The sequence below is a fragment of the Budorcas taxicolor genome, chromosome 1 (genome assembly GCF_023091745.1).
Source record: "Budorcas taxicolor isolate Tak-1 chromosome 1, Takin1.1, whole genome shotgun sequence".
NCBI classification, from domain to species: Eukaryota; Metazoa; Chordata; class Mammalia; order Artiodactyla; family Bovidae; genus Budorcas; species Budorcas taxicolor.
In genome coordinates this window covers 146,066,902-146,138,767 of record NC_068910.1, presented here as the reverse complement: position 1 = coordinate 146,138,767, position 71,866 = coordinate 146,066,902, and the positions used below count along the sequence as shown (strand labels likewise).

General features: G+C 42.8%; 2 protein-coding genes across 4 annotated transcripts; both read right to left on the bottom strand.

Annotated features, from left to right (window-relative positions):
• Window positions 1–1,051: 1,051 nt before the first annotated feature.
• TMEM41A (transmembrane protein 41A) lies at window positions 1,052–10,070 on the bottom strand. 3 transcript variants are annotated; one of them, XM_052640857.1, is made up of 5 exons: window positions 9,949–10,070; window positions 7,363–7,600; window positions 5,244–5,405; window positions 4,546–4,684; window positions 1,052–2,881 (listed from the first exon to the last, which is right to left on the bottom strand). In XM_052640857.1, exons 1-5 carry the CDS (start codon window positions 10,065–10,067, stop codon window positions 2,661–2,663), a joined length of 879 nt encoding a protein of 292 aa, XP_052496817.1. In that variant the 5' UTR covers window positions 10,068–10,070; the 3' UTR covers window positions 1,052–2,660. The 3 variants fall into 3 exon arrangements, with proteins under 3 accessions (XP_052496817.1, XP_052496825.1, XP_052496830.1); XM_052640865.1 differs by having other exon boundaries at window positions 7,447–7,600; XM_052640870.1 differs by lacking the exon at window positions 9,949–10,070 and adding an exon at window positions 9,544–9,607.
• A 7,826-nt stretch (window positions 10,071–17,896) lies between these two features.
• Window positions 17,897–68,800, bottom strand: LIPH (lipase H). The gene is made up of 10 exons (XM_052646992.1): window positions 68,734–68,800; window positions 53,057–53,424; window positions 51,843–51,951; window positions 42,967–43,068; window positions 40,689–40,778; window positions 36,957–37,124; window positions 35,336–35,431; window positions 33,366–33,477; window positions 19,637–19,810; window positions 17,897–17,984 (listed from the first exon to the last, which is right to left on the bottom strand). The coding sequence occupies exons 1-10, from the start codon at window positions 68,798–68,800 to the stop codon at window positions 17,897–17,899; spliced, it is 1,374 nt and encodes a 457-aa protein (XP_052502952.1).
• Between the last annotated feature and the right edge of the window lie 3,066 nt (window positions 68,801–71,866).

Below are 71,866 nucleotides of genomic sequence, written 5' to 3'. Positions count from 1 at the left end.
CCAGGTCTCCTGCATTGCAGGCAAATTCTTTACCATCTGAGCCACCAGAACAGGTACTGTGAGGAGACTTCCAGCCAAGTCCCAGGCCTGCTCTCCAGAGCCACTTCACAGCACTCAGGGGAATGCTGGCTCCTGGCCCTAGGCTGTCACCTGGTGACCAGGCAGACGGGGTCCTCCAGGGGTTGCAGGTCAGAGGGAACCCCCACCAAAAGGTGCAGGCTAATAGGAAGGAGTCCTTTACTGACCGTGTTACTAGGAGCTCGCTCCCTTCGGAGTGCCCACTTCCTAGATTCTGGAAGTGTGACAACCCACTTTGATTCTTGATTGCAATAAAATGTGAGTTCAGTTTGAAGCAGATTAACTTCCTTTTTGGTAGTCAGGTCTCAAAATGAACTCCCTCATCTGCGACCTCTGTGGCCTCTCTCAGTTCTCCTGCTCCTTGTGCAGGTTCTGATGCCGGCTCTCCCTCTTTGTATCGACCAACTATACAGTGATGGGAACAAGAGCGACTATCAGAGCAAACAAATGCATGGAATTGAACAAAGTGGACGTTACTGTTTTCTGTCCTGTCTTTTCCTTAGGGACTGCTTGTGTCCTGGGAGCTACCTTCACAAGTTTTAGAATTTGTCAGGGAAAGGAAAACTTTACGTGACTGGGTTTCCTGCAGCCTGGAAAAATAGGTGGTGAGAAAAGCTGGTTTCTGTGGCATTTTCATCAGACATATCCACAGAAAGAAGAGACGACCACCATTGTGTGATTGTCTCTTCATGATTATTCTGCCACATCTGAGACAGGCGCTCTGCTCCTTCCCCACAGCCTTCCTGCTGTCCACCTTGCAGCTACTTCTCTGGTATGAAAACCCGACTCTCAAATGTGCCTAAGAGGGAAAACGCAAAAATGAAAATCTTCCAATGCACACAACTGGTGAGAAATCCAAGAGTAGAAAGCTAAGACACATTGGATTGTCTGATCTCAGGCAATCCCGAATCCCACTGGCAAAGTCAGCAACATGCACAAACACACAGCACACAGAATACATATGTCCATTTATTTGGGAAACTGCTTTGCCTGTAAAGTCACAACTGCTAAGGCACATTGTTGCGAAGTCAAGGGGGAGGAAGGAGAGACAAACCCAAGGATCCAGGTAAAGGGCAAAGGGTACAGGCTTTCAGCAGTGCGGAGAGCTTCCAGTGTCTCCCCTCGCTTCTACCACAGAGCTTCAAGTCCAGCTGGTGTCCTCCTCATGCTCTTTCTTGTTCTCAAGCTTCTTTTAAAACAACACATGCTTAAAAATGAAGTACTTGTTATGTTTTTATAGATTATACTGTGTCCAAAAAACACTGCTTGGGAATTCATTCTTTATAGTGAACAAGTATTCCCAAGAATTCGTGTAGAACAACTGATCTGCATTAAGCCTTGGCAAGAGTCTTGGCCAAGTCAAATCAAAAGCCAGCAGATGGTGCCCAAGGGCAAGAGTTCTGATAAGAAATGATGAGTTACTCCTGTGGGGCACAGGATCCCAGAGCTGTTCATTTTAGGTGCCAAGGTCCTTTTGTCCTTGGAACTGAATTGATCTGTGCCAATTACAACACTACAGCTATAGAAAGCAGACAGCTACAGATTCGTTAAAACACAACACAACAAAGTAATCCAAAGCCAAGTTTTCTCCTTGAATTTCCCTGAATTGAAAGATAAAACAGAATTATCCCTTAGTTATTCTCAGGAAATGAAAAAAAGCATTTGGAGGGTATGCAGGCTGGTACCCGCATATCAGCTGGTACGGTGTACCGAGTCCCTTCTCCTAACAAGACAGAGGAGGCATTCTCACACAGAAAGGACAGACTAGAAAAAAGGTACTGATGGTCATTTGGTTCAGGTGAGTCGAGGGCTCTGCACAGATAGGTAAGCATTTCTCCAGAACATATTCATAACATACAGAGTGAGCTGCACTGATATTTAATAGTCTGATTGCAATCAGCTGAATTGTCTGGACATGCAACCAAGAGGAGATGATGTGACATGTGGTAAACATCAGTGCGTCTGAACAAAGAGCATTTCAGCAATCACTGCTTCTGAGCTGTACATGGAAATTGTATGCAGTTTGTCAGCTTGTTTCCCTTCATTAACGCAAGAGGTAGGTCATCAGCAAAAAAAAAAAAAAAATGTATTGAAGAAACACTCTTCAGGAGACTAACAGGAAGTGTGGTATCAGTGATGTAGGTTCACGTCATTAATCTACATTTAGCATGTCCACAAGGGACGAAAAAGGATAAAGCCTGTCACGACAGCCGATCCCTGCGCGGAAGAGGCACGCCAGACAAGGGCCATCAGCATCCTCTCCCGAGACAGCTCAGGGCTTGACAAGAGGCCAGGATGACACACTACCCTGAGTTCCTTGTTATTCAATAAAGTACAAACAGGATTTCCTGGGAGGCCATCCATTTTGCAGAGTGTCTTGCTAAATCTTGGTTGGTTTGAGAATCTGATACGATTCACCTTCCAGAGCACAGTGTCCTTTGTGACAGGACAGGGCACACAGAAGAACAGTGTCCAGATCACCTATTGAGAATAATTTAAAAACAATGAGGGGCTTCAGAGGACCACATCCATTACATACATAAGCAACAGAGTCCAGGGAGATAGCACCCAAGAGACCCAGATCACGTGACCTTCCTACTATTCAGAGAATGAGCGTTGCTTGTTTCTTTCAAACGTAAGTCTTTCTGACTAACTTTTTTAATGAGGGTTCCAGGAACTAAGGCCACCAGGGCAATGGCCAGCAGTTTAAAGGCAGTTTCCCAGGAGAAAAGAGCATCCAGAGAAGTGAGGGTGGACAGGATGGAGCCCGTCTGCACACAGATGAAATTATATGGGATCAAACCTGGAGGAAGAAAAGGGACATCCTGTTACTCTGGGACAGGAAAACGAAGACCAGCAGTGCTTCAGAAAATTCACCAGTAATTCACAACAGTGACTCCAGTTTCATACGTGACTGTTGCACAATTCTGACTCCTAAACATATTTCCTCTTTCCCTTCTTCTCTTCCATTCCTTCCCCTCCCTTTCCTCGCTTCCCACTACATTTGCCTCATTAAACAAAAGGACTTGAGATGGTCTGCTAAGATTTAAACATTTTTTTTTTAAACGGGAAAACAAGAATGAAACAAAATGAAGAATAAACAAAATTAAGGCAAAAATGCATAAAGTTCACTCATTTGCTAGAAGCGTCCCCAGATTTGGTTCTGAGTACCCAACAGCCCAAGCAAAGAGAAACACCAGCATTATGAGTTGTGCAGTATGCCCGAGATAAAAACAAGTTTCTTAGAAGTAGTAGTACTATTTCATACTCTGTACTGTCTGTAAGACGTCATCGAATCCACTGGATCCCCAAAGTGACTGGTGGCCCAAGAGGCTGACTGTATCACAATCCCCCGTGAAGCTGTTAAAAACATACTCTCAGGCAGTGCCCCAGGGACTCTGGTCCTCTGGGTCTGGGGGTAGAGCCCAGGAACCTGCATTCGAACAGCCTCTCCCGACTCCTACTCCCAAGATTCTGATTGGTTTGGGGCCCCCTGATGATCCACTCCTCTTCTCTAGTGGATGATGCCTCAAGATGAGACTCATCAAGGTCATATAATCTGTCAGAGGCAGAACTAGAACCCTGGTCTCTGGAGTCCTTCCAAGCCTCGTGCACCTGGTTAATTACAGGCTGCTAACAGAGATACAGAGGCACTCTCATCTAAACGCTGGTCTAACAGAATTAGCTGTGGTTGATTCTGCTTCGATTTAAGATCTCAGCTTCTCCCAGGAATTCCCTATTAATAGCAACTGCTCAACCACAGATCTGTCGTGTTTGACCCAGAGGCCTGAGAAGTCTTTCCCTTCATTTCTAAAGAAGGTTTAAGAGAGACGATCCTTGCCTTTGGCTTGGAGAGGGTGGGGTAGTTTACTTCCAGTGTGGAGAAAACAATAGTCACTGATTTCACAGGATATTAGCCATTTTTCCATTCAGATGAAAGTGGTCCAAAGCTGATACTTAAACACTGCTGTCATCCTAGCCTCGCATTTAGCCAAGTGGCTCATTGAGGGTAAGGAGCTTGCTGAAGGTCATACAGTTGTCAAGAGGCAAGAAGGAACTAGCTCTTCCTAAGGCAGATCTTAATGGAAATAGGGGCCAAAATCAAACAGGAAGCCCTTGCTCTGACCTTCCCCTGCCTCCACCTTCTCTTCCACCCACAAACCTGAACTCTGCTTTCACTGAGCCCTTACTATGGGCCAGGTCGTGTGTTACACAGATTTCTCTTCTAATCCCAGGGCCTAGCACAGTGCAAACACACAATAGGCATTAAATACAGGTACAGAATGAACAATCCCTAATTTTTCCAGAAGTATTTTTATGGGTTTTCATGTTCAAGCCCAAGTAGACCTGCTATCAGGAACAATTACGTTAGACAAGGCTGGATGATGCTCTCCGTGAGCCTGGCTCACAGAGGCAGGCATGTGCCCATGACGACTGTGAGACTCAGACTTACACGCCGCGTCTTACCGATAAGAACAGAGAAGAAGAACTGCACGATGGGGATGTTCAGAATCGGGGCCGAGAGGTTCAAGAACCAGTTTGGCGTCATAGGGAAAAGTCTCAGAAACAGTAAGAAGAAAAACAGGCCGTTTCTGTTCTCCTCCACCTGAAGCCAAAGACAAGGCCATTAAGAAGCAGAAGAGTCTCCAGCTGGTGAAAAATCTGTTGGTGCCAGGCACTGTTCTAGATACTTCTCATATTCTATAAATTCCAGGGCAGAGATTGTTTTCCTCATTTTTAAAAAGGAAGTGCCTGGTACTTCGCTGGTGGTCCAGTGGTTAAGAATCTCCTTTCCAGTGCAGGGGATGCAGGTCTGACCCCTGGCTGGGGAACTAAGATCTCACGTGCTGAGGAGCAACTAAGCCGGAGTTCCACAACTAGAGAGCCCAGGGACCACAACGGAGACCTAGTGCAGCCCCCACCTCCCCAGAAACGGAGGTGCCTGAGGCTCAGAAGTCAGGAACCTGCCCAAAGACACCGAGCCGGCAGTGACGGAGCTGGAGGCTGAGCTCAGGCCTTCATCTCTAGGAGACATCAATAGACCCTCTGGAGCCTCCTGCAGCAGGGCAGGGGCGCACTGTGGGAAACCCCTGCACCACACTCCCCTCAGGGCCACGCCACGACTTTCTAGGGACCCGGCACTCAGAGGTGCCCTCTAACCTTACCTTCTTCTGCAGCAGGAACACTTTGTCAGGAAAGTAGGAGACCACCAGCTGTTTGCCAAAAACACTGGAGAGCAGGTAGCAGCCCGTGGCACCCACTGAGGTCAGCACGCAGCACAGCAGAAGCCCCAGCCAGGGCCCAAACAAAGCACCGGCTAAAACATTCTGCAGAGGAAACAAACGCTCTGCGTGAGGACATCCGCCAGCTGCCAGCCATCTCGTCTTGAAGCCTGGGAGGCCTAGGTTCCCTCCTCTTTCAGTGATTTTCCTGGACAAAAAACCCTATTCCCATTGTAAAGAGATGAATGAAAGGCGATGAAAGAGCTGGGAACTACAACCCTGGCTTCAGTCTTCTCACCCTTAAAACTGGGAAGAGGATTAAAACCTCAGAGGACAAGACAGAATTAAATGGGAAAATCTACGCCTAACACCCAGCCTTCCACATGGGCTGTGATAAGTCCTGCAGACCCTGAGGCTCTGGGGAGGCAGAAAGCAAGCTCTCAAGTTATTTTTTGCTATTCTAAATGGACACAAACCATGGATTTCCCCTTAGTTGACCACATGAGCTTTACAGAATGTCTTGTGTTTCTTTGCTTTCTGCAGGAATTACATCTCTGTGGTATGCTAACCCTGGCGGTTTTGTATTGACCAGGTTTCTAGCTGACACTCAAAAAAGCCTACGATGAACCAAAAGGGAAAAGTGAACCAATACTTCCTAAATGCAGTCTGGCTGGTAGACATCATCCTGCCAAACATGGAATCCAAGAGAGAAAATAAAAGGACCTGGAAGCGAGAAGGTGGGGATCTCCTCAGCACCTCCAATGTGTTAAGGACTTGACATGTCCAATTTAATCCCCAATATGACCCTGTGCAGTATGCCAGCCTCACCTCATTCTACCAGTGTGAGATTAAGTATGGTGCCCAAGGCCACATGAAGAAGAAATAGGAGGCACCCCCAGGGAGCAGCCAGCTCTTTGCCCTGCAGAGGGATCAGCTCAAGAGAGAAAGAGAGATGGGGGCAACCCCAGGAGACAGATGGCCTCTAACCTCCGGCACCACACATGTCCCCATCTCTCTTGGCGTGGCTATGTTTGCTTTTCTTCCAGTTGCTAACAAAGACACTGCTGAGGCAGATCTGGCCTGAGCTGAATGTTGGGGCAGGAGGGAGAAGCAAGACAGAAGGAAGCTTTCAAGGCTGCCTGCTCAGTGCAGAAGCCGCTGTGTGCCAGGCGCACCATCACTGTGTCAGCCCTTCTGCACCCACTAGGTCATTTAATCCTCCCACGTTAACAATCCCAGGGGGTTATGTAGGAGAGTCTCTGTTCTACAGATGAGGAGGCAGGTTGGAGAGGTTAAATGGTTGGCTCACTGTTACACAGCTGGGATCTAAACCTACCCAAAGCCATAATATACATATACATTTATACCAACCAGCTTACAATGCTGCTGGGAGGACAGCAGAAATTCTCTCCTGTATCACCTGAGGTGGAAGCTGGTTAGAAGCATCCAAGAGCCCACGCGCAAGCCTGGATCTAACACTGCAGCTCCCAAGAGCCAGGGGGCTGCCTGGAAAACCAGAGTGACTCGTCCCCACCACTCCAAGTGAGTCGGAGGTTTCCCGACTCTCTCCAGCCTAAAAGCACCAGGAACAACCTGCATCTGTTCATCAGACGCTTACAAAGGCACTTCCCTGTGCCAGGCAAACACACAGGCTGTGAACAACGAACAGGCCCAGCCCTCAAGGAACTCACAGACTAGTGGAGAAAACAGATTTTAAAAGAAAACCAACATGTAGAAGGGGAGAGATCTCAAGGACGGTGCTCCACAGCTGTCAAATCCTTAGAAACAAAAGCAGCAAACTTGAGAGGAAACGCAGGCTCTGGAGCTGGAGGGTAGCGGGGTGGGGCGAGGGTTCAGACCCCAGCCCTACCCTCTCCTCGCCTCGTCATCAGGGACTTAACTTCTCACCATTCACCTCCTTGTCTGTAAAATGCAGATAATAGTGCCTGTTACTGGCTCTTGGGAGAATTAAATAATGTCGAGCGGGTAGAGCAACCAGGACAGTGCCTGACACAGGGAAAGCTGTCAACAAACAATTAGCCACGGTGGCCTGTCCTCTGACCTGTAGGCTCTGCAGCCTAATGGACCCTCTGCAAAGAACGTGGCTTCCTGGGAGGCAGGCACAGGAGGAGGGCAGGATACTGACCAGGAAGCTGGACCCAGGGATGGCAAAGCTCTGTTTGTAGAGGTAGGCACTGCAGAAGAGCAGGAACACGTAGACCTGGTGTTCCTTTCGGTATTCTCGAAGGACCTCGGAGAGTTCCCGCAGCTCAGCCAGGTCCGAGGGAAACCATAGCGACCTGGAGATTTGGAAAAGCAGATGGAAACAAGAGTCGAAAACAGCCTCATACCTAATAAAGTCACTTGCTGTGTCTTCTTTCCAAAACAGATTTTTAAATGTGCCCATCATCTGGTCTGCTGGGAACCAGCAGAGATGTGGGAGGCTAGGATGATGGATGACCTGATATTTATAACTATAACACAGTGGAGGCAAGAAGAGCCTTGGTTTGGAAGCAAGGGACCTGGCGTAGCATCTGAACTCTGCTACTATCCAGTGGTATGATCTCAGGCTAGTCCTTGAGCCTTAGTTTCCTTATTGGAAAAATGGGAGGTTAATGGTGGATAATCACTAAGTTCCCTCTTAGCTCTCAGATTTTATGGACTAATCTTTTTTTTAATTTTTAATTGGAGGCTAATTGCTTTACAATATTATGTTGGTTTCTGCCATACAACAACTTGAATCAGCCATAAGTATACATATGCCCCTCCTCTTGAACTTCCCTCCCACTCCCCACCCTATCCCACCTGTCTAGGTTGTCACAGAGTACGGGGTTGAACTCCCTATGTTATACAACAACTTCCATTAGCATCTATTTTACATACAGTAATGTATGTTTCAATGCTACTCTCTCAATTTGTCCACCCTCTCCTTCCCTCGCTGTGTCCACAAATCTGTTATCTATGTCTGTGTCTCTATTCCTGCTCTGCAAATAGGTTCATCTGTACCATTTTCTTAGATTCCATATATATGCATCAATACATGACAGTTGTTTTACTCTTCCTGACTTCCTTCATTCTGTATAACAGGCTCTCGGTTCACCCACCTCACTAGAACTGACTCAAATGTGTTCCTTTTTATGGCTGAGTAATACTCCATTGTATAAATGTACCACAGCTTCTTTATCTACAAACAATAAATGCTGGAGAGGATGTGGAGAAAAAGAAACCCTCTGGCACTCTTGGTGGGAATGTAAATTGATACAGCCACTATAGAGAACAGTATGGAGATTTCTTAAAAAACTAGAAATAAAACTACCATATGATCCAGCAATCTCACTACTATGCATATACCCTGAGGAAACCATAACTGAAAAAGACACATGTACCCCCAATGTTCACTGCAGCATTATCTACAATTGCTAGGACATGGAAGCAACCTAGAAGTCCACTGACAGATGAATGGATAAAGAACTATTCCTAAGAGGCAAATGGACTAATTTCTAGGCAAGTATTAAACGCCCTGAATTGCCTTCCTTTCCAGGGGTAAACTCTCCCCCCTAAGCTTTAGGCCAAGGACAATTCAACCTTCACACTTAAGTTACTAGGTAAAACGACTGCTTTATCAATCACAAAGGAGCCAATTAAAGGTTCCCTGGGAAAGTGTATTTGTCCCACACCATAAACATAATCTTCTTGATAATATGTCAGGCTTGAAACCAACCCTTTCAACCAGCCTGCTTTTCACCATGCTCTCTATATGGTCCTCAGTGCACTCTGATTCCTGTACAAGGGTTACCCTGTACAAAGGCTACCTTGCCTCTGCCATCTGAACAACTCTGGAATCCGTCAATGATCAATTACACGCAAACCCTCCTGGTTCTCATTAGAATGTTTCTCTTACTCTGACACCCACAGCACAGCCTTCCCAGCTAGAGCAAAACAACAGTCACTGAAAACAGCTGTCCTAATATTCAAACATAAGTAACATACATCCTCATTACCTTCACAAATAGTAGGCCGGTTTCACGACAAACCGGCCCGGTAGGTATTTGTACCACCTCCTGCAAAAGGAAAAGCTGAGACAACCAAGAAGAGACAGTCGATAACTAATTAGTGAATAATTTAAAGTTGTCCATCAACGTTTTTCCTCAAGCCCGATATGCCTTCAAGTCCCAAGGGCAGATCTGACCAGAAGTGAACTGGGGAGGACGAAGAAGGGAGGCTGAGAGCAGTCTTTACGAACCGGCTGCGGGTCCACATCGGGGCGAAGGTGGGATGCAAATAGGGGTCAGGCCTGGGCCTGGGAAGGCGACGGGAACATCGCTCAAGAGGCGATCCAACTGGGGGGAGCAGAGGTGCTCCAGCAGGATCAGCCCAAAGTTAGGCGCGCGTTTCCCTCCGCAACTAAAAAAAAAAAACAAAACCAAAAGGCACCAGACCGCACTCCCGCGCGGCCGGCAGCGTGCAGATCCCAGCCAGGGCCAGGGCCCGGCTCCAGCTCACCCGGCCTGCCCAAGCCTGAGCCCCAAATCCCGGCCTCCGACGCCGCCGATCCGGGAACCCGGATCTCCGGTTCCCAGACCTCATCCTCGGACTTGGCTCCCTTCCTCTGACCCGAACCTCGGACCCAGTCACCGCCGCCACGCACCTGTCTCCAGCCTCCTCGGCTGAGACCAGAGTCGACGCGCGAGGCAGTCGCGTGGACAGCAAGTACAGGGCGAAGGTGCTGCCGGCGAAGACCAGGAGGAGGCCGAGCAGGGAGTGCATCGCGGCCCCCGCGGAGCGTCCTGGAAGTAACGCCAGGAACCTCGCTGCCTGACGGCTGCGCCAGCGGAGCCGGTTAGCAGACGGACAAGGGCGGTGTCCGCTCCGGGCCCCGCCCCCATCACCAGGCCCCACCCCCGGCCCGGACTCCGCGAGCCCCTGGGTCTAGAATCCGGCAGAAACCTTCCTTTCCGGGGAGGAAGGAGGGAGGGTGGTTCAGGATGGGGAACACGGGTATACCTGTGGTGGATTCATCTTGATGTATGGCAAAACCAATACAATATTGTAAAGTAATCAACCTCCAATTAAAATAAATTTATATTACAAAAAAAAAGAAACCTTCCTTCCTTCTGCTCTTGCTTCTGTCCTCTTTCCGTCTGTATATATTTTTTATAGATTACCTCTGTCTCTTTCTCCACTTATTTGCTGGGTCCCTGCCAGGCGTTAGGACGTCCAGGGTGAATCAGGAACCCTGACCGCAGCAAGCTTGCAGTCTAGTGCTCAAGATAGACTTGTTGACCACCAGCTGAACCAGAGGCTCCAGTCCAGTGCGGTGGGATAATCAAAGTGACCACGGAAATAAAGAGAATTTCCTTTTATTGAACTCCTACTATGTGCCCAGTATCCCTAATCCTCACAACAGTTCTGCAAGTTTGGTTTTTTGTCTTTATTGAACAGATGAAAAATCTGAGTCTCAGATTAAGCGACATCCCCCAAGAGAGCCACAATTAGAATCCAAGTCACCCTGGGTCCAAAACTAGTGGTTCTGTACTGTGTGGATTCGTGGAAGAGGTGGGGTTTGAGTTTACCTTAAAGGATGAGCAACATTTCCACAACAGAGACACGAAAGAGGTGAACTGGGGACCCCAGTAAGAGGCCAGCGTCTAGTTTCTGTGAAGCCTAAAGGGGTGAGAAATGAGACAGTGGCAACAAACTGGAAAGCATGGAAGAGCAGCCAAGTAGTTGGATTTTTTTTTTTTTTTAATATTGTACATGAGGAGACACCAACAGAGGTGTTTAAGCAAGAGAATGATTTAGTTCCCATTTTAGGATGTTTTCCCTGGCAGATGATTAGGCTGCATTCTGAGTTGGTAGCTGATGAGAAAGGATGCAGGCCTGAGCCAGGACCACAGTAGTGGGGAGGAAGATGGACAGACTGGGAAGAGTTGAGTTGGTAGGACATGACTAACTACATGGAGAATGACAGAGAGGACTCCAAAATGTCACAAGCCTGGACAACAGAAACATCCTTGTCATATCATTCAAAGCTCCTCTTGGGCTACATATAGAGGACCTGTCAGAATTCAAAGTGTACAAGGTCCTAACAAGCCCATGTCCACCAATTTAACCCATAGATAGGCCCTTAGGCAGACAAAGATGTTGTGTTCAAGGGTATTCTGTCGGCTTTGTTTTGATATGAGGATATTGGGAACAAGCCAAATGCCCATCATTTGAGGACTATCGAGGTTAATTGTGGTATATTCACAAATGGAACAAATACTAAGCAGCTTCCTGAAAAAGGGAAGCAGCTCTGTGTATCCAGATACAGTACAGTAGCCAGAGAGATGGGTAAACTAAAAATCAAACAAGTTGCAGTGTTAGACTATATTATGACTCATTTGTAGGAAGAAGAAAAAAGATACATTTTATATTTTCAAAATTCTGGGATTTGCAGGAAGGAAATGAAATGACTCAATGTCTGGGATTTGCATCAAAATAATGGGAAGAAGGGAGAAACAATGACTTTTTAACTCCATTTCTTTCAGAAGAAGGCTTTATTAGCATCTTTATCTTACCCAAGTTGTTGAAGACAATAAAGATTTTAAACTTCACCTTCTTGACCTGAATCTGATTATAATGGCTAGTAAGAATATAAACAAAACAGTATTGGCCATTGAGTTGATAATTACTGAAGCTGGGTGATGAGTGCAGGGAGGTGGATTTTACCATTTTCCCTATTTCTATGTATGTGCAAAGTTTTCCATTTTAACACTTGTGTGGGACTGTTCTCAGCCCTCCATTCTTTTCTCCCTTCAAATCTGCCATTCCAGCTGAACACACATGATGTTAGTTTGTGCCTATGACAACTTTTCTGCCTGAAAACTCCTACTCTTTCATCAGTATACAGGGCAATTGTCACCTCTTCTGAGGAGCTTTCTCCAGCTCCTGCAGTCCAAAAGGCTGTTCCTTCTCTGTGCTTAGGGCCACCTGTGAAGTGTCTTTATTCCTGCGGTTGCATATACTGTGCTCCAGCGTCATCACCCATCTCCCCAGGAGACAGTGAACACTTCTGTAAATGAGACAAAGTCTCACCATCCTGTGTCTGTCCCAGCCCTTAACCCTGTGCCTGGCTTTTCATTGGCACTTAATAGAAAGTGAAGTCGCTCAGTCATATCTGACTCTTCGCGACCCCGTGGACTGTAGCCTGCCAGGCTCCACTGTCAATGGGATTTTCCAGGCAAGAATACTGGAATGGGTTGCCATTTCCTTCTCCAGGGAATCTTCTCTACCCGGGGATTGATCCCGGGTCTTCTGCACTGCAGGCAAGCTCTTCACCGTCTGAGCCACCAGGAAAGCCCAAACTAAAGAAGGTCCTACCAAGATTTGAACTCAGATCGCTGGATTCAAGTCCAGAGTGCTAAACATAACACACTTAATAATAGTTGGTTAAATCAACGGACCAGGCCTAGGGAGGAAACGACTGGTTGTTTGGTTTGGAACATGTTGATTTTGAGAAGTCAAAGGAATATAGGAGGAGGGAAACTGAATGAATAATGACACTGAGCCTGGGCCGGGGATGTGCACAGCAGAGAAGAGGAAGAAAAGCTCCTGTTCTCAAGGGCTTCACTTTGCCTTTGGTTGGGGGAGAGTATGGTGAGTTACAGAGCATGCTACAGAGGAAACGATGTGGCCAAGCTTCCAGAAAAGCAAGTATCATCATCCCTTTTATGGATGATGGCTGAGCAGGTATTCAGATGGAGTCACTTTAAGGGCTGATGAAGTCCAGAGCTGTGAGTGTCGAGCAGGACTGCATCTTAAACATCGGTCCCTTCCAAGCCCATGCTCCTCGCTCCGCCTGGCACTGGCACCACCTCTCAACGCACAGGTGAAAATCCAGAGCTTGGGCTAAACATTCATACGTTCTGTCTAGAGGAGACAGTTGAAACGGGACAGGGGGAGGTCTCTTAGGGAGACCATAAGAGGGAAAGTAATAGCAGCTGACCCCACAGGAAACCTTTTAAACACATGAATGTATTTATCATATCATGAGGCAGGGGCTCTTTAAAGCCCCCGCTTTAAAGTCCAGAGAAGGGAAACTTAGGTGAAGAGAATTCAGTAGTCGGAGGTCACATCCCAGCAGATGACAGAGCCTACCCGCTTACCCTATACTGCCTTTTGCAGAAAAGACTGAGATCAGAAGCCTGCTAAGGAAATAGTAGAAGCGGTGAAAGAGAACAAGATAGCTCATTCAGGGATGTTAGCAGAGAGAGAGGGTGGTGGGTAAGGGTGTACTAAGGGCCCCAGAAAGACTGTTAGAAAGGAGCCAGTGCTGTGTCAGAGTCCGTGGAAAAACCCAGCAGGGAGACCTGAAGGACTGTGGGACTCAGCCACCACCAGGTGGAAAGGGACTTTTGACAGCTCATTTGGAAGACAGAAACCTAATTTCCTATAGGCTCACTGCCCAAGCCCCTGCTTGCTGCCCCTGACCTATCCTCCTTGCCTCCTTTCCTGATTTCTCCTGCTCAACCCGTCTGCTTTGGGGAAGAAACCCTGGACTGTGCTCCCCACTACCAGCCCACCTCCAAAATGATCATGGTCTCCCTTCTGGCCCCCAGCCCAGCATCTGCAGAGCCAGCTGCAGCCTGCACAGCCTCCACTGAGGCCACTCACTTATAGCACATGCCAGGCAGCCTGTAAAGCACAGCAGCAACCCACCACCAGGGACACATGTTGGACTGGGTAGCAGGTCAGGGTAATGGTTCAGGAGTGGGAAGGAAGAAAAGCCAAGAGGCTCCAGTGAGAATGAATTAGCCCGTCACTCCCTGTGGCTCTTTGTCTTAGGGCTCACCCTCCTCTTCTGGCTTAGCTCTGATCAGACCACATGGCTTTGCGTCCCCATACCTGCTCCAACCACCACCAACAAGAACAGGACGGACACCTGCCTCAAGAGGAAGACCCAAGGGCCAAGTCCTCTCCCTGGACTTTGGAATTGGACCACCTAGTGAGTGGTCTCAATGATCCCAAGGACCCCAGTGACCACAGCTGCCCTGTGGAGTGGGTGGAGCTGATGCAGAGAGACCCACGGCAGAGCACAGATTAATAAAGTCCCGTAGACTCTTGTTGCTGAAGGCTCCAGGGTGGCCACCATCCCTGCTCTTCCAGATGTCTGATGGTTCAGCTCTCTCTTGGGTCCATACGTCCTCTCTCTAATAAAATCCAAGCTAATATGAGTGGGTTTCTGCTGCTGGCATCCCAGGTCAGGAATGAGAACACAGGATAGGGGTCTGAGGGTGGGAGGTTTTGGAAATAAGTATGTTGATGTCTAAACCAGAATGGAGGTGGCTCCCTCAAGTCCCTGAGGATAAATCCACTCCATTCTGCTCAACAGACATCGGTGGGCACCTGCTTTGTGCCTGGCACTGTGGTAGGTGCCAGGGCAGCAAAGACAATAAGCAGTAACTGCTCCCGTGGTGCTCACAGCCTTGGAAGAGATGCCAACATGGAAATACATTACAATATGGCTGAATACCAGCTGCGCCAGTAGCACATACAACGCTGGTGGCAGACTGGGTGGTAGAAGAGAGCCGTGGAAGAGCAAGCCTGGCCCAGAGTCACCCAGAAATGCCTGAGGATCCTGGAGGGCTTTAGCTGAGGTGCAGAAACAGGGGGGTGGGCAAGGGCAAAATCTCCTTGGCTTCAGGATAGGTGAGCTTGCTGCAGGATGGTATCGGGACCACCTGAAAGTCGTGATGAGGAGCGAAAACAAGAGCCAAGCTCTCTCTCCCAGGAAGCCTGCGAAGTGGGCAGTGGACCAACAGCGACAAAAGAGATAAGAGTAAGAAAGATGCCCGGGAGAGAGGTCCAAGGCAGAGAAGGGTGGGCACCCCCAGGGAGACGGGCTGTAGCTGGAGTGGAGGGCCGGTCCTTCCTCACAACCGAGCATGCCTCCACAGGGCTTACGAGATAATGGACAGTGTTCATTTAGTATTTCCTGAACGCAGACTACATTGTAGGCATCACACTAGGCACACGGCCTGTGCCTGGCAGATCAGTTTAATGGAGAAGACAGACATTAATCAAATAATCATACACACACATGTTTTTTAAAAAAAAATTAAAATGGCTATGGAAGGAGAGGTCCAGCAGGCTCTATGGAAAAATGAGGGCCGGGGACACTCCCCTGAGGAAATGACCATCCAGTGAAGGTCAGAACGCTAGGTAGGAGGAGATACAAGTGAATAGAAGAGGGAACAGCGGAGGCTACAGTTTTACTGCATCTTTGGCCGGGGATTCAGACAAACACGCTAACAAAGAGAAGGAAGAGAGGCAAGGATAACTGGAGACAAAGTCAGAAGTTCCAGGGGCTTGGGAAGAAAGATTCTGAGAGTGGTCACACCTGTCACTGCCTTCATTTCACCTGATCACTATCACATGAAACTCACTGAAATCGACCTCCACTCCAGGGACCAAGCTTCTTTCGTTTATTTATTTGCTCATGCATCCTCCCACTCCACAGTGAGGTGGGTACCATGCTAGGAGATGCCAGGAGAAGAAACTCAAAGAAACCCACTGGCCTGAGGAGTGTATAAATCGATGGAAATGCTGTTCCTGGCATTTTTCTGCTGTTGTTTTGATCCCCTGCTTACCAAGGAAGGCAAAGAGGACAAAAAAGTAACTATGCTAATCAGAATACAGGACCAGTTAAACTCTAAAAAGAAATCAGAACTTATGAGCATCCAGATCTCTAAGTCCACCTCTGCTGGAAACATGGGACAGAGGAAGGCTGATAGAATGTCCAGGTGGGCAGGAGCATCGCTGAGCCTTCCTCCTTCCAGAGTTTAGACATTCGCTGCAAGCATCCCACACTTCAGTGGAACAGACTCTGGATTTGCTGTGTATGTATAAATAAAGATAAGACGTGCCACACAGAATATTTACAGAGTTCCATCATTTATGAAACAGACATTCCATTTAAGACTGTTCTCACAGAAAGCAGTAGAAGAGCAGTCACTTCGATGGGGAGGAGGCTAGTGGGCCTGTGGGACTTTCAGGAACCTTCCTGCAGTGCCCACAGCTTGGGGAGGGGTGCTGTCCACCCTTTGGCTCTGTCTCCATCCTGGGCATCTGCTCAAGGGTCACCCTCTCGTGGTTCTGACCCCTCTGACCTTGGCCCTTGGGGGACCTCTTGACTTGGCTGTTGTCATTCCAGATTCATATATCATGCCTCTTCCTAGAGAAACCTGAGAATTTCTCAGACTGGAAGCTTCAGATGCTCCCAGAGCAAATAGTGCTTTGAATTCACATGTTAACAAACAGGTTATTTAGCATCACTCCAAAAGAGTAACACAAATTACCTCTAACAGGTGGGACAATGGATGGATGATCGTTGTTCAGTGGCTAAGTCGTATGTCCAACTCTTTTGAGACCCCATGGACTGTAGCCTACCAGGCTCCTCTGTCCATGGGATTTCCCGGGCAAGAATACTGGAGTGAGTTGCCATTTCCTTCTCCAGAGGATCTTCTTGACCCAGGGACTGAACCCACGTCTCCTGCATTGGCAGGCAGGTTCTTTTTTTTTACCACTGAGCCACCAGGGAAGCCCTGTGACTATGGATAGCATATTTTCATTTTGCATTTGTGCATTTCTAAATTTCCTTCAATAATTACAGATTACATTGGTAAAAAAGAAAAACAAAACATTTATTAAGTATTGCTTAAAATGAGGGTTCATGTAAAGTGATGCTTCTTCACCTTAAGTGAAAAACAAGCTCCACTTCCTCTCTCCTGCCTCCTGCCCTATCCCTTGTCCCTTTGAGCAGGGCTTCCCCTCTGTTTCATCTGCTCTTCTTCCCTCATCCACTTACTGTCTAGTCCAAGCAGCTGCCCTCTTGGTCTGTCCCTACCTCTTCCTGCACTAACCCATTTTAAACAAGGCAGGAACCCATGGGTATGGTTTTCTGCCTTCCTAAAGCAAATAGCCTAAGAGAGAAGCTGGTGTTGATAAGGAGCAGCTCTCTTGCACATTAGATAACCCGTATCAAAATAAATAAAAGCATATTCACATGTATCAAGCCACTCACAGAAGTGGCACCCAGGGGATTTCAAAGAATCTTTCACAGCCTTGCCTCTCAAGCCTACACGAGAGCCCTGTGAGGTAGGTCTGTTTCCATTCCCTTCTTCGTGCAGAGCCTGGAAGGATCTGGCATGGGGAACATGGAGTCAAGTCCAAAGTGAGGCCTCCAGCCAGTCCTTCCCTTAAGATGCTTGGATAGCCACTGTGATGGGCAGAACTTTCCGAGTGACAAGAAGCAGAATCACAGGTCGGAACAAAGGAGGCCCCAGGACACAGCCTAACACGGTGCTGAGCTGTCGGGAACCTAGCTATTTCTGATTTGCCCTACTTAGAGACTCCCTTCCCAAGACTGTTTCATAATCCAAGGTTGTTTGATATTTTGCAGTGTGACATCCATAGGACATTACTGTAAAAGAAAAAAAAACAACCCTGGTTATTCCATACTTTTTGTGCCTTGAGGAAAAGATGAAGTGAAGCTTTAAAAAGCCTGTAGTTGTAGCATTCTTGATGTTACTGGTACTCAGGTGTCCTGACAACAATTACATCTGCAGCTTTGGGCAAAGAATAGGTTGGAAGACTGTTTCAACATTTTCCATCAGTATAAGATCATACCGACACAACTGGGGCCTGTAAAAACAAAATGAAATATCCCTGTCAATGCAATGATAAAAATACCCTATTCTAGTAGAACAAATCACACAATCTCTCTCAGGTATAAAATTACTTAGCAATTATTTTTAATGTTCTAGGAATATGCTTGCAGTAAATAAGCAAAGTCATAGCAACCACAGTAAGTAAACTGACACAACTTTGTAAAGCAACTATATGTCAATAAAAACTAATTAAAAATAAGAAATCATGGGGTTAAATTTTATTTACCACATAATTTCAACTAGATTTTAAAAAATAGAAGATTTTTAAAATTAAGCAAAAAAAATAAAAATAAAAATTAAGCAAAAATTTTAACAGTGGTTGCCTCTGAATAATGACATTATCTATGATATTCTTCTTAACACTTTTTGTACTTTTCAGATTTATAAAATGAATATGTATTCCTTTGATAACCAGGAAAGAAGTATTAAAAGGTCCCAGTTTGGGGTTCCCTGGTGGTCCAGTGGTTAAGAATCGACCTGCCAATGCAGGGGACACAGGTTCAATGGCTGGTCCAGGAAGATGGCACATGCTGTGTGAGCAGTTAAGCCCATGGGCCTAGAGCCCATACTCCACAACAAAAGAAGCCTAAGCATCACAACTGGAGAAAGCCCCTGTGCACCAATGAAGACCCAGCAACGCCAAAAATACATAAATAAAAATCTTTTTTTAAAAAAAGTTCCAGTTTTAAGATACAATGACTATCTTTGGGGAGTAGGAGGGGGTGGAACTTGTATTATTAAATGTTTTAAAGTATCCTAAACATTCAGGAAAAAGGAATTTATAAATGTAAAGCAATAACTGCTCACATCATTTTCTGTCTCTTCGTCCACAGGTTGACTGCAAGGACTGTAAGTGTGGCATTACTCACAAAACATACGTACCGTCACAGCTCTGTTCTTTCTCCCCCTTTGTCTTTGCCTCTCTGTACACACAAATACGCACTGTTTATTTTTTCTGAACCAACTGAGAATGGGTTGTTTACCCCTTTAACACTAGGGCATGTTTTTCCTAAGAACAAAGACCCCCTCAGTGCAGTTATCAAATTTAATGTTGATATCTACTTCTATCCTGTATCAATGCAATAAAATATTTCAAATTTTCTGTACCTTTTTAAATGCTGGGCTGTGTTTTATCAGTTTGCCAAATTATATGAGGGTTTCTTTTCTACAACAGAGTATCAGCTTGCAAAAAATATGGGTGGAGTGCTAGGGAAGAATTGTTTAAACATGTAACAACATTATTTCTTTGGATTATTGGCCCATTTATCTTTAAGTGCATACCAGTAAATTTTTCTTGGATTACTGGGCAACTTTTCCTTTAAAATTTATTTTCAGTTTATTTTTATTTATTTGGCTGCTCTGGATCTTCACTGAAGCATGTGGCCCCATGTGGGGCCAGGGACCAAACCTGGGCCCCCCAAATCCCCATTGCAAGAGTGGACCTCAGCCATGGACCACTAGGGAAGTCCCTAGGAAATTTATTTAATCAAATCTAGTTTTGGAAAACCCCTCACTTCTTTCATTGTGATTACTGAAATCCTATTGAAACATCAGACCAAGCAGATTGGACAGAAGTCAATAACATCTTTAGAAAACAAGAGCCTGTCAGACCCTGCCTCAGCTTACCTCTCTGGATGGCCAAGTGACCTTAACTTCATTCGGAGAATCCTGAGCTTGTACCTCGGGCCAATTACAGATCCCGTAGAGAACACCAAGGAAATGGCTTCCACTTTATCCAGATCTTGACTGAATCTTGCAAGCAGGCTCACTTGGTGGTATTTCTGAAATGTTGCAGGTTCACTGGCAGGAAGAAAGAATATATTTTGAAGTGAATCTAAATTACCAATGAAAGAAAACCATTTGAGGCCTACAGATCACTCATTATCAGGTAGCCATTTGACCCCATAGCCTGCACTAGGTGACTTTCATGAGCAAACTCCACTGGATTCCAAAGGATCAGCATAAGTGAAGCTGCTGACCCCAGGACTGATGAAATGCTGTGACACTGGAAAGGTGTGTGCTGCCTACCTGCTATAGGTCAGACAGCCTCCTTGTCTCTTGACACGTATCTCCAGTCCCCTGAAAAATTCTGTAAGGTATTACTGTCTTTATTTTACAGACAAGGAAACAGATACTCGCAGAGCTTAAGCTCTCCCAGGTCACAAGGCTTATCTATAGCAGTTTAGGAAGAAAAACTAGGTTCTGGCTAAGTTCAAAATTATGGTTTCTCCATTGAACTGCATTATTAGATGCATAGGTATATTTTTTAGCCAAACTAGATACTAATTTAGAAATTGTGCTTAAGCATATATGTTTTCAGTTCTACCTCTCAAGGGAAACCTCAAATTAAAATAGCTACACTACAGGTTCCAATAATTTTTTCTAAGTGTGTGGAGATGTTTCCTACCACTGGAATCCCTAATTGAGCCTAAGGTGTGTCCAATGGAGTTCTAGCTGGATACTGCCCCTCTGGGGAGCTGGAGAGTAGGCTATGGAGAAATGATTGCTCCAGAAATGAATCCTTAGCTTGGAGGTGGAGATGGGGGTGAGGAGGTGCTTGTTGCCCGAGCCTCACTGTCAGTCTTGTGGAAAGCAGAAATGCTACACATAGAGCTAATCTAAAAGCTTGCCCAGATTTTGGTTTCTAAACGCCATCTCCACAAAAAAGGAACGAGGGCTCCTTGGAGAAATGGTTGATTTCAGGGCTAGGGCAGGGAAAGCATAAAGTGATCCTAGAATGATATGTATGCCCGAAAAGTAAGAAATACTCAAAGAATGATAGAGATGTTCAAAACAATATGGAATCACTTCAAACCCATTAGGATGGCTACTGTAGAAAAAAAAAAAAAAACAAAGTAAGCGTTGATGGAAGTATGGAAAAATTGGAACAACTGTATGTATTGGTGGGAATGTAAAACAGTACAGCCACTATGACAAACAGTATGAAGGCTCCTCAAAAAATTTAAGGTAGAACTACCACATGATCCAACAATTCTACTTCTAGGTGTGTACTGAAAAGACTTGAAAGCAAGGTCTCAAACAGATATTTGCACACCCATGTTCATAGCAGCATTATTATAATAGGTAAAAGGTGAAAGCAACTCAAATGTCCATCAATGGATGAACAGATTTTTAAAATGTGGTTTGTACATACAACGGAATATTATTCAGTTTTAGAAAGAAAAGAAATCCTCTCACATGCTATAACATGAATGAGCCTTGAGGACATTATGCTAAATGAAATAAATCAGTCACACACAAAAAAATACTGTTGAGTCCACTTAGATGATGTATCTAAAGTAGTCAAAGTCATAGAAACAGAAAGTAGAATGGTGGTTGCCAGAGAATAGAGGAAGGGATAAATAGATGTTATTTAATGGGTATAGAGTTTCAGTTTTGCTCCTACTGCTGTTTAGTCACTAAGTCATGTCCGATCCTTTGGGACCCCATGGACTGTAACCCACTAGGCTCCTCTGTCCATGGGATTCTCCAGGCAAGAATATTGGAGTGAGTTGTCATTTCTTTCTCCAGGGGGTCTTCCTGACCCAGGGATCAAATCCTCATCTCCTTTCTTTACCACTGAGCCACCTGGAAAGCCCCAACTGAGGATAAGTCTCCACTAATAAAATAAAAATCCAGGAATCCATATTGATATAAACCAAGAAATGAATAAATAAGTGAGAAGAGAATGCCTTTCCCAAATGTTGAATTAGAAAAATCACCATATGTCAGCCATCAGAGTAATAATTCAACCGCGGAACAGTAAAACTAGTGGGTAAAAGTCGGAGGAGTAATGGACAATTTACATAGTCTCAAAGTACCCAGCCACAAAATACAGTGGAGAAACTTGGCTGAAATCACCTTAATCAATTGATCCACATTAATGAAACAAGCCAAAATTGTGAGCCTCCTAACAGGATACACTGAGACAGACATCACCTTTGTGGTGTCCTTGCCAAAGATGCATGCCCTGAATCTAATCATGAGGAAACATCAGGGAAACCCAAACTGAAGATATGCTAAAAATAATTGGCCTGTAATCCTCAAAAGTGTCAAGGGCAAAAGAGTTGAGGAAAAGCGGAAGAACTGTTCCAAGGTGAAGACTAAAGAAACAGGACTACCAAATGCAGCCAGGGATCCTGAACTGAATCTCTTTGCTACAAAGGATGTTTATTAGGACAATTAGTAAAACTAGAATGGGGTCTCAGGATCAGTTCAGTTCAGTCACTCAGTTGTGTCCGACTCTGTGACCCCATGGACTACAGCATGCCAAGCCTCCCTGTCCATCACCAACTCCTGGAATTTACTCAAACTCATGTCCATTGAGTTGATGATGCCGTCCAACCATCTCATTCTCTGTCGTCCCCTTCTCCTCCCACCTCAATCTTTCCCATAATCAGGGTCTTTTCAAATGAGTCAGCTCTTCACATCAGGTGGCCAAAGTGTTGGAGTTTCAGCTTCAACATCAGTCCTTCCAATGAACACGCAGGACTGATTTCCTTTAGGATGGACTGGTTGGATCTCCTTGAAATCCAAGGAACTCTCAAGATTCTACTCCAACACCACAGTTCAAAAGCATCAATTCTTCAACACTCAGCTTCCTTTATAGTCCAACTATCACATCCATACATGACCACTGGAAAACCCATAATCTTGACTGGATGAACCTTTGTTGGCAAAGTAATGTCTCTGCTTTTGAATATGCTGTCTAGGTTGGTCATAACTTTCCTTCCAAGGAGTAAGCATCTTTTAATTTCATGGCTGCAGTCACCATCTGCAGTGATTTTGGAGCCCCCAAAAATAAAGTCTGCCACTGTTTCTCCACCTATTTGCCATGAAGTGATGGGACTGGATGCCATGGTCTTAATTTTCTGAAAGTTGAGCTTTAAGCCAACTTTTTCACTCTCTTCTTTCACTTTCTTCAAGAAGCTCTTTAAGTCTTCTTCACTTTCTGCCATAAGGGTGGTGTCATCTGCATATCTGAGGTTATTGATATTTCTCCTGGGAGAAATACAATTCCAGCTTGTGCTTCATCCAGCCCAGCATGTCTCCTGATGTACTCTGCATACAAGTTAAATAAACAGGGTGACAATATACAGCCTTGATGTACCCCTTTTCCTATTTGGAACCAGTCTGCTGGTTCCAAACAGGATCAGGATCAGATGGTAACAATGGATCAATGATATTCTCTTATTCTGATGGTCAATTGTGGTCATGTAGGAGAGGGTCCTTATTTATAGAAAACACACACTATGGTACTTTGGGTTGATGAGCCTGCATGTTGGTGACAACTATAGAACGGTTCAGAAAAAGAAAAAGCTCATAGTACTACTGCAACTTTTCTGTTAACTTTAATTTTTCACAATAAAGAGAGAGAAAAAAAAAAAAAACCCAATAGGAAAGGAGTGGTTTAACCAAAAAAGGGTTATAAACAGTTCAACTCTGGTCCTCTCTTGATCAGAGTCTAGCAAGGGAAAAAGGGATCCTTCCCACTTCTCCAAGGGCAGCTGTGGAACCAGGAAAAGGTAGGGACTTCAGGAGAAGGTGATGCCACCTGCAGATGGAAGAATCCAGTGGGGGTGCTAGGGAGGCCAGACAGGAAAAAGGAAACCTGGATCTGATCAGGATTGTCTGTGCGCACAGGTAAGATGCCCTCTTCCACCAAGAGCAATGTCTAGAGATACACAGGGAGGCACTAACCAAGGCTGGGTTCATACAAGAATAAATAGAGTAAGAGCCAGTGAACTATGGGTTCTGGCAGTATGGTACCCTAAATAACCTGTAAACAACTCAGAAGAGTAAATACAATTACAAACAACAACAAAAGTTAAAAACCTTTTAAATTGCATTGAACTAAGAAGAAAGGAAAGAATACTGAGAAACCCTCAAAATACATGAAAACAAATAGATAAGGGGAAATCCAAATAGATAAGGGGAATACTGGAATCACCCTAGGTTGGTCTCTTTTGGAACTTGGGAGATCAGTCCGGGGTGTTCATTGGAAGGACTGATGCTAAAGCTGAAACTCCAATACTTGCCACCTCATGCAAAGAGTTGACTCATTGGAAAAGACTGATGCTGGGAGGGATTGGGGGCAGGAGGAGAAGGGGACGACAGAAGATGAGATGTCTGGATGGCATCACCGTCTGGATGGACATGAGTTTGAGTGAACTCCGGGAGTTGGTGATGGACAGGGAGGCCCGGCGTGCTGCGATTCATAGGGTCGCTAAGAGTCGGACACGACTGAGCAACTGAACTGAACTGAAGCTTGAGCTTCAATATTCATGTCCTTGCAGTGCAGTAGGACATGAAACAAAGTCTATGGGTCCCTCAAGGTCAGGAGTTGAATAGAAGATGTCTGGGGGGAAAGAGTGAACTAAACATGAATTTGAAATAAACAACCTTCTACCGCCTCAGGGGACAGAAAATTCCCCACCTCAAATCTTGACAGTGTGAGAAGCTAAGATGCAGATTGCCCTTCACGTGGGTCAGCAGTTTCACTTAGAACTTCTTGTGGTCCGAGAAACCTCAGGTTTAAAAAGTAAAGCCGTCCCAGATTGATGCTATCTCCAGGAACTACACTGACACAAACACAAATCCCTTCTATAGAAATCTACTTCTACTCAGATCCTCAAAGAATTCCCGCACATGGTAAAATAATTACAATAATGATACAGGCATTTGAAAGGGAGCGGGGAAAGCCACGGGTTTCGGGCTTTATGACCGCTAGCTGCAGGCAGGAAGATGCGCGGGTGCGCTAGGTACTGGCGGCGGGCTGGCACAGACGCCTGATCCACGTGGCATCTGTGCAGCAGCTGCAGGCAAGAGACTCCTCCGCCTGGTGTGCGTGCGAGTGAGGAGGCCCCGTGGGAGGAGGCCGGTAGAAGTGAAGTGAATGCGGGGGGTTGGGACCACCAAAGCGATCTTCCCAGGGGAACCGCGTGCACGGGGCAGAACCGGGGCACCCCTTGCTCTGCAGACAGGAGGCAGGCAGCCCACCTGCCCATCCCCTCTGCACCAGACCCTGATGGATCCATAATGCTAACTGCGAAAAGAAACAAGAAAAAAATACAAAAGATAAGAATGTTGAAACCTACCAAGATTTCTCAGAATTGTCAGAGCATACAAACATGTGCTTACATGAAGAAAACGTGATGCAAGAAATACAGCACTCAAGCAACCCGGTAAGGAAGCACTTGCTGGTGACTGTCAGGCTCAGTCAAGGGTTTCACTGTGGAATTTCAAACTGCCAAGGGATATGGGAAAACATTTAGGCACAGACTCCCAAAATAATGTCCCATAAAAGGAAAGAGAGCCAAAGGAAGTCCACCACTGAATGCTCCTGTTCTAGGGAAGCGGGGAAAGTGGCCAGAGCAGCCTGACTTCCCATAATGTCCTCAAAAAGAGCCAGAATATGACCCTCATGCTTCAGCTTAAGAGTATTTTGCTGTTTCAAACTGAAAATTGTCTTGAGGAGGAAAAGTCTGTTTTCCAGTGCTTTAGGGAACACCATACATTGAAGACTTATGTTCACCTGTCTGAATAACAACCAAGAAAAGCTGCAGAAGCAAAATCTCTTAAGAAAGGAATTTTAAAAAGAGACATGACAGAACTTCCCTGGTGGTCGGGTGGCTAAGATTCTGCACTCCTAATGCAGGGAACCAGGGTTTGATTTCTGGTCAGGGAACTAGATTCCATGTGCAGCAACTGAGAGTTCGAATGCCACAACAAAAGATCCTGCATGCCACAATGAAAGTCCCACCATGCCACAGCTAAGATTGGGAGTGGCCACATAAATAAATATTTTTAAAAAACTCCAAAGGGATCAAAGACTAAATGTGAGACATAAAACTATAAAAGCCTTGTACCCAGAATATATACAGAACCTTTGCAACTCAAAGATAAACAGCTCATTAGCCTAGTTTAAAATGGGTAAGGCACACACAAATTTGCACCCAGATATCTTTAACAGCTTTATCCAAAACTATCAAGACAGGGACTTTCCTGGAGGAAAAACCTGCCAAGGTGGAATTCCCTGGGTTCTAGTGGTTGGGACTGTGTGTGCTTTCATTGCTGAGGGCGCAGTTTCAATCCCCGGCTAGGGAGCTGAGATCCTGCAACCCTCTCAGTGCAGCCCAAAATTTTTTCTAATTAATGTTTAGAAAGCTGCCAAGATGTCTTTTGTAGGTGAATGGGTAAATAAAATGTGATAAACCAACTTGTCATTGGTGCTGTTGTTTAGTTGCTAAGTCATGTACGACACTTCGCCATCCATGGACTGTACCCTGCCAGGCTCCTCTGGCCATGGGATTTCCCAGGAAAGAATACTGGAGTGGGTTGCTATTCCCTTCTCCAGGGGATTCTTTGTGACCCAGGGACAGAAACCAAATCTCCTGCATTGCAGGCAAATTCTCTATCACTGAGCCACCAGGGAAGCTCATGATATATCAGACAATAGAAAAGGAAATGAAGGTAAAAGAAAATGAGCTGTCAAGTAATTTAAAAAAAAAAAAAGGAGGAACTCTAAATGCTTATTACTAAGTGAAAGAAGCTAATCTGAAAAGGTTACCTACTGTATGATTCTAATTATTTGACATTCTGGAAAATGCAAAACTATGGAAACAGTAAAAAAAAAAAAAAAAATTCAGTGGTTCCCAGTGGTTGGGGAAAGGAGGGTTGAATAGGCAGAGCACACATTTTTAGGCAGTGAAGCTATTCTATGATCCTACAATGACAGACATATGTCATTGTACATTTGACAAAACTCATAGCATGTACAACACCAAAGAGGAACCCTAATGTAAACTATGGACTTTGGGTAAGAATAACGTATCAGTGGAGATTCTTCAGTTGTAACAAATGTACCATGCTGGTGCCAGACTTTGGTTCTGAGGGAGGCTATCCCCTATGAGGGGGCAAAAAGAATATGGGAAATCACTGTATTTTCTGCTCAGTTTTGCTGTGTACTTAAAAATTGCTCTAAAAAATAAAGTCTATTTAAAAGGAAAATGGGCTTCTTTGGTGGCTCAGACAGTAAAGAATCTGCCCGCAATGCAGGAGACCCAGGTTTGGTCCCTGGATTGGGAAGATCCCCTGGAGAAGGGAATGGATACCCACTCCAGGATTCTTTTTTTTTTAATTTATTTATTTTTTAATTGAAGGATAATTGCTTTACAGAATTTTGTTGTTTTCTGTCAAACCTCAACCTGAATCAGCCATCAGTTCAGTTCAGTTCAGTTGCTCAGTCGTGTCCGACTCTTTGCAACCCCATGAATCACAGCACACCAGGTCTCCCTATCCATCACCAACTCCCGGAGTTCACTCAGACTCATGTCCATCGAGTCAGTGATACCATCCAGCCATCTCATCCTCTGTCGTCCCCTTCTCCTCCTGCCCCCAATCCCTCCCAGCATCAGAGTCTTTTCCAATGAGTCAATTCTTCGCATGAGGTGGCCAAAGTACTGGAGTTTCAGCTTTAGCATCATTCCTTCCAAAGGTATACATATATTCCCACCCTTTTCAACCTCCCTCCCTTCCTCCTCCCCATCCCACCCCTCCAGGTTGATACAGAGCCCCTGTTTGAGTTTCCTGAGACATACAGCAAATTCCTGTTAGCTATCTATTTTACATATGGTAATGTAAGTTTCCATGTTACTCTTTCCATACATCTCACCCTCTCCTCCCCTCTTCCCATGTCCATAAGTGTATTCTCTATGTCTGTTTCTCCATTGCTGCCCTGTAAATAAATCCTTCAGTACAACTTTTCTAGATTCCGCATATATGCGTTAGAATAGGATATTTATCTTTCTCTTTCTGACGTACTTCACTCTGTATAATAGGCTCTAGGTTCATCCACCTCATTAGAACCGACTCAAATACATTCCTTTTTATGATTGCCCACTCCAGTATTCTTGCAAGCAGAATTCTAAGGACAGAGGAGCCTGGAGGGCTATAGTCCATGGGGCTGCAAAGAGTCAGACACAACTGACTAACAAAAGGAAAAATGGGTAAAGAATATGAACAGACATTTCTCCAAAAAGCTATACAAATGGCCCACAAGCACATGAAAGATACTGAACATTATTAATCATTAGGAAATTGCAAATCAAAACCACAACGTGATATCATGTAATGCCCATGAGAATAGCTGTAACAAAAGACAGACATGGATGAATGGATAAACGAAATGTGACATATGCTGCTGCTGCTGCTAAGTCGCTTCAGTCGTGTCCAACTCTGTGCGACCCCATAGACAGCAGCCCACCACGCTCCTCTGTCCCTGGGATTCTCCAGGCAAGAATATTGGAGTGGGCTGCCATTTCCTGCTCCAATGCATGAAACTGTAAAGTCAAAGTGAAGTCGCTCAGTCGTGTTCGACTCTTTGAGACCCCATGAACTGTAGCCTACCAGGCCCCTCTGTCCATGGATTTTCCAGGCAAGAGTACTGGAGTGGGTTGCCATGTCCTTCTCCAAATGTGATGTATATATACAATGAAATATTGACAGTGAAAGTGAAAGTCCCTCAATCGTGTCTGACTCTTTGTGATCCCATGGACTATACAGTCCATGGAATTCTCCAGGCCAGAATACTGGAGTGGGTGGTCTTTCCCTTCTAGAGGAGATCTTCCCAACCCAGGAATTGAACTGAGGTCTCCTGCACTGCAGGCAGATTCTTTACCAGTTGAGCCACAAGGGAAGCCCAAGGATACTGGGCTGGATAGCCTATCTCTTCTCCAGTGGATCTTCCTGACCCAGGAATCGAACCGGGGTCTCCTGCACTGCAGGCAGATTCTTTACCAACTGAGCTATCAGGGAAGCCTAATGGAATATTATTCATTCTTAAAAAGAAAGGAAATTCTGGTCACAAGCTGTAACGTGGACAAAACTTGAGGACACAATGCTAGGTGAAAAAAGCCAGTCACAAAAGTACAAATATTGTATGATTCAACTCATATGATGTCTCTGTGCTGCATGCTAAGTTGCTTCAGTCATGTCTGACTCTTGGTGACCCCATAGACTGTAGCCCACCAGGCTCCTCTGTGCATGGGATTCTTCAGGCAAGAACACTGGAGTGGGTTGCCATGCCCTTCTCTAGGGAATCTTCCTGATGCAGGGATCAAACCTGCATATCCTGCACTGGCAAGTGGATTCTTTACCACTGAGCCACCAGGAATCCCATAATGTATCTAAAGCAATCAAATTCATAAAAATAGTACAATGGTGGTTGTATTGGAAATGGAAATTTTTATTTAATGGATCTATAGTTTCAGTTTTTCAAGGTGACAGTTCTGCAGATCTGTTTCACAACAATGTGAACACGCTTAATAAGGAACCGTACACTTAAACATGATTAAGATGGTAAATTTTATGGGTTTCTTAATTATAATTTAAAAGAAAAGTCTTAAAAACTGACGATAAGAATCTTGGCAAGGATGTGGAGGAAATGGAACTCTCATATATTGCTGGAGGGAGCGTAACATGGTGCATCCTTTTTGAAAACAGTTTGGTAGAAATTCCTCGAAAAGTTAAACACAAAGTTCTGTATGAACAAGAGAGTCCACTTCTAGGTATATACCCAAGAAAAATGAAAACCTATGTCCACACAAAAACCTGTACATACATGTTCATAGCAGCATTACTGATAACAGCCCAAAGCAGAAAGAACCCAAATATCCATCAAATGGTGAATGGGTAAATAAAATGTGGTATGAGTGAGCAGACTGTGCAGTGGAAACTTGCTGAGCCAGAGGTCAGTGGATCAAAATAAAATATGGAATATCCATAAAACAGAATATTATTCAGGCATGAAAAGGAAAGAAGTACTGATGAATGCCATGACATAGATGAATCTTAAAAATATCACGTAAAGCAAAACAAAAACCACATATTGTATGATTCCATTTATATGACATGCCTAGAACAGAAAAATCTATAAAAACACAGAGCAGATGAGTGGTTGACAGGAGCTGGCCAGGAGGAAGGAATGGGGAATTACTACTGACAATATGGGCTTTCTTTTTGAGATGATGAAAATGCTCTGAAATTAGATGATATTGATGGTTTCATGTTTTGTAAATATACTAAAACCCCCTGAATTACAAACTTTTAAAAGGTGAATTTTATGGTATGTGAATTATATCTGAATTTTTTAAGGTTAAAAAATAAGAAATACATTTGAATCATGTGTAGAGGGAGAATCAACCTGCAAGTAATATCCTTGAATGTGACTTCATATGTGCCCACTGTCTGGTAAGACTGAATAAACTCAAGCTGTGTGTGTCTGTGTGTGTGTGTCTGTGTCTGTGTGTGTGTGTCTGTGTTAGTCGCTCAGTCATGTCTGACTGTTTGTGATCCCATGGACTGGAGGCCACCAGGCTCCTCTGTCCATGGAACTGTCCAGGCAAGAATACTGAAGTGGGTTTGCCATGCTCTTCTCCAGGTTATCTCCCCAATCCAAGGACTGAACCCAGGTCTCCTGCATTGCAGGCAGATTCTTTACCATTTGAGCTACCCAGAAAGCCCCCAAAACTCAAGGTACATACCCTAATATTATTTTCCTTTTCTTAAATTGTAAAGATACTGAATACTAAAATGTTAAAGTTTACCTGGCAAAAGAAAGAAAAGTAGCCATAATCTTACCACAAAATAGAACAATTATTTACTTTTTCCCCATATATTCTTTGATCAGTGGTGACTTTTTCACACACACAACTAAAATAGAAATGACTGAACATGACTTTAAAAAGATATTAAGCTCTCTATCTTAATCAAGAAACAAGCCTTCATAAAACAAAGGAGCCTCCAAATTCAGGAATACCTACTTAGGAGAAATTTACTATATAAAATTGAAATTTCCAAGACATGTAAAGCAAATATGTACCCAAGTTTTGCTCTTCATAGAACTGCAGTCTCCCTCCAAATTCAGGAATTCCTACTTAGGAGAAATTTACTATATAAAATTGAAATTTCCAAGACATGTAAAGCAAATATGTACCCAAGTTTTGCTCTTCATAGAACTGCAGTCTCCCTGCTGTTTCTTAGACTCTCCAGATGAGGGCTCTGCCCCCCTTTCTCATTGTAGCCTATAAAGTACCTGAGACAGGTTTCTCCAGATGGGGCCCCTCGCAGTTCCCTCCCTGAAAATATGGACTGGGGGATCTTGATGCTGAAAAGAGTGTGAAATTGGCCAAATCGCTTGCCCTCCCTGAACCTCAGTTTCCTCATATATAAAATAGGGATGATAATACCACCTCACAGGGTTTTAGTGAGAGCTACATTAACCACTGTCTGTAATGTGCTTGGTTCAGTAAACAAAGGCTGTTATTATGTTCCAAGGATGCATTTGAAAAAGTCACTTACAGGGAATTCCTTGGCGGTCCAGTGGTTAGGATTCTGCACTTTCACTGCTGAGGGTTCGAATTCAATCCCTGGTTAAGAAACGAAGACCCCACAAGCCACATGGTATGACCAAAAAGAACCCCCACACCTTCCCTATTTATCTGCACAGTGAGCCAGCCTATGAGACAATCGCCAGTTTCGGATAACCTTCTACATGGTCCTCTATGAATGAGGCCAAGAGACAAGTGTCCAGAAGATAAAAGGACCCAGGAAACATCTCCTGAGTAAATGAATGAAATGAGTCTCAAATGCTTTTCCTTAAATTAAAAGGTTTGGGGATTTCCCCCCTTTTTTCTTGATTATAGAAGTAATAGAAGAAAGAATTATTAGTCCTTCTAAAACTATATATATACAACAGCACAGAAAACTGAAAAGGAAAGAGAGACTAGAAAGGACTCATATCCCTTCTACCCAAGGGGCAATCTAACTTATTTTGGCTTGCTTCTTTTTCATTATTTTGACATTGTGAGCTAGTTGTATACTATATATGATTTTATAAAATATAACTTTATTTTTTCCACTTAGTGCGTTATAAGCATTTCATTTAATGTTTTATAAATAACAATACTTGAATAATGTTTTATTATATGGGAATATTTAACAATTTCCCCATCATTGGACTTCTAGGATTTTTCCAATTTTCTATTGCAAAATACATTTTCTGAGTGTCAGAGACATACATATATATGTTTGTGTATATATGTATATTATGAGCTCAGAAAAGAATAGAAATGTATGTGTGTGAGTGGGTACCTTTGGGCATGGGATGGTTGGGATGTCACATATTTCCTTACTGCTTTAAATCATTTACAGTGAGCAGGGATGACTTGTGTAATTAAATGTTTAAGCAAACCTAGAGACTGTCATCCCACTCCAGTACTCTTGCCTGGAAAATCCCATGGACGGAGGAGCCTGGTAGGCTGCAGTCCATGGGGTCGCTAAGAGTCGGACACAACTGAGCGACTTCACTTTGACATTTCACTTTCATGCATTGGAGAAGGAAATGGCAACCCACTCCAGTATTCTTGCCTGGAGAATCCCAGGGATGGGGGAGCCTGCTGGGCTGCCGTCTATGGGGTCACACAGAGTCGGACATGACTGAAGTGACTTAGCAGCAGCAGCAGTAGCAGCAGAGACTGTCATACTGAGTAGAGTAAGTCAGACAGAGAAAGAGAAATCTGGTATGATAAAAAAGAAATGATACAAATGAACTTATTTACAAAACAGATTCACAGACTTAGAGAACAAACTGATGGTCACCAGCAGAGAGGAATGAGAGGAAGGGATAGTAAAGGAGTTTGGGATTGACATGTACACACTGCTATATGTAAAATGGATAACCAGGAATTCCCTGGTGGTACAGTGGATAAGAATCCACCTGCCAATGCAAGGGACATGGGTTCGATCCCTGGTCGGGGATAATTTCACATGGTGTGGGGCAACTAAGCTCTAAGCCAACATGCCTAGCACCTGTGCTCCACAACAAGAGAAGCCACTGCAATGAGAAGCTTGCACACCGCAGCTAGAGAGTAGCTCCCACTCACCTGCACATAGCGATGAAGACCCAGCACAGACAATAAATAAATAAAGTTATTTAGAAAATAAAAGGGATAACCAACAAGGACCTACTGTATAGCACAGAGAATTCTGCTCAGTATTATTTAACAAACTAAATGGGGAAAGAATTTGGAGGGGAAAAAAGGGAAGGAAGGAGGAAAGGAGGGAAGGGAGGGAGAAAGAAGCGGGGAAGGAAAGTAGAAGGAAGGAAAATTTCTGCACCAGTTCCATTTATCAAGAGTCTGAAAGATCAAGAGCCACAAACAACATATTCCCTTTATATCTTTCACAGGACAAAGCCACGTACAGTTCTATGATTAAAAAGTTGACATATTTGGAATTTAACTTCTCTAAACAAAAAAGAAAGTAGCAAGTTGCAAATAATCCTAGCCCAACTTACTGATTGATTTTGGATTCTGTCGTGTTTCCAGCTTTGTCTTTCAATTTGATTGTAATGGATCCTCTTCTTACATTCTTATTCCAGGTTATAATATCCACAGAGTAATGATATACTTCAAAACAGGGAGAAAGCACGTATGAGAGAAATAATCCCAAATGCTTTCCTGAATGTTCAGTTCCTGAAAACCTGACCTACCCAATAACTAGGTCTCTTTTTCCCTTCCTCTCTAGTTTTTCTGCAAAGATTCAGGGCAGAATTTTCCAATATTTCTCTCTATTCTCTTTGGTAAAGATGGCCTGAGGGATGGCAGAACTCAATGGTATCCAGATGCCATGTTCAGGCACCACTCTTGGATCAGTGTTCCCACGTTATTGACTGAAGTCTCGTGGCCTACTGCCAAGTATGATTGATTCACCACTATTCCTGCCTGCTTTAGAATAAACTAAATCGGGGGCCATGTGGAGACCCTCACCAGCTGACGAGGCCTTCTTCAGTCTGGGTCATGTCCACTAGCCTGCCCAGCCTCCCTCATCTCTGCCCAGTCATGCCATAATGCCGCCTGCACTGCCATACGCTCTCCTGTGTCTGGGCTTTGTCCCCTTTGCCAATTCATCCTTCAGGTTTTGACTTAATGCACTTTCTCCAGGAGACCTTCACTGATGCTCAGACTAAGTCAGGTCTCTCTCAGAGTTCTTATCATGCTCTGGTATTCTCCCCTCATTAGTCAGCACACTTTACTGTATTTACAAAATACAAGAAAAACGATCATCAAAAAAGTGGTAAATGAATGTGTATATCCATGCAAATATTGCCTGTGTGATGTCTTATGGGGTTAAAAAAAAAGCTAAAATATATTAATGCTACAACAATAACTGGGAAGGGATGATGATCCCTTTGTAATCCCAGCAGAAATACCTATTGATACCCATTGCTTGCTTGCTTGCTAACTCTCTTCAGTCGTGTTCGACTGTGTGTGACCCCATGGACTATAGCCTGACAGCTGTCCATGGGATTCTCCAGGCAAGAATACTGGAGTGGGTTGCCATTTCTGTCTCCAACTGATACCCATTAATTCCTACTGAATGAATGAGGGCACATAAAATGTCCAGAGAACTTTTCTTCCTACCTAGTCTTTGCTCCCCAAGGTCAATAATGATCTGGAAAGATGGCGATCCCACCATGATAGTCAAATTTACTATCTCTGGGTCAGACTTGCAGAGAAGGGCGAAGAGGCTCAGGGAGATGACAGTCCTCCAAGGGCATAACGTCAGCCATGGAGTTGCTGTTTCACGGCCTGTTATTACTCAGGAGCTTGTCCCATTTGGATCAGGCAGATACCAAACCCTGAGCTGCTACACACGCTCAAAAAAAGGAGGGAAACCTGGTGATGGGCAACCTCCTTTATAAGGGAGACTCCCAAGGAAAGTGAAAAGGGAGATAAGATTGTAAAACGTACATCTACCCAGGGAAATTCCTACTTGCTTCCTAGGGCATCTAATCATCTGCTGGCCTATTTAGCTTCCATCTTGAATACCCAACCTCTCAGTGTCTTTAGAAAGACACTGTGGCTACTTTGGAGCTGGAATTGGCCTATAGATATGGCTGACAGCCAACTTTTCCTAGTCATAACCTCATGTCTCAAGCAAATTTTCTGGAAGATCTTAGTAATTAGAATGGCCATCCAGTGGAGCTAACAACTATGACTTGTTGAGATTTTAATTCTTATAACCCAGAAGGTAGGCATGATTGTCCCCCATTTTACCAAGCAGAACTTTGAGACTCAGAGAGGTTAAATGTCTTGGTCACACAGCTGTAGTGTGGTAGAGTCAAGATTCAACCTAAGTCCTTCCAGCTCCAAAATTCATGCTTCACCACGGCCTTCATGTGCCAAGAAGTAACCAGGACGCTGAGACTCACACATTCCAAAAATAAGAGTCAGGCAATAGCAAACAAGCACATTCACCACTCACTGCAGAAGGGTTTCTCCTCAGCTGTGTCAAAGAATGCTTTAATCATAGGAGGGTCCCCCTCCCTTAAATAGTCTTTCCAGTTATCAGCATAATAGCCTATAAAACAAGTCAGAAGAGTGTAATGTCAACATGTGATCTATGAACATGAAAGCAGCTGGGGAGACTGAAGAGCAGGTTTGACTGCCACCACCGCCGCCGAGACAATCGCCCTCATGCCCACCTCCGCGGTGAGGACCTGCAGGGCCACCAGGGCATGCCCCTCCCCAGCAGCCCCCTTACTTTTTTCACAACCCTAGCCTTCAGAGCTGGGGCTTGCAAAAGGACCCTCCAGTGACTTTTCCCCTCTTTCTACTGACATTACATCACCCAGCCCTGGTTCTCAGTAGCAGCGATGTGGGGAGTGACACACACTGAAAACTAAAAATGTGCTGTGCTTAGTCTCTCAGGCATGCCCCTCTCTTCGTGACCCCATGGACTGTGGTCCACCAGGCTCCTCTTTCCATGGAATTCTCCAGGCAAGAATACTGGAGTGGGTTGCCGTGCCCTTCTCCAGGGGATCTTCCCAACCCAGGGATCGAGCCCAGGTCTCCCACTTTGCAGGCAGATTCTTTACCGACTGAGCCTCCAGGGAAGTCCTAGGCTAAAAACAGCACTGATATTTTTCAGTAATACCTTCATTTTCTAGATTATTTAAAACAGATTCAGATTTATACCTAGAGCAGCATCACTTTTGCAAAACAATGCGCTTTCTTGAAGAACTATATTTGGGCCCCTAAACTGCACAGAACTTGGAATGGCCATGTAACTATGTCCAGAGGCAAGAGAACGTCCTTCTTTGTGATTGTGCCAGCAGGAATGAGGCTAAGGGCTGGCACTGGGACCTCTCTCTCTCCCCTTTTCCCACTGCTTAGGGAGTGGCCTCCGCATTCTGGGACCCAGGAATCAGTATTTTTTAAAAGCTCCATATTCAAATATACAGTCAAGGTTGAGAACCCCCTGTCTATAGCCTGCCCTGATGTTAACTTGAGTTTTTCCTTTGGGAACAATTAGAAAATTGTCATGACCATTTAGTTGTGAAGTCATCACCACCTGGAATATTTCCACTAACTCTTTGCAAATATCCAAACAGCCTCCATGGTTATTACTCCAGCTCACCCTCTGTTTGTGTACATGCAGAGAACACTGGAGTGTGATGTGGTAGCATTAACAGATATGACTTGTTAGAAGGGGTCACTCTGTAAGACCCTCCTGTAACAGAGAGGTTGTATGCCTGGAGAAGGGTGTTCTTAACCCCATAGGAGTAAACTGCGTAAGGTGAAAATCTTGTGAAATCTCCTTTTTCTTGCTAGAATAAAGCATCCAGGGAGGTGGCACACCCTTCTGGATGAAATCCTATATAGATTGCTTTTTCTAACATTCTTTAGTATCAGAAGACTCCAGAGTACTTCACAGAACTATTGGCTAGAAAAAGCTAAGGAAACTAAGACACAGATATACAGGCCCATCTTTAGATGGAACACAGGATATTCAGGCCCGTTTTTAGGTGGTTAAAATGGTGCTAAGATTCTACCAGAAATTAGCTCTTTGTTAATCAGAGGGGGAAACTGCTGGCTAGACTTACCCAGAATGGGACAGGGCTCCGTCTGTGACATGCCACAGTTGACACACTTGCCGTTCCTATAATCCCGATAGGAGTCACAGGGATACGCGGTGATGGCGCAGTTCTCTCTCAAGGAAGAAAGGTACAGGTACACGGACCTCTGGTGATCACACTTAAAATACTGCATTCCTTGATTGTATAAGGAATAATCAAAGAATAGTTGTAGCATTTAGTAGTAAATAGTGCATCGCATATTGTTTTTTGTTCTTTGTAAAATTTACTTGGCTGCACCAAGTCTTAGCTGTGGCACATGGGATCTTTAGTTGGGGCATGTGGGATCCAGCTCCCCAACCAGGGATTGAATCCCAGCCCCCAGCATTGAGAGTGAAGAGTCCCAGACACTGGACCACGAGGGAAGTCCCTCGCATATTGTTCATCCACATAATTAATTATGTCTCTTACACACCAGGCACTGTGCTAATAGCTCCAGTGTACTTGATCCCATTTAATCCTTACAAAACCCAATAGATCGGGATTTATGCTGACAAACAGTAAGTGACAAGAGAGGCATGATTATCCTCGTTTTACCTGGCAGGACACTGAGACTCAGAGATGTTCAAGGATTTGACTTTGTCCTTACTTTGTCATTGAAATGTCAGAATAGTCCGAGATCCCTTGGAGGTTTTTAGCAGAAAGAAGCACATTTAAACCAGTAAAGATACCAGAGAAAGAAGGCATTGGAGAGCAACTGGTAGAGAAAGACCCCAAGGAGGGCAAAGAGAGGAGGTAGCTGTGAAAAAGCATGGAGGGTGCTTTCCCCCAGGGTTGGCTGGAGAAACGGACATGAAGACCAACTTTGTGATCTAAGGTTGCTGCTGCTACTGCTGCTAAGTCGCTTCAGTCATGTCTGACTCTGTGCGACCCCATAGATGGCAGCCTACCAGGTTCCCCCATCCCTGGGATTCTCCAGGCAAGAACACTGGAGTGGGTTGCCATTTCCTTCTACAATGCAGGAAAGTGAAAAGTCAAAGTGAAGTCGCTCAGTTGTGTCCAACTCTTAGCAACCCCATGGACTGCAGCCTACCAGGCTCCTCCGTCCATGGGATTTTCCAGGCAAGAGTACTGGAGTGGGGTGCCATCGCCTTAGGATAGGTAAAAAGGCTCCTTCAGGTGGGACCTTGATCAAGGTACAAAAGTCAAACCTAGCTCAGCTCTGAGAGGTGAGGGTTTATAGCGTGGGAGGTATTTGGAATGGAAGCACAAGGAGTGATCGTACGGGAGTCAGCAGGAGATAAGCACAAGGCTTTTCTGGCATTTCTGAGGGTCTTGAGGGCCATGGAGAAGTGAGCAAGTTTGCCTGGGCCTTGTACTCGATCAACAAGAATCCATGACTTCTCCAGAATGTGCCCAAGCAAAGATGGGGGCTCACATGGCAGAGACCTAAGGGCCCGGGGGCACATAGGGAGCTCATGAGAGCAGATAAGTGGCAGGGGCTCCAGTTCTGCTACAGAGGTGAAAGGTGAAGTGAGAGGAGCTGCACCATAGGATGTGGCACTGAAAGCCATAAACGGGCAAGAAGAGGTGACAGACAAATGCAAGTTAATTCTTGGTGGGTGCCATGTGGCACGATGGTGAGAGCAGGGTGATGAAGCACAGAAGAGTTAGAGCTGATGAAGGACTAGAGTACAGAGAGGTTTGTCAGAAGGTCGATAGGTCAGATGGTGAAGTCATGTAGAAATGGGAACTGGGTCCCAAAGGTGAGTACTCAGATAAGAATTTTTAAATAACAGACAGTGAGCCACATCAACGGACGAGTTGTAATTATGAGCCAGTAGTTGAAGAGGCACTGGGCGCTGGAGTCAGATCAATGTTTCTTCTTCCTCCAGAGTCCATGTATATCCATAGAAGGAATTAGTGAAGTACAAAAAGAAATCAACTGGGCAAAAGACAGAAGCATGCAGCCAAGCTGGCTGGAGTAAAATTTGACAAATCAACATTTAATTATTGTTCCTGGAACCTCCACTTGCAGAAACAATGAAGTTAATAACACCATGGAGGATGTCCTTTAGAAGCAAAGCACATTATCTTTGGCTGTTCATGGATGTTGTTACACTACAGCACACAGGACAGGATTTGAACACACACCATTTATGGAACAATTGAACACACACTATTTATAGTACAACATGGTTGCCCTACTTATGCCATTTCATCTGGATCATTTTCAAATGCCACATCATTTTCCTGGGACCATATACAGCTATTATTTTTGTACCAAAATCATTTTTTTTCTAGAATTATTTCCATGATTGTTTAGTTATATCTAACAATTGTGCAATACAGATTCAGAGCACTTAGGGTTTTTTTTAAAATTCTGTCCCCTCATCACGCTTTAATATTGTCTTCTAACTACCTATTTTGTGAGTTTTTTCTCATTGTAAAACTAACACATGCTCATTCAGAAAATATAACATAACAGGAAATTATGACCTAAAAATCACCTAGAAATCCAATATCTAGAAATCACCACTAATAATAATTTGGAGCATTTAATGTTTGGTCTCTTTTTTTCTGTACTTACACATGTCCAAATATACACTTAAAAAACAAACTAAGATTATGCTGTTTAATTTTGTCTCTTTTTCACTTTGTAAATATTTCATATTGGAAATATTTTCAATAAACTAACAACGTCTTTTTTAAGAATCATATCCCTTTGCTTAGGGTGTGCCATGCTAGTCAATAATTTTCCTATGTTGGAGATTTAGATTATTTCTAAAAACTATTATAAATAATCCTATGTTGAACATCTTTGCACTCTGATTTTTTACTGCATTTTCCATTATTCCTCTAGGAGAGATTGTCAGATATGGACTGCCTAAGTTAAAGATGTAACTTTTCAAGAGAGAGAAATAATTCATAATAGTTTTTAATCATATGGTTATGCTTTTTTAAAGTAGCATATTTAAGTAGTAATGTTTTATTTAAAATTTATAGCTGGACCACCTCTATCATCTCAGAAAATTTGTTTCCAATTAATAACAATTCCACAGGGCTTCCTTGGTGGTCCAGTGGTTGAGAATCCACCTTGCAATCCAAGGGACACGGGTCCAGTTCCTGGTCCAGGAAGATGCCACATGCAACGGAACAACTAAGCCTTGCTCTGCAACTACTGAGCCTGAGTTCTAGAGCCCATGAGCCACAGCTACTGAACCTGCTCACTGCAGCTAATGAAGCCCGAGGACTCTGCAGCAAGAGAAGCCACTGCAATGAGAAGTCCCACGCACTGCAACTAGAGAAAGCCTGAGAGCAGCAGTGAAGACCTACCACAGCCCAAAAATAAATAAATAAATCTTGAAAAAAAAAAATTCACATTGGGATTTCCCCGGTGGTCTGTCCAGTATTTAAGAATCCACCTTGCAATGCAGGGGATGAGGGTTCGATCCCTGGTGGGGAAACTAATATTCCCACATGCCATGGGGTAACTGGGTCTGTGTGCTACAACTACTGAGCCTGCATGCTCCAGAACTGGAGTGCCTCAGTAGACAGCAGAGCTTCACAGCAAGAAAAGAAAGTCCAAGTGCCACAAAGAAAGATCCCACATGAAGCAAGGAAGATCCAAAACTAAGACCTGAAGCAGCCAAATAAATAAATAAATATTTTTTTTAAAAACCCACATAGAATGATAATCAGATTTTTAAAATACACCCTTTAAAAACCACTGTTTTGCACAATATAAAGACCTGTACTTACCTCCAAATATTGTTTTGGGGCAACCAGGTTGATCCAATCCTCCATTTGGGTAGAAGTCTATGTTTCCTAATGGTTCCTTGTAGCCCAGTGCTAAAAGAGAATATACTATGTTTTCAAATTACTTTGAACTCCTCCCATCTCATAGCTCATTTGCCCGTAACAGGATATAGGCAGGGATTGTCTTATTCTTGTCATTGCTGCTATTGTTGTCATTATACCTATTTAAATATTTTGTCCAAAGTTAGCTAGATAGTTAACCCACTCCAGTAGTCTTGCCTGAAGAACCCCATGGACAGAGGAGCCTGGCAGGCTACAGTCCATGGGATCACAAAGAGTCAGACACAACTGAGCGACTAAGCACAGCACAGCAACCAGATAGCTAGAAAGCAGAGATTCCCAAGTAAGAGACTAGGAAGCTGGTAATAGAATTTATGTCAGATATTTCTGAAAATGAGAGTTTTGGCCCTCATTCACTGCATCACTGATAAAATGAAAAGTTTCATGTTTATATTTGGCTGGAACACTCTTGTTGCTGGGTGCTTCCTGAGCCTCTAATTGCATTTGTGTAAGTGTTTAATGAATAAGAAACAGGAAACCTTCACTTAGTAGGAGAAACCCTTAAAATTGGGGCATCTGGGAGGGTTAAAAGGTTGGAAACTCTTCTAGAAAATGGAGACCTAGAAAATCATAGATAGATTTAATAATTGCTTATTCTGTTTAACCTTGTAACTCCAAAGTAATAAAAAATATCCTTGATTAAAAGATTATATATATGTATGTGTATATATATGTATACACACATATATAGTGTATCATTGCAATAATAATCATGCATGCTCAGTCATGTCTAACTCTTTGCAACCCTATGGACTAGAGCCCGCCAGGCTCCCTTCTCTGTCCATGGGGATTCTCCAGGCAAGAATACTGGAGTGTGTTGCCATGCCCTCCTCCAGGAGACTTTCCCAACCCAGGGATCCAACCCTCATCTCTTACGTCTCTTTACCACTAGTGCCACCTGGGAAGCCCACTATTACGTATTGAGACACTACATGTGTTTGTGGGTGTGATACTAGGGGTTTTATACAGTTTTCTTCTAATATTTGCAATGTCTGAAGGGTAACCATTGGTAAGTTCAGATGAAGTAAGTTATAGATGAAGCTTCTGGGGCTCAGAGGCTTATGGAACAAACATGACATCACCAGAAAGAATAAAACCTGGGGTTTGAGTCCACCTCTGCCTGACTGCAAAACTTATACTTTTTTCCTCATTTACTTTCTTTCCAAGAACAAAAAATAAATTACTCTGCGCCCTCCAGAATTGAAATGGCATTGAGGTACTGCATCCAAATTGCAGAACACTTCACACACTACATAGTCAAACAAGCTATTTCACAGAGACATTTACTCTAAGGCACACAATACCACCCCAGAGTGCCCATGATAGCCAGTCAAGGGTTTTTCAGGAGGTTGTATCACAAAGGGGATGTACTACTGAGTGACCCCTCTGTCATCCTGTCCCCTCTGCCCTCCCTAAGTGCCTACTCCAGCTCTCCTCCCAGACATCTGGATATAAAGACCCCTCTTGAACATCAGCCCAACCGCCACGTTATGTACCCAGTATCGAAAATGAAATCAACACCATGAAGATCTACAGAGAGGTGGAGAGGTATAGGCAGTTCAGAAATGCTCTGTGTGGGGACTTCCCTGGTGGGTCAGTGGCTAAGAATGCACCCCCAGTGAAGGGGGCCCAGGTTCCTTCCCTGGTCAGAGAACTAGATCCCACATGCCACAACCAAGACCCGGAGCAGCCAAATATATATATATATATACATATACATACACATATATATATATATATATATATATTTTTTTTAGGAAATGTTCTGTGTGGAAACACACAATACTTAACTTAATCTTTCAACTTAAGGAAATAATGAGAAAGAACAAACAAAACCACAGAAAATCATGCATCCAAACTGAGCTGCACTTATGGAAACATTGGTCCATGGTGTGCAAACCAGCCTCTCCTGGATGGGTAAAGGTGATCACTTTACAAGTAAGAGATGATGAGAAGGGCACCCCCACTCCAGGAGGTCCCAGATGCCTGCATAAAACCACTTCCCTTCATCTTCCTGTGGATTTGGAAGCCTGCCCTGTAGGTAAAGAAGGAATCTGGAGGAACCTGATCCACCTCTGCATGAGCATCCCCACAGGGAGAGACTCTTTGGGAGTTTGGGGAGGTGGGGATGGTCACTGACCCACAAGGACAGGAATGTTACCGTCTGTGTCAGAATGGATGACATCAACGAAATGTGCGTCTCTGGGATCTAATCTGTCCTCTGGAGGTTTCCCGTTGTATAAAGGGCCCGCAGGGTCCAGACCTGCAAAGAAAATAGAGTTGGCTTGGCAGCCCCACGCCATGAGTCACCTGCAGCAGCAGGCTTTTGATCCCTCCCTAGGAAGATGGTTCACAGGCTGCAGGGCACCCTCGGTGGTCAGGCACTCACATTCCCATCCTGCTCTGTCAGGCTCCTTTCCACAGACCCATGGCCTTTTCCCACAGTGGAGGTGGTTACCCTCGCAGCACCCCCTTGAGAATGCAGCCAGACTCCCTCCGGAGGTGTACCTTTTTCTTTTTGCCGCACCACGTGGCCTGTGGAATCTTACTTCCCCAACCAGGAATTAAACCCAAATCCTTGGCAGGGAGAGCTTGGAGTCTTAACCACTGGCCTGCCAAGGAATACCCTGGAGGTGTACCTGTGTGGGCCCCCACAGTAGGGAGTGCACAGACAAATGGGGACCAGTGACGGGGATAAACTGGTTCCTCAGGAAAAAAAGCATCCAAGGGTGCATATAAAAAGTAAACACAGTACTTATGTTTATCCCATTTTAAATAACCTAGAACTTTGCTTCTCTTCCTTGTTATTAAAAAAACTCCTTTATTGTTTCCATTTTTATTCACATTTACCAACTTACATCAGAAGCCTAGGAGGGAGGCAAGGCAGCTATTGTCATTCCTATTTTCCATGTGAATGAACTGAGGTTCAAGTGTCTTAACCGGAGCCACAGTCTCACAATGCAACCAGCTCTATCTGCTGAGCTTTTTATTTCCTTTAATTGGGTTTGGCAAACTGAGTGGGAAAGTGTGAGACTCACTGGTCAGGCCAGGCATTAGACCAGGTATGGAGGAGGGAAATAAAGTTGTGTGTGTCAGTTCCTGCACAATTAACCCACCCCATAAAGGCCTGAACTGATTTCTTGCTCTTGGAAAATGTCAGTGGGATGTTCCTCATCATCATTATGAAACAGCTGCCAAAACAAGAGAACAGCTCCTATGATGATGTAACCACACACTAAAAACACCAGAAGATCCCAAGTTCAGTTCAGTCACTCAGTCGTGTCCGACTCTTTGCGACCCCATGAACCACAGCACACCAGGGCTCCCTGTCCATCACCAACTCCCAGAGTCCACCCAAACCTATGTCCATTGTGTCAGTGATGCCATCCAACCATCTCATTCTCTGTCATCCCCTTCTCCTCCTGCCCCCAATCTTTCCCAGCATCAGGGTCTTTTCCAATGAGTCAGCTCTCTGCATCAGGTGGCCAAAGTATTGGAGCTTCAGCTTCAACATCAGTCCCTCCAGTGAACACCCAGGATTGATCTCCTTTAGAATGGACTGGTTGGATCTCCTTGCAGTCCAACCAACTCTCAAGAGTCTTCTCCAACACCACAGTTCAAAAGCATCAATTCTTTTGCACTCAGCATTCTTTATAGTCCAACTCTCACATCCATACATGACTACTGGAAAAACCATAGCCTTGACTAGACAGAACTTCGTTAGCAAAGTAATGTCCTGCTTTTTAATATGCTGTCTAGGTTGGTCATAACTTTCCTTTCAAGGAGTAAGCGTCTTTTAATTTCATGGCTGCAATCACCATCCACAGTGATTTTGGAGCCCAGAAAAATAAAGTCAGCCACTGTTTCCTCTGTTTCCCCATCTATTTCCCATGAAGTGATGGGACCAGATGCCATGATCTTCGTTTTCTGAATGTTGAGCTTTAAGCCAACTTTTTCGCTCTCCTCTTTCACTTTCATCAAGAGGCTCTTTAGTTCTTCTTCACTTTCTGCCATAAAGGTGGTGTCATCTGCATATCTGAGGTTATTGATATTTCTCCCAGCAATCTTGATTCCAGCTTGTGCTTCCTCCAGCCCAGCGTTCCTCATGATGTACTCTGCATAAAAGTTAAGTAAGCAGGGTAACAATATACTGCCTTGATGTACTCCTTTTCCTATTTAGAACCAGTCTGTTGTTCCATGTCCAGTTCTAACTGTTGCTTCCTGACCTACATACAGATTTCTCAAGAGACAGGTCAGGTGGTCTGGTATTCCCATCTCTTTCAGAATTTTCCACAGTTTATTGTGATCCACACAGTCAAAGGCTTTGGCATAGTCAATAAAGCAGAAATAGATGTTTTTCTGGAACTCTCTTGCTTTTTTGATGATCCAGCGGATGTTGGCAATTTGATCTCTGGTTCTTCTGCCTTTTCTAAAACCAGCCTGAACATCTGGGAGTTCACAATTCACATATTGCTGAAGCCTGGCTTGGAGAATTTTGAGCATTACTTTACTAGCATGGGAGATGACTGCAATTGTGCGGTAGTTTGAGCCTTCTTTGGCATTGCCTTTCTTTAGGATTGGAATGAAAACTGACCTTTTCCAGTCCTGTGGCCACTGCTGAGTTTTCCAAATTTGCTGGCATATTGAGTGCAGCACTTTCACAGCATCATCTTTCAGGATTTGAAACAGCTCAACTGGAATTCCATCACCTCCACTAGCTTTGTTCGTAGTGATGCTTCCTAAGGCCCACCTGACTTCACATTCCAGGATGTCCGGCTCTAGGTGAGTGTGAGTGATCACACCATCATGATTATCCGGGTTGTGAAGATCTTTTTTGTACAGTTCTTCTGTGTATTCTTGCCACCTCTTCTTAATATCTTCTGCTTCTGTTAGGTCCAGACCATTTCTGTCCTTTATCAAGCCCATCTTTGTACAAAATGTTCCCTTGGTATCTCTAATTTTCTTGAAGACATCTCTAGTCTTTCCCATTCTGTTGTTTTCCTCTATTTCTTCTCACTGATCGCTGAGGAAGGCTTTCTTATCTCTCCTTGCTATCCTTTGGAACTCTGCATTCAAATGAGTATATCTTTCCTTTTCTCCTTTGCTTTTTGCTTCTCTTCTTTTCACAGCTATTTGTAAGGCCTCCTCAGACAGCCATTTTCCTGTTTTGTATTTCTTTTCCATGGGGATGGTCTTGCTCCCTGTCTCCTGTACAGTGTCACGAACCTCCGTCCATAGTTCATCAGGCACTCTGTCTATCAGATCTAGTCCCTTAAATCTATTTCTCACTTCCACTGTATGGTCATAAGGGATTTGATTTAGGTCATACCTGAATGGTCTAGCGGTTTTCCCTGCTTTCTTCAATTTAAGTCTGAATTTAGCAATAAGGAGTTCATGATTTGAGCCACAGTCTGCTCCTGTTCTTGTTTTTGTTGACTGTACAGAGGTTCTGCATCTTTGGCTGCAAAGAATATAATCAGTCTGATTTCAGTGTTGACCATCTAGTGATGTCCATGTGTAGAGTCTTCTCCTGTGTTGTTGGAAGAGGGTGTTTGCTATGACCAGTGCATTCTCTTGGTAGAACTCTGTTAGCCTTTGCCCTGCTTCATTCTGTACTCCAAGGTCAAATTTGCCTGTTACTCCAGGTGTTTCTTAACTTCCTACTTTTGCATTCCAGTCCCCTATAAGGCCCTACTAACAAGAAACTTAACCTGGAATGGAAAAAGTTTCAAGGGATGTCCCCAAGTTTTTATCTATGAAGGTCATTTTAAATGACATCTCCTATCCCCAGTGCTATAAAACTAAAGAGATAGCATCCTTGCCTTAGCAGTCCTGGTTCTAGCCCCAGTTTCTCCATTTCTCCTCAGCTAACACCCTAGATTCCTTGAGGTATATCATTATTTGCTTCCTTTTCTTATCTCCCTTCTTTCTCTCCCCCAATTTTTCTTCCTCTTCTGTCTGCTCCGAACTGAAACTGATGTGGGAGGGGGTGGAACAATAACCAGGTACCCAAGTCCATAGGATATCAGCACAGCATTTTATGGCGAGTATAGAAAAAAAGAGAGCAACCCAGGCAGTCAGGCAAGAAAAGGGAAATTTATTAGAGGAAAAAGAGAGGGTGACTGGCTCTTAAGGAGGACCAGCGTCCTCCCTTTCTTACAGAGTCCTTCTTACACCCCACCAGTGAAAAATTCTGAGGGGATGGTCACATAGCTGGAGGTCTGGAATCTGAGAAGATTCCACAGCTTGGAGAAGATAGGTGCCAGTGAGATAACAGGATGCCATTTGGGCAGTTTGGTCAGTCTCGAGGATCACTGTGATTTATTCTTTGTTTGCTTGGTCCACATAACGAGCCATCTTATCAGTGAGACCCCATGTGGACCCTATCAAGCATGAGAAACTCAGAACCTCAGAAACACCTTGCTGGGGAAGCCTCCCCCTCCTCACATAAAACAGCAGCACTTACTATCTGAGAAAATGAACAGTAAGAGCCTCAGTTTATAGCAGCCTCCAGATCCATGGCTGAAAGACTGGCTTACCATATAAAGTCCAAACCAGGGCAATTTCAAAAGTAATAAAGCTGCCATTAATAATTATGCCAGGACTGAAGACACAAATGAGGACTGTCACAGCAAATACATGCTCTCCTTAGAGAAAAGTCATAGCAAATGATCAGCTTACACTGTCAGCCAGAAATCATACTATCCTTAAAGAGCTGCATATTTTGTGTGAGCAGAGATCACTGGAGTCGGATAGACGTGACATGAGCCCCAAACCTAGCATTAACCGGCTATGTGATTTTAGGCAGGTTACTTCCCTTCTCTGAACCTCAGTTTCCTTATCTGCAAAACAGAGGTAGAATTAATTGCTACTTCAGAAGGCTTACCAAGGCATTCCTAGATCCGAATCCAGAATACTGAGATTATTACAGAACAGAAACAAAACCAACAAAATGGAGCGCTTTCTTGTTGCTCTGTGATCGCCAGCAAAGTGTCTAACTAGTGATCGCTGGCTTTGATTACAAAATTAACCAGTTTGAGAATCTGATGAAAGCCCTGGACCTCGGACCTCTTCCCAGGACAAACGTCCAATGTTTTACAGGTGGCTTTAGGGGCCTCCCTTACTCCCATCCCAAAGGTCACCATGAACTAACTCTCCAAGGCAGTGCTACCTAATAGAAATATAATGTGAGCCACATATATAGTTTAAAATTTTCTAGCAGCCACTTTTAAAAGCTGAAAAACAAAGAAAACTGATTTTAATAATGCATTTTATTTAACCCAGTTTATTTAACCCAATATAGCAGTAAAATTTCATTTCAATATGTAATGAATATAAAAAATCCAAAATTTAAAATATATTTAAGGTATGTTTTTAATATATATTTTTCATAAATTTCAAATTTCATGAAACTTTAATATATTTTTCATCACTTTTTTCATATTTTAATATATTCTAATATGTCTTTCATTTTTAATATGACATTTCATATATTTTGATATATTTTTCAAAATATTTTAATGTATTTTTCTTCAAAATCCAGTGTGTGCTTTGTACTTATAGCACATTTCAGTTTGTGTTAGCTACATTTCAGGTACTCGATGGTACATGCAGCTCATGGCTATTATATTGGACAACATAGATCTGTGGTCATTTTTTAATGTGTGGCATTCAGACCCATCTGAATCTTCTGGTGAAAACCACAGACTCCTGGGACTTCCTGGTGGTCCAGCGGCTAAGACTTCACACTCCCAGTATAGGGGGCCCTGGTTCTATCCTTGGTCAGGGAACTAGATCCCACATGCCACAACAAAGACCCAGTGCAGCCAAATAAATACATTAATTATTTTTCAAAAAGATAAGAAAGCTAGGCTTCAGTTACTATTTAAAAAATAAATAAAAGTACAGACTTTTGGATCCCAAGACCAGAGATCCTGATTCAGCACATCGGCACTGTATCCAACACTCCAAGGTGATTTTTATAAGAATCAGATTTAATGTATTATCAAGTGATGTAGGTATTTGACATGTTTTTAAATCTATTCATCTTCATTTTAAGAAATTAATGAAAAGTAATACCAGGAGATGTGCCTGGAGAGGAAAAGGAAAAGCAAGAACAGAAGACAAAAGGGGAAAGGAAAGAGATGAAGCAGACATTCTGGCCTAGATAGTTAGCAAGCAGAACTGCACAGTTCTTAGGAGCTAGGAGTGAATTATGTCTTTCCCTCCCCACAATCCAGTAATCCCACTCAAGAAGGGCAGTCGGAGGTGAGTGGGGAAGGGAAATGCTTTACCCCTGAGACAAGCACTTGGGAACAGGTGAATTTGATGTTGGAGCTCAGTGAGGATGAGGAACTGGGAGAACATGGGGCAGTCAGCTGCTGCTAAGTCACTTCAGTTGTGTCCGACTCTGTACGACCCCATAGACGGCAGCCCACCAGGCTCCCCCGTCCCTGGGATTCTCCAGGCAGGAATACTGGAGTGGGTTGCCATTTCCTTCTCCAATGCATGAAAGTGAAAAGTGAAAGTGAAGTCGCTCAGTCGTGTCTGACTCTTAGCCACCCCATGGACTGCAGCCTACCAGGCTCCTCCGTCCATGGGATTTTCTAGGCAAGAGTACTGGAGTGGGGTGCCACTGCCTTCTCCAGGGCAGTCAGAGGAGACAGAAAAGGAAAATTGAGCTGCAGACTGCGGGCTGAGTCCAGGTCACAAAGCAGAGCCACGCGGACCTGGGAAGGGAGGCTGGCTGGGGAAATCTCCATGGTCAGAGGCCAGATTACATTGTATTCCCATTCAAAGTAGTTGTGGGAACAGACTTGCTGGGTGGCTGAGGAGCAAAATTAATGGGTAGATAGAATAAGACAATGATGGGCTAGAGCCCCCAGCACTAGCACTGAACAGCCCATTTAGCTTACCTCTTCCCAAACTTTGTGGTCAGTGACATCAGGTCAGTAGCTTAATATCAGCCACAGTGGGAGTATTTACATCATGGAATCAGTAAATGCTATAAATTTATTTGTGTGTGTGTGTGTTTGTGTGGAGAGCTGATCAGCTTCTAAACACACCACTGGGAAAAGTCCCAGCTCCCAGAGGAGAAGCTCCCAACAGATAAAGAAAACAAGCTATTTGTCCTTTGTACCCAAAGGGAAAATGAATTTTTAAAAAGTAAACACGTGTTGCTTCCTAAAACATTATAGTAATAATTTTAAAAATTGAGTCCCTGATGGTCCAGTGACTAAGATTCCACGCTTCCGATGCAGGGATCCCAGGTTGCATTCCACATTGCCACAGCTAAGAGTTTGCATGTCGCAGCTAAAGATCCTGAATGCTGCAACAAAGATCCTAGATTCCCTGTGCCGCAACTAAGACCCAGCACAGCCAAATAAATAAATACTTTTTTTAAAACTGAAAAAACATTTTGCTTCCCTAGGAAAGCAGGTGAATAAGATGAGAGCAACCTTGGCATTTGGGGTGAAAGTAAGAAAAAAAAATAGCCCAGGAAAAAATATGACCTCAAGTACCAGGGTTAGAAGACACCCAGCTAATGTGGAGTGTATGTGTATATATGAGAAAGAGAAACAGAAGGGGCGGGGGTGTGGGGCCAGAAGACTAGCCCAGGGCCACGTGTCAGGTTAAGTACCACATTCAGTCCTGTGGCTCTAAAGGGTTACCTCTCAATTGTAGCTGGTTTGAATCATTTACCTCTTCCCTCCCTCCTTCCATTCACTTCTGCCTTCCAGATTGCCTAGATTGGAAATGGCTATCTCAGGGTAAGGATCAATTCTGGAAAAGATATGGATGGCCGGAAGCTTTGCCTCTCTGAAAGAGAAAGCCTCTCTCAGCCCTTCATCTGTCACCGTGGAAAGTTACTGAGCACTAGGCAAATGAACCCAGCAAGGGGATCTTTTTTTGGAGTTTCACCTGCTGTGTTTCTGAGAGTTTTCATTCAGTCTTGGTCTGAAAGCTGATAGTTACAGAGTTAGCTCCAGACAACATAATTCCCATCTCATTTCCTGCCCTAAGGCTCCAGCTTTATTTGGGGGGGCTCCAAAATCACTGCAGATGGTGACTGCAGCCTTAAAAGACGCTTGCTCCTTGGAAGAAATGTTATGACCAAGCTAGACAGCATATTAAAAAGCAGAGACATTACTTTTCCAACAAAGGTCCGTCTAGTCAAGGCTATGGTTTTTCCAGTGGTCATGTATGGATGTGAGAGTTGGACTGTGAAGAAAGCTGAGCGCCGAAGAATTGATGCTTTTGAACTGTGGTGTTGGAGAAGACTCCTGAGAGTCCCTTGGACTGCAAGGAGATCCAACCAGTCCATTCTGAAGGAGATCAGCGCTGGGTTTTCTTTGGAAGGACTGAGGCTAAAGCTGAAACTCCAGTACTTTGGCCACTTCATGTGAAGAGTTGACTCATTGGAAAAGACTCTGATACTGTGAGGGACTGGGGGCAGGAGGAGAAGGGGACGACAGAGGATGAGATGGCTGGATGGCATCACGGACTCAATGGATGTGAGTCTGAGTAAACTCCTGGAGTTAGTGATGGACAGGGAGGTCTGGCGTGCTGTGATTAATGGGGTTGCAAAGAGTCAGACACGACTGAGCGACTGAACTGAACTGAACTGAACTGAAGGCTCCAGCTATGCCTGGGACTATATTAGATATGTAGTTCAAACAATCTTGGATTAAATGAAAGGAAGGCCATCTGCTTGGGGCAAAATCCCCATCATGGGACATAGCTCTTTCTGTAGCCATAGAGAAATAAAGTCACTACCAAACTTTTCTATAGCATACACAATTTATAAAGTGTTTGCACATATTTTATTAAATAATAAATTTAATACTACTGAAGTCAGTTACTACTATGGTCTTCCCTTTGCACAAGAGGACATTTGCTCAGAGTGGTTAAGTAATTAGAAGAGCTGATTTGGAACCCAAGGATTTGGATTGCATGTATCATGCTCCCCCAGGAAACACAGTCCACAGGCTGGTTATCCTGAGCCCATTCACAGGAAGACTTACCTGTAATTCTTACCTGTAATTCTCCCCAGCTGGCCATCGTACATCTTTCCAACAAACCCAGCTATGTGGGCTCCTAGACTTACTCCAATCATGTAAATGTCATCCAGAGAAGCTCCTTCTGCCTAGAATTTCAAGAGGTCCATTGTTAAAAACTGTGAGGGACCAAGGAGTTGACAATACCTGGAGAAATTTCGTAACGGTTGACTTTGGAGAAACATTTCTAAGCACTTTATGTCCATTATCTTATTAAAATGTCACAACACCCCCACAAACTAGATGTTATTCTTTTGATTATACAGATGAGGAAACTAACTGACTGGGCTGAAGTCATCTTCCCAAGGTCAGACAGCTGCTGGGAGGGAGCAGGGCAGAATTCAAACTGGTCTGTCCAAATGCAAACCTGTGCCTTAATTTTTATGCCATGGTGTTTCCATTTGTGCTTCTTCTAGGAACCAAGCTGAGACATCTTAAAGCCTTCCCCACTGAGAAGAAGGGCAACCAAATATTTCAATGAACTCCTTTATCTTCATGCTGGCTTGGTTAATGAATTACTATGGAGAAGGAAGGAAGGAAAGAAAGGGGCAGGGCATACTGTCCATAGTCCTGGGATAGCTGGTCATGAGTCATTTTATTATTCCCTTTCCCAAGGGCTGTGGCTTAGCTGAGGAGCTCATGTAAAATTTATGTCACCCCTGGCCACAGTGGCCACCAGGTGTGGCTCTCTGAAATAGTCCCGATGTCAAATCACTTTTTATCAGATTGGGTATATCAGTTTTGGTTTGGGATAATCTGATCTCTAAACTTTTGGCATATCTAGGAAAAGGAAGAGCTATGGAACTTGAGGAAACTCTGAGCACTGAAGCCAGGAAACCTCTCCTACCCATTAGGTAACTTTATATGAGTTAGAAAAAGACGTCCCTTCCCCAGGACACCTTGCTGTCATTCACTAGAAAATTATTACGATAGATATATAAATCTACAGTGTCTACAGAGACAATGGTGGTCTGCAGATGGATTCCCTCTGCAGTGCACAACCTACACAACCATACCTATGGGCCTTCCCTTCAGCCCTTCCCTTCACCCTCCTGGGGGCTTATTCAAATACCATTTGCTAAACACTGCAAAAATAGTCCTCCTGATCACTGTAGATATATCTTGGCTTTAAATATCCAGATAATGAGCCAATTTCAATTTGGCTCTGAACCATCTAAGAGAATTCCTCCTTACCAACATTAGGTCGATAAATTCCTTCAAGACTGTTGCCACTTTTCTGGTCTTACTAGAAGCATGGTTGTACATTACAGTTGTAGCTCCTCGATTCCAATCAACAATAACCACATTCATGTCTTCTACAAACAGTAAACCCTCTACTAAGTCCTCTATCCATACTGGAGGAGAGCCGGTCGGCCTGAATCCATGGACCACAAAGGTGGTTTTCTTAGTCATGTTCAAGTTCCCCAAAACTGTGGAGTTGATGGCTTGTGCGCAGGTTGGGTTTCTCCTTGTGTAGAGCATCAGCTTCACATTTAGTCCCGTTCCAACCACTGCACTGTGAAAACTCAGTTTGGTGAATGAAGGACATGTTTCATCTGTGTCTGAAAATAAAAATTAGATGGTATCATGACAGTTCTTTCCTTAGACAGACATCAAACAAGAGTTCTGTCCTACACTCACTGGAGTTCTTTCCATGTGTCTTACAGTACCTAGCAAGAGGCTGGATCTAGTTGAATGAAGTTTAAACATCATATCTGATTTAGAGTTCATAAGTAGTGTCTTCTTTTTCACTCAGAAAATCATTTTTTGAAATCCTACCCTCTTTTAAGGTATAACCGAAAAGTTACCTTAGTGAAGCCTTCTCCAACTCTCCCAGCCTTAATTACTGTCTGTCCTTCAACCCAGAACTCCCCAGCTCCTCTCTGTGCCACAATGACAGCACAATGAAGACATTTTCAGGGATGTACTATGGATATTTCTTTATATGGATGTCTATCCCATAGGACTGCAGTCTCCTTGAAATGGTGGCTTATAATTAATCTCATATATCCATCACAGTGCCCAGCACATAGTAGACGACTTGGTAACTGAATCTGTGGGGTCCAAGCATCTTTCCTTGTCCACAGCTCCCAACTGCAACGGTGGTGGAGAACATGGTGTGTCTGGCTCTACACCTTTCAAACGCATCTGAAACTCTTAATCATGGTGGCCTTTCTCAGGCCTTTCCTTCTTTGCTCAAGCATCATCTTTAAGCATTCACCCTGCTGACTGGACTTGAAGAATGACCTTAAAAGAGAGCCTGGGGATGTAAAGAGGAGAGCTTAAGATGAGCTTAGAGAGCTTCCTTGGTGGCTAAGCGGTAAAGAGTCTGCCTGCCAAAGCAGGAGACACGGGTTTGCTGCCTGGTCCGGGAAGATCCCACATGCAACTAAGCCTGGGCATCACAACTATTGAGCCCGTGCTCTAGAGCCTGAAACCACCGAAACCCATGCACCCTAGAACCTGTGCCTCAAAACGCAGGAGCCACTGGCATGAGAAGCCCAAGCATTGCAACTACGGAGTAGCCCCCTCTCACAGCAACTAAAGAAAAGCCCATACAACAGTGAAGACCCAGCACAGCCATAAAGAAATAAATCAATAATAAAAAAAAAAAGAAGAGCTAGAGCATCTCATTATGGCAGAAATTGAGATAATGTTTAAAAACACCTGTGTCCTCATCCAGGGACACAGGAACCAACTTGAAGGGGCTTCCACTGACCAGATCTGGGATAATTTGAGGGCAACATAATTAAGGATGGTAATGAGTGATAGACCGCTTGCATGCCACCCATGTACCCAGCACGGCCACACACACACACAATTAAGGAGGCTTTGAAATCTCTTACCCTAGAAAAGACATGGTTAAAAAATGAGCCCCAGGGACTTCCCTGGTGGTGAAGTGGATAAGGATCCACCTGGACACAGGTTTAATCCCTGGTCCGGGAAGATTTCACATGCCATGGACCGACCACTGAGCCCACGCTCCTAGAGACTGTGCTCTGCAACAAAAGAAGCCCCCACAGTGAGAAGCCTGTGCACCCCAAAAAGAGTAATGCCCACCTGCAGCAACTAAGGAAAGCTCTGCAAAGCCACAAAGACCCAGGGAGACATAAATGAATAAATGAATAATTTAAAAAAATTGAGCCCCCAAATCACACATTCCTTCTTGTACTTTGTACTAGCTAGTAGATTGTGCAGTGAGGCCTGCTTGCAATGTAAATACTATCTTTTTCTTTTTTTTCTCGGCTTTCTTGAGACATAACTGATAAATAACATTGAGTAAGTTTAAGGTGTATGATATCACTTTATATTCTATATAGTAAGAAATGATTACCACAATAAGGTTAGTTAACACACTCATCACCTCATCTAGTTACCATGTGTATGTGTGAGAAGAGAACATTTAAAATCAACTCTCAATAAATTTCAAATATACAATACAGTATTTTTAACTACCATGCTGTGTATTATACACCCAGGACTTATTCATCTATGTAAACATTTTCTCCATAGGTTGGCCTTCCTCATTTTTCCCTTCCTGTAGATTGCTTGTTCCAGGAGAACCTGGACTGGAACTTATCTGGTGCTTGTAGAGCAAGCCCAACAGTAAATAATTGACTGTCCAGTTAATCATTTTATTGAAAAGGAAGAGTGGCGAAGTAGGGCTGAGCCTGTGGGACTTAGCCATCAGTAAAACTGGGTTTTGTTCCTGGTTGTGTGACTGACTCACCAGGTGGCCTTGGGAAGTTATGTTCTCTTTCGCTCTCTACCTACCTGCCCAAGAGAGTTATGTGGTGGATATTAATTATGAATGAGGTCATATTGGGGAAGATAGAGTGCCTTTTCCAAAGAAGGAGATTGCTTAATTACTGCGTTTGTTCATTTTGAGCCAAATGAGCAACACTAGGCCAATGTGTCATAAAACCACGTATCTGAGTACTTGGAAGGCTCAGAGATGTGTCCTGAAGTTTGGGGCCAGAGCTGTTTTTCAGCAGCAACTGCCAACTTTAATGTCTACAGGATGGGTGATCTTTTTGGCCTGCTGAGTCCTTTCTAGAAGCCCTTAAAGTTGACAGTTACTGAAAGGCAAGAAGGGCAGAACACATAAATATTTATTTTTCACTTGATAGAACCGCTGTGACTTCAAGTAGTTTTAAATGTCTTAGTTATGTTTATAATGGCATTACGCTCTGGAAGAGGCCATTGCTTTTGCTATGTGGATTTTGCCTGTCGCTCTTTTGGTTTTTTTCCATTGTATTTTCTTTCTCATGCTGGGAAGTTTATAGCCCGCTTTAATTTTTCTGGCAAGAAAAAATTGATCTGTATAACTTTATACGAAATTCTTTTGTTTCTATTTTACGGGATGTCAGTGTGTAGATTGTAGGTCAGTGGGCTACATGCAGAAGTGCTCCAGACGTAGGTATATTTATTCAGATTTAATTATGCTCCACTGTGAACCCCTGGCAAGGAGTTTGGGGCATCTGGAAACTGTATTTCAGACTGTTGTGGAGCATATTTTTAAATTCTGCCATGCATCTGGCTGCTGACCTTTGTCAGAACAGTTGTCTTTCCTTATTATGCTCCAGTCCTTGCTTGAGTAACTCGAGATAGTGTCTAATGACTTTCTGATATGAATGATGAGGGCATTAGCATACTCAGTACTTCTCTCGGATCCAGTGTCTACCTCCTGATTTTTATTAGTTATAAAATTGCTTTTAGCTCTTCTGGTGATTACTTTTTCAGTTTAAAAATAAATATTTAAGCCTCTGTGTACTGGTATATGACTCAGAGAGAGTTTCTGATCTATTTAGTGTTATCTATTCTAGCTCCTCCTAATCTACCAAGAAAGATGAGAAAGCTACTGCTCACGTGTTGCCTCCTGTATTGTATATCCTCCTTAACCCTTTTTTAAGAACACAAACACAAATGCACTTGCACAAACATACACTTTGGGTTCCCTCTGTCAAAATACAGTCAGTCCTCTTTATTCATGAATTCCATATTTGTGAGTTCACCTACTCAAAATTTATTTGTAATCCCCCAAATCAAACATTTCTCACCCCTGCTCTGCATCTCAGTAGTTTGGGTGTGCCTCATCCAGGGGATGCCCACTCCACTCTCTAGGAAGGAGGGCCCCCTCTTTCCCTTTCCCTTCCATGGTTTCTCTTCTCTATCCTCCTCCCTGGTGACAGGTAGACCCTGCCACTTGGGGAAAGGTCAGCAGGGGACCTCTGTTTTGCCTTAGAAGCAGAAAACGATTTGGCTTCCACTTTTTCGAAATCCAGCTATGTCAAAAATAAAGCTGATACTTTTAGCCATGGGTCAGTTTTTCAGTTGGTTAAAACCCAGAGGAAAGAAGAGTGTGATTGCCACCCACATCTCAGCAGCAGACTGGAAGCCCTTGAGAGCAGAAATTTAATTTTTAATAAATAAAAAAATTATATAACATTTAATGCATATAGAATAAGAATGCAGAATATTTGCAAGTGATAAAGCACAGTAGTAAACACTCTACCTAAAAACCTAAAATAAAACCCAAATGTATTTGTAACCCCTGAAATCAATACTTGAGGGGCTTTTACAATCATGCACAGACCCGTGCCGAGTGGCAAAAAAAAAAAATCTGAGTTGCTCCAAGCGACACTCTCAGCAGTGGTCAAACACACCAACACTCTGCCTTCCTGTTTCAGCTCTTGCAACAAATGTCCTTTTCCTGGCCTCTTACTGCCACATTTTTTGCTTCTTGTGCCTTTTCTTTGTGATTTCTCTGTTTAAAATCCCCCAAACATAGTCCTCAACTGCTGGCTGGAGTTTCTAAACTCATAAAGGCTGTGATATTACCTTACAGAGAAAATGTGTTACATAAACTTTGTTCAGCTATGAGTCATAGTGCTGGCCATGAGTTCAATGTTAGCAAGTCCATGATATATATTAAATATGGTGTCTTTAAACAGAAACACATATAAAATCAGATTATGTATTGATTGATCAGTCAACACAAATGCTGTAACCGGAGGCTCCTCAGAACCTAACCCTTTATTTCCCCTCCAAGCAATGGTCCAGTAACTGCTACTTCAGTGTCTGAGTGCCTTTACAGAACAGGAACTGCCATGAATAAAGAAAATGAAGTTTATATAAAATTTATCTTCTAGAACTGTATTTCCCTGGTTATGTAGTTTTAGTTCTAGAAAATACAAGATCATTGCTCACAGTGAGTCCTTTGCCTGGCCTTCTCCATTCGCTCCTGAATGACTCGATGTTGCTTTCAAGACAGGCTCCTGGATGGCCCTTCACCCAACCCCAGCCGTGCCCAAGGCTCAAGAAACTTGCATGGGGGACAGAACCAGCCTTAGGAATGAGGGCCTGCCCTTGATCTAACCCTCACAGGCTCTGGGGCTGGTAGAAACTGTTGATTTTTTTCAATAGGACAATTTTATCCTGTTTCTTTTGTTTGATTGTTCCAAGACATTGCTGGATGCAGTTTGATTAGTTACAACTGAAGTTGACTCTTTTTTTTTTTTTTAAGTTGGAAAAGTGTGGGGTGGCTAGTGGATAACATATTCACTATATTATTCTCATCTGTAAGTAAATTCCTTGGCCTAGATGATGCTCTGACTTTATATGCTTTCCCCAGGATTTATAGATATTCTACTTCCTTCTTGTGTTGAATTGCACTCCATTTTTACCCTTAAATATTACTTATTTTTTCATACCACAAACCTGAAACATTTTTTCCTTTTCTGATATAACTTCCCCCACTAGCACATAAGTTCCAAGATAACTAATCTATTTGTCCATTTATCCATTCTTACGTTCCCAGTGCCAAGAACAGGGCCTGCTTCAACTATTTCCTGGATAAATGGATATCAATCTGTTAACACATTAGTCAGCCATTCAGAATGATTCATATAAATACTATATAGTGTATGACATAATGTTTATAAAGTAAATGAAGCATGAAATGCATTGTGACTGAAATTATTAGAAGTATATCTGCAGGAGACACAGCCTGGAAAATCATATGCAAACAATAGGTTGTGCACTCCATCGCAAAGTTCTTTTTTTTTTTTTCACCGCAAAGATCTTTGTTTAAAATTGCTTTAAGTTATTAAGCCTTTTCCTCTCAGAATTAACACCACTTTTAAAAGGATATATTACATTTATCTTATTTTGGACTACATTACAAATTAATTTAAGCTTCTCTAGGGCAGGCACTGTGTTGTTTTTAGTCTAGTAGTGTGTACCCAGCACCAAGCTCAAGAACTTGTCTTGTTGTTGGGCCTGAAATTCTCAGGCAATTTGGAAAGCATGTAAGGAGTAGATGTATGTGAGTAGCAAACTTGTTACATTGCTTCATATAGTTCCTTACATTTTACTTTGGGCTTCCCTGGTGGCTCAGACTGTAAAGAATCTGCCTGTAAGAGAGACCCGGGTTTGATCCCTGGGTTAGGAAGATCTCCTGGAGAAGGGAAGGGCTACTCACTACAACTGAGCAACTCTCTCTCTCTCTCTCTCTCTCTCTCTCTCTCTCTCTCACACACACACACACACACACATGCCTTCAGAAAGCAAACCTCCTTATTTTGTTGTTTTGTTACAAAGTCAAGTTTGCTCAGAGGTAGTATTAACAGCTCAGCAGAACATGTTAAACTGGTTTCTAAAGCTTAACCTCTTCTATTAGAGTTTACTTGAAAGGGGAGAAACTTTGCCTTTACTCTTCAGACTACTTTGAAATTCAATCCCTTTGAAATGGCATTTCCTGTTGACAGTCGGAAAATTACAGCTGGATGGGTGATGTCTCCCATCCAGCGATGAATTTAGACCCTTGTGTAGGGCAGGCCTGATTATCATTTACTGTCTTCCTTCTGTTAAATTAAAAGGAACATATTCAAATAGGATGTCAGGAAAAGCTAGCTATAACATGTTTAGAGATAAATTATATGTGCCTGAGATACTTTATTATAATCTAATACATGACTGCCCATGGGCCAAATCCAGCCATGAACATTAGCATATTGTCTTTAGTTGTTTTTTTGGTATAAGGCAAAATTGAGTGGTTTAACAGTGACCACTGTCCCACAGAGCTGAAAATATTTACTATCTGGCTCTTTACAGAAGTTTGCCAGCTTTGGTCGAATATCTTAACCAAATTTTCCAGGCAAGAATACTGGAGTGGTTGCCATTTCCTACTACAGGGGATCTTCTTGACCCAGGAATCAAACCCATGTCTTTGGCATCACCTGCACCGGCAGGCAAATTCTTGACTACTGCACCACCTGGGAAGCCCTTCCCAACTCTGGTCTAATGTCTTACACAAAAATACAACACAATTTTGGAAAGAGCCTGGGTTTTGGAGACAGACCTACATTTGAAGTTCAACGCCGTTGCCTACGAGTTATGTGATTTCTCTTAATTAATTACCTAACCTCTCCAGGCCTCAGTTTTGCATGTGTAAAATGATCATAATAATGCCAATCTGTCAGGCAGTGCTTTGCAGAGTCATAGTGAGCCCAAGGCAAAAGAAAAAAACACACCATGTAAATGTACGCATTTACATGTGTGTGCTAAGTTACTTTTGCTAAGTTACTTCAGTCCTGTCTGACTCTTTGCGACCCTACGGACTGTAGCCCACCAGGCTCCTCTGTCCATGGGGATTCTCCAGGCAAGAATACTAGAGTGGGTAGCCAAGCTCTTCTCCAGGGGATCTTCCCAACCCACGGATCCAACCTGCATCTCTTATGTCTTCTGCATTGGCAGGCGGGTTGTTTACCACTAGCACACCTGGGAAACCCATACATATTTGTATAAGTATACACACATTTATCAAAATAGTCTCCCATGTTTTGAACCAAGTGAAAAATAGCCCTTCATTATTTAATCTGTTCATACACTGTGGTCACCTCATAATATAAACCACCTAGCAAGGAAGTAAGTTGTCATGGACCCAGAAATGCAAGACAATTAGAAATGATTTTTTCTGTTGTACAATAACACCGACAAGTAAAACGATCAGTAATATATCTTAGTAAAATGTTTGACATTCTATTCATCATAGATTTGTGTTGATTTTGATCTTTTAAAAATATTGCATTAAAATATCATCTATGCATGATAATATACATTATTAATGATGTGCATATTATCATTTGCATTAAATATTAATGACAGTAAAATATTTAGATATTAAAGTATCCCTTGTGTTGCATTAAAATATTACAAAAATAGACTATTTTATTGCATTAAAAAGTCATAAGTTGACTTATCTTGATTACTATTTTGGTGTCCCTTCCAAACGTTGCACTTGGTGAGTGCCTTACTTGCCACACTCTAATCCCAGCCTGGCTGTCAGGTCTGATGTGAGAATGAGACAAAATGTCTGTGAAGTATCTAAAGTGTTACATGATACATTGTAGATGCCAAAAAACTAGCAACTATTTTATTTATTTTTCTGTTTATTTATTTGGCTGTGTCAGGTCTTAGTTGCAGCATGTGGGATCTAGTTCCCTGACCAGGGATTGAAGCCAGGCCGCCTACATTAGGAGTGCAGAGTCTTAATCATTGGAGCACCAGATGTTATTGCTGTTCTCCAGCCACTAAATCTTGTCCAACTCTTCACAACCCCATGAACAGCAGCATGCCAGGCTTCTCTGCCCATCACTATCTCCCTGAGTTTTAACATATCTCAAATTTATGTCCTTTGAGTCAGTGATGCCATCCAACCATCTCATCCTCTGTTGCCCACTTCTCCCCTTGCCCTCAGTTTTCTCCAGCATCAAGGTCTTTTCCTAGGAGTCAGCCCTTTGCCTCAGGTGGCCAGAGTATTGGAGCTTCAGCATCAGTCCTGCCAATGAATATTCAGGGTTGATCTCCTTTAACATTGACTGGTTTGATCTCCTTGCTGTCCAAGGGACTGTCAAAAGTCTTCTCCAGCACCACAGTTTGAAAGTGTCAATTCTTCTGCACTCAGCCTTCTTTATGGTCCAACTCTTACATCCATACATGACTACAGAAAAAACCATAGCATAGACTATACAGACCTTTGTCAGCAAAGTGATGTCTCTGCTTTTTAAAACACTGTCTAGATTTGACATAGCTATTCTTCCAAGGAGCAAGTGTCTTTCAACTTCATGGCTGCAATCATCATCTGCATTGATTTTGGAACCCTAGAAAATGAAATCTGACACTGTTTCCACATTTTCCCCATCTATTTGCTATGAAATGATAGGACTGGATGACATGATCTTAGTTGTTTGAATGTTGTGTTTTAAGCCAGCTTTTTCCACTCTCCTCTTTTATCTTCATCAAGAGGCTCTTTAGTTCCTCTTCACTTTCTGCCACTTTTGACCACAAGGGAAGTCCCCCAAACTAGTAATTGTTAATGATATTGATAAATTGGGTTAATAGTATTGATCTCATAGGATTATGAAGACTAAATAAATAAATCACTTAGTATGAAATTTGACATTAAACAAGTGCTGAATAAATTCCTTCCTTCCATCATTTTAGTTTCCTTAATTCAACCAAGGATTTGGAAAAGGGAAGCTTTATTAGCCAGTATACAAATGAGGTTCTTCTCCCTGACAAGGTAAAACAAATTATCTATTTGGATCATCAATTTGCTCATATTAAAATAAAGTTGGTCCCTTATTCCTAGCCATTTAGCCCACTCTAGCATTCCTTTAGGAAATGAAATTCTAAGATCTTCAAACTAGCTGATTTGAAAGGACAAGAGGTCCTTTGAAAGGACAAGAGGTGTCTACCTAAGAAAAATTCTCCAGGACTTTCTTACTAACCAAAGACAACCCTGATTTTAAAAAATTAATATATCAAGAAATTTACATTTCTTTTAATTAAAATATCTGAAAACAGGGACTTCCCTGATGGTCCAGTGGTTAAGAATCCACCTTGCAATGAAGGGGCAGTTGCAAGGAATTACGATCCCATATGCCTCAGAGCAGCTAAGCCCATGAGCCTCAACTACTAAGCCAGAGTGCCACAGCTAGACAGCCTGTGTGCTGCAACTGCCACCTGATCTGACACAGCCAGAAAAATAAACTAAGAAACATATTTTTTTTAAAGACCTGAAAATAACCATACTTTCAGTTCAGTTCAGTTCAGTTCAGTCGCTCAGTCGTGTCCGACTCTTTGCGACCCCCATGAATCGCAGCACGCCAGGCCTCCCTGTCCATCACCAACTATACTTTACTCTTGTAATTAGAATGTTGATCAGATAGATGTTTTTTCACCTTTATATCAAGCAGGTTTTTTTGGCTAATAAATACCTTTTAGGTAACAAACATGGTTCCACATGCTACAATAAGGATGAATCTTGAAAATACTATAACATGTAAAAGATGTCAGTCACAAAAGACCACATATTATATGATTCTATTCATATGAAACGTCCAAAATAGGGAAATCTATACAGACAGAAAGTAGATTAGTGGTTGATTAGGGCTTGGGGATGGGAGGAGATGGCGAGATGGGGTACAGTAAAAGGTATTCAGTTCCCTTTTGAGGTCATGAAAGAGCTCTAAAATTGACTGGTGACAGTTGCAAATATCTGTGAATCTATTAGAAAACACTTTAAATGGGTGGATTGTATGGTATGTGAATAATATCTTAATAAAACTGATTTTTTTTTAAATTATTCCTGTAATTTCACACTTGCATGGAAAGAATTTTTAAAAAGGGTGGGGCTTCCCCGGTGGCTCAGTGGTGAAGAATCTGTCTGCCAATGCAGGAGGCACAGTTTCAATCCTGGTCCGGGAAGATCCTACATACCTCGGAACAACAAAGCCTGTGCACCACAACTCCTGAGCCTGTGCTCTAGAGCCTGGGAACTGCAACTGCTGAAGCCCATGCTTCCTGGAGCCTCGAGCTCCACAAGAGAAGCTACTGCAATGAGAAGTTCACATGCTGCAGAGAGTAGCCTCCACTTGCTGCAACTAGAGGAAAAGAAACCCGAGCAGCAACGAAGACCCAGTACATCCAAAAATAAATAGATAAAATTATTTTTTTTAAGTGAAAAAAAGATAAAAAGTCTTTTGGAGGTGACTGGGCAGAAGTTTCACTTTTCGGTCACAATCAAATCAGGCTCCTAATTTTCCAGTTTGCTTTCTCTCACCTTGGAAACTGAGGTTGACAGACCTCCATTTTCTACCACTGCAAGCTAAATAAAGCCCTGGCTAGCTGTTTCTGTGCAAAATAAATTACTCTTATTCTCAGCCTTAGGGACTAAATTATCATTTTGTTTTACCACAGAAAGTTGAGTTAGTTACACAAAATGTTCTCTTGGTTGGAAAGACATCTCTTGTTTTTATCCACCAGCTACATTTCCTTAGGCTACAACCAAAAAAACAGGGAGAAATCTATTTCCCTAGGTTGCCTTATTTCTAGTGAGTCTCAGTTGGATAGAAAAGTGTGATTCCCTCAGACTGATCACTGACAACCTTGCTTCCTTTCTGATATAAACTTCCAAGGGATCCTTTGGCTCTGTATTCGCAAGATACACTGCCTTGATGCTAAATGCCCGTGCTATCCTGGGGTCATGCTCAGTTCTGGCTTTTGGCTTCTACTTGCCTTTAGAAGAACCGACTTCAGCTCCCACGTGTCTGATTGGGGAAAACTCCTACAGAAAGAGGAAACTCTTCATTCACATCCAAAGAGGTGTCTGTGAAGGGAGACGATGGAACTGTAGGCGGAAATACCCCACCGATAAAGCAATTGTGAGTGGGGCAAGAGGACAGAAGGCTCTGAGGTTCGATGAGAGTCAATGAACAAAGACAGGTTCGTATTAAACTTCTCCATATGGTTGAGTCAGCTTATCAAAAGTCAAAGTGTCAATTTCTCTCAGACTCATGATTGGTGAAGTTCAGTTCACCAACCTCCAAACCCCCGTGACAGCAGTAAAATTCTACCTAATTTCACCCTGATGCACCATATTGAGTCAGGAAGTAAAACAGGGAGGGCTCTGACTTACACTTCTTTCCTATCAAGTTTTAGGTTCCAAGGCATGCTCCAGCTCTCATTTCGCCCACCTCTAAACATGACGCAAATGTGTATGAATAACTTCTTTAGAACAGAGGTCCACAGACAGGTATATTGACTCGATACTGCCTAAAAATACTGAGATTCAGATGTAGATGAAGGAATACACTGTTGAATATTTAGCCTTCTGGGCAGTGGATGCCAAGTCAGTGTCCAGGACACACAGCCCACCACATGTTGACTGATGGAGCCAGGAGCTTTCCAGAAACCCACACTTGAGCACACTCTTAAGCTTGCTTAAAAACATTGTTCTGCAGGAACTTCCAAGTCTCAGAAATAAACATCTCTTTAGTCCAGAAATTTTGACTTGGAGAAATTAGAAAATGAGTTGGACTCCTACTTTGAAGAGAGAAGTGGAAGGGGAAGGTGACATGTTCCTATAATGAAATTCTACTGATTTTTCTTTTTAATCTGAAAAGTAACTCAGTTTACATTTTTTATGCAGAGAACACCACCAAATTTGGCATTAAAAATCCATCCTGAGCCAGACTGAGATGGGTTCACAGTTAGCCAGGGCCAAAATTGATGGAATATCTTTGTTTCTCTTTTATACTGGCAGAGACAGGCAAGAAAAAAATGGGCTGAATGCCTTCTTCATTGGAAGGATGTCTCTGCTTTTATTGACCAGCTTGAATTTCTTTAGGATATAACCCAGAAAACAAACAAGATGCCAAATTTCCTTACTCTTATCTCTTAATCATGTGCAAAAAATACGCACCTTCATGCTCCACCTCTTAGTCACCTTTGTTTCTCCTGGAGACAGGTGAGTCACACAGTGGCGTGCATACACACACACACACACACACACACACACACACACACATGGAGTTATAAATCATTCTGAAGGGAGTTTCCAATATTTGAGGAAATAATTCTTTCTCTAATTTGGCACAAAGGTATTCTCTAGGAAAATATCTACCTAGTTTTGCACAAGTTGTTATAGGTCAAAATTTTGATAGCAGGGTAACTTTAAAAATTACTTATGAACACAACATTGTACATCAACTATAGTCCAGGATAAAATTTTTTAAAAAATTATAACATTTATCAGCCTCTGTTCCTTGAACCACCTGCAAGCCGAAAAGCGTTGTGAATTTGTTTAACATGCAGATTCCAGGACCTCACCCCAGACCCCGCTGAGTCTGGGTCTCTGGAGATAGTCTGCATTTTCAACAAATTCTGCAAATGATTCTGGTAGAGTGTGCCAGCCATTGCTTCGTACTCTGGTAAGAGTACGGCCAAAATTCCCATCATGATTTCATGAAGGTTAGAGCAACAAAATAAAAATCTCTGAAAGTAAAAGACTTGTATTCTTGGGATTTCAGAATCACATCTTAATCACTAGCTCATTTTTGGACTGCAAGCCAAGGAAGGGAAAAACAATAAGTAACTGTATCTGTGATTGAAAATTTCTGCCTATTATTTAATACCCTCCCCCATGAACGTTCTCAGATCACAGTTTTGCAAATACTAAGAAGACTGGATTTAGCTTACAGCAATAATTAAGTATTTTCCTTCTAGCTATGGAAGTTTATCATGATGTATCTTGATCTGCTTGGGTTCCATTAGGTAGCAGTGGGTCTTGTGGAACGACTTAAAGCAAGACTTTACTGATGAGATAATGTTAAGGAAAACCTTTCCACATGGTGTTAGTGGTAAAGAACTAGGAAGAGACATGGATTCAGACCCTAGGTTGGTAAAGTCCTCTGGAGGAGGGCATGACAACCCACTCCAGTACTCTTGCCTGGAGAATCACATGGACAGAGGAGCCTGGCAGGCTGCAGTCCATGGGGTTGCACAGAGGCAGGCATGACTGAAGCAACTTAGCACGCAAAAAGGCAGGTCAATGGTTGCCAGATGGGGGAGGGATAAATTGGGAATTTGAGGTTAACTGACATGCAGAGACCTTCTGTATAGCACAGGGAACTATGCTCACTATCTTATAATAACTTATCTTACTCATGCTCAGTCGCTTAGTCCTGCTCGATTTTTTTCGAACCCCTCCAGGCTCCTCTGTCCATGGGATTCTCCAGGCAAGAAGACTGGAGTGGGTTGCCATTTCCTCCTCCAGGGGATCTTCCCGACCCAGGGACTGAACCCGCGTCTCCTGCGTCTCTTGCATGGCAGGTAGATTCACTGTAAATCAACTAGACTTGGTTTTAAAAATTAAAAAAGATATTTTAAAAGAGGCAGGTCACAAAAAATTAAGTTCCAACTTCGTAACTGAAATATATAATGGGAGACTTGAAGAAAGTACCCACAAAATGCCATCAGGTTCTTGTATTAAGGTTAGTTCCCACTCCTCTTTAGCTATCTCTAAATCTATTTTACTTTAAAAAAAAATTGTGATAATAAACACAAACTTTAAAATGGTGACCTCTCAATTTAAAATATTATCAATATTTTATTTTTTGTTTTTGGTAAATGTATTTGTTTATTTTAATTTATTTAAAATTTAATTAATAGATTTTAATTTATTTTAATGTCTCTTTACAATAATTTAATTCATTTATTTTAACTGGAGGCTAATTACTTAACAATATTGTAGTGGTTTTTGCCATACATTGACATGAACCAGCTACTACCGTACATGTGTCTCCTATCTTGAACCCCACCTCCCACCTCCCTCTCCAAATATTATCAATATTTTAATGTTAACTTACTATTAAATCAACTTCAAAAGCACAAATTAAGAAAAATTTATTATAAGCCTGAAATAATAACAAATAATTTTTCCATTTCCCATTGAAACTATTTACAGGCATACATACATGATTTTGGCATGATTTTACAACTAAGTTGTAATCTTAGTTTACCTACAAATTTGAGTTCTGCTTTTTTGACTTCTTTTATAATATGATATGTTATATTATAAACATGGTTGCACATTTCTGCATAGCCTCAGAATTATATTGAAGGTTACATATTTTAAAAAGTTGTTACTGTATCCATTCCTGTATGTAGAAACATTTCTGTTGTATCTAGTTTCGAGATTACAGATGACATAGAATCATCTTTGTATAAAAGATTCTTTTTGTTTCTTTTACAAGATATTTCTTTAGAACAAATTCTCAGCAATGGTTTTACTAGTTCAAAGGACATGAATATTTTTATGGGTCCTAATGTATAGTATACTTCCCTTCAGAAAAATTATACCAATCTTCATTACTTAAACTATGTGAAAAAGTACTGGATTCTAAAAAGCTGAGAAGTGCTGAGCTTTTTATTTAATTTTTTTCATTTAATTTTTGTTACTTTGTTGCAAACATTACTGTGTTAATTTTTATTTATTCGTTATGATTAATAATTTTATATATATGTATGCCTGTAAGTACAATAATTTTGTTATCAATATACCAGACACCATTCTGAGAGGTTTTACACATATAAAATCATGGGTTTTTTTTAATGAAAATAATTTAAATAAACATTTGATGCGTGAAAGCTATAAAAACCTACACTGTCTGTAATGGATATTAAAGTAAAAATTTTAAATCCCCAGGAAATAAATGATCTTAATTCATAGTAGAAAAGCACAGAAAAATTAACTATGAAAGAAAGCAACACTACTCTAGATTTTTCAACATATTTCATTTTTGTACATCAGAACAGGCTAATTGGAAGGAATAACAGTTTCTTTTACTACTGAGGAGAAAGAAAGTCTTTTCAGAAATAGAAAAAGGTTACTCTATATCTTCTTTCCTGAAAAAAAATAACTGTATGACACTTGGAAAGTCTAGTGAAGGAACTAGGATGATAAAATGACAGTAAGAGTAAATTTTTAAAAAACAATTAAGAAAACTATTCAATAAATGACTTACCTGATCTCACTAAGCACATCAAACTAAGGAGGAAGTATAATCTCAGCAAGTGGAAAGTGGAACCCATGTGTGTCACATTCACAAGAAGGATTTTCTTCCCAGAGTCTTAGCCTCTACACTCAGAGCTTAGATAACTAACCCCGACGACGTGCGGTGACAACAGGAAGTTCCCCAGGGACTGCAGCGGGTCCCAACCCTTTCAGGATATGTGACTCCTCCTCCTTTCAATAAAAGGTCAGGTGTATTTCTCCTTGCACAATTTTATGCAGATCTAGATATTATAATACGTATTTGCAGAATGACGAGTTCAAAATAGTTTCATTCCTTGTGGGCGGTTTATTAGTCGTTTGGCTTGGTGTGTTGAAATCAGGCGTGATCTGAGATATTTTTCCCTTTTGTTTTTGTGAATGAAAGAAATCTGGTCCTCTGTTGGCCTGTGTATACCAAATTACCTTTTATGTTTATTTTCACACTCATTTCTCAGAGGACAGTCTTTAGATTTTATTGTTGTTGTTGTTGATTAGTCTCCAAGTTGTGCCCAACTCTTTGGGGACCCCATTCAGATTAAAAGAAACCTTGGTAGGAGCCAAGGTTTATAAATGTTTCTGTATATCTTAATTTTAATTTTTTTTTGCCATTCAGAGTTCCTGTCTCCCTCTTAGTTCTTTCTCCTCCTTCTTGTCCCTCTCCTCCTCCTCTCTTCCCCTCTTCCTTTTCCCCTCCCCCTTCTCTCCCCTCTTTTTTGTTCTTCTCCTCTTCCTTTCTCTCCTTCTTCAAGAAAAAAATAGATGAAAAAGCTTTAAATAGAGAACTAGGCCAGAATCCATGCACCTCAAAATAGGGAGTAACTAAGTTTGTGCTCCATGGCTACTGGGTAATTTAATTCTTCTCTGGTGGAAGAGCTTGCAACACTTTCTCTGGCTTGTGATGGTGGTCCGAAGAGCTGAAAACTAGATGAACAAATGCAGAAACTACTTAAGAATACATTTACGTCCAAAACATAGGCAAAATCCACTAGTCATTTAACACTGTTTATGAAGTGACAGCATCGCTCATGTAAGTGTATCAGTTCTCTATGTCTGCACCGCATTCCTTGCAGGAAGTAAATTCTAGCAATGCTCTCCAAGGAATCAGTACATCAGGATCACTGGGGATTGTGTGTCACAGGTTTTTCTGTGTCACATCTCAGACCTAATGAATGCCAAGACTCCGTACCAGAGGTCTGCTGATCTGGGTTCAAGTCCCATGTCTTCTATTCACTAGTTGACTGGCCTTAACCAAAGCATTTAAGTTCTCTAATTCTTCATTTTCTCAACTGTAGAATGAAGATGATAAAACTGTACATCTCACCAGGTTGTTTTATGGATTAAATGAGATAGTGTAAATAAAATTCTTAACACCATGGCTCCTACCAAGGTAAGTGCACTCACCACTTGGTAACTGTTGTTATTACTTACCCTCTGCACCTTTCCCTCCCCTCAAAAGTTGAGCTGCACAGTACTGAGAAGGACCATGTGGAGAAGCTCTGTGGGAGTGCAGGAATGAAGACATTTTAGCGGTGATGTTTCAGGTGAATAATTTTAGCTATCACTTCAGTCTGCTTTTGTCTTCTGCTTGAAGATATAAACTAAAATCATAAATAGGAAAACCGAGTAAGTGGTGCTAATTTTTTTTGTTGTTGTTGCTTTCCATTTGCAATCAGCTTTACTAACCTGAAAACAACTGCTTTCCAGAACAAACGGGGCATTGTTTCACATTCTGTTAGGAAAGTTTTATGGAATGCATTGCCCCTGTTGGCACGGTGTACCTGCCTGATAAATATTTGTTGAATTCCTATCAGTTTTGGTACCATGCCAAGTGATTATCTAGTCGGAGCCAATGTACATTTTCCTGGAAACTAGCCAATTATAGGAATAAGAAGGTTGTCTCTTGGGAGGCCTCTTTGTGTTCCTATTAATGATTTTCCTGCTAGGGGCACAGAAGGTCCCTCACTTCCTAGCTGTGTGCTCCTACTTCCAGCATTCAAAATAGCACAAGAATCAATGGGAGAACACATCCCCTTTTGTAGGGGTTAGTGAGAAACATCAAATACAAGCCAAAAAAAAAAAACCAACCAAAGAAAACATTTCCAAAGGATGCGGAGAGGAGTGAGGAAAGGCAGAACAGAGAATATCTTTAAGAGGTGGATTACTTCCTTCTCTTGATTGTGGTAGTGATTATAGGAATCTACACTTGTGATAAGATTGCTTAGAATCATTCGGCCCCCAACACACGCACACGCACAATGAATGCATATAAAAATGGTAAAATCTGGGACTTCCCTGGTTGCCCAGTGTTTAGGGCTCTGGTCTTCCACTGCTGGGAGCAAGGGTTGGATCCCTGGTCAGGAAACTAAGATCTCACATGCTGTATTGGGCAGCCAAAAAAAAAAAAAAAATCTAAGTGAGGTCTATGTACTCTACCAAAAACAAATTTCTGGTTTTGATGACATGATATGTAAGATGCTATGACTGTGGGGAACTGGATAAGTATACAAGGGACATCCCTGTACTATTTTGGAGCTTCTTATGAACAGATAATTATTTCCAAATAAAAGGGTTTTAAAAATTCCAAATGATCTGCCAACTCCTAACCATTTGAATGATACTATTTAGTTTAAGATATTCTAAGGAAAACCATTGCTTCATTTCTCATCAGCTACTCATCATAAAAATGAATAATGGTCAATTTTCTCAACACTATGATGCTGATAAACGACAACTCAAGAACATCAGAATTTTCCTATTTCCAGTTTAGTATTATGTGTACTGGCTTTTTTTTTTTTAATCTAGAAATCTACTCTGTTACAGAGAGCAGAGTAGAAAGAGGCAAGCAAGCTTCTGGACAGGAAAAACAGGTATGGAAATGTAATGGGACTTAAGGGAGGTGGTTTTATGACTCTCATTGGCTTCAGCATTCGGAAAGTTGACTTATGTCCCCTCCCGCCCTGGTCTAGGGCTCCAAGTTGGTATATGACTCACTGTAATGCCCTTTTGTCTTTTCCTCTGCATCGGTGGCCTGGCAATCTCTCATTTCAAGTCCAGGTTTGGCAAGATATATCTATTTCTTTGATTCATATTCTTTTTATAAGGGC

Bases quoted from the DNA above. Each gene is read 5' to 3' on its own strand.
- TMEM41A (XM_052640857.1), bottom strand. From the start codon at position 10,067: ATGCACTCCCTGCTCGGCCTCCTCCTGGTCTTCGCCGGCAGCACCTTC. The intron at 4,685-5,243 runs GTAAGGTTAGAG...CTTTGGCTTCAG, and splicing joins TGTTCCTGCTGCAGAAGAAG to GTGGAGGAGAACAGAAACGG. The intron at 2,882-4,545 runs GTAAGACGCGGC...TTCTTCCTCCAG, and splicing joins CTTCTTCTCTGTTCTTATCG to GTTTGATCCCATATAATTTC.
- LIPH (XM_052646992.1), bottom strand. From the start codon at position 68,800: ATGGGTTCCACTTTCCACTTGCTGAGATTATACTTCCTCCTTAGTTTG. The intron at 53,425-68,733 runs GTAAGTCATTTA...TTTTATTTTCAG, and splicing joins GATGTGCTTAGTGAGATCAG to ACACAGATGAAACATGTCCT. The intron at 35,432-36,956 runs GTAAGTCTAGCC...CTTGTTTTATAG, and splicing joins GGAGCCCTGTCCCATTCTGG to GCTATTATGCTGATAACTGG.